At 44.2% G+C, this 72,089-nt stretch overlaps 1 long non-coding RNA gene across 1 annotated transcript; it reads right to left on the bottom strand.

The window, feature by feature from the left end:
• Positions 1–39,747: 39,747 nt before the first annotated feature.
• Positions 39,748–46,983, bottom strand: LOC129631426 (uncharacterized). Its single transcript, XR_008704036.1, has 4 exons — positions 45,830–46,983; positions 45,566–45,636; positions 40,783–40,942; positions 39,748–40,411 (listed from the first exon to the last, which is right to left on the bottom strand). It is a non-coding gene; the product is annotated as an uncharacterized LOC129631426 (long non-coding RNA).
• Positions 46,984–72,089: the final 25,106 nt, after the last annotated feature.

Below are 72,089 nucleotides of genomic sequence, written 5' to 3'. Positions count from 1 at the left end.
CTTTGTGAAGAATCACAATTAACAGCTGTCTTTGATAACTACACTTTATGTACACACACACACACACACACACACACACACACACCCCATGGATTGGGGGTGTGAGGCTGTCATCTCTGCTCAGGCGGATTGATCAAGACAAACTTGAAGCAGAGTGATTCCTCGTTCTCCCAGGCCAGTTGCACTGGAGAACCGCTTTGATATCTTTATAGTGGGTGCTGAAGCCTGGTCCTTCTGCTTTCAAGCCTCAGAGCAATTGTTTCAAAGTGAGGTTGGAGGAACGGCTGTGGTTCCTCCACCCAGCATTGGCTTTTTGAAGGACTACTGTTCCCCTCCTCTCAATCCATGTTGTCAGTGTGAGGCTGAAACTCCTCTCCCCACCAGGCTGGGCCCAAAAACCAGTCACATTACTGTGCTTTGCTGGCCACAGCAACTGGTTTGGACATAGGCTTTTGAGCTTACAAGAGCTTAAGAGCCGCATAACTGTGCTGTGACATTTGAGACTGAAGTTCTCTTGGTTTCCAAAGAACTTAAACCCAGTGGGATGGAGATCTAGAGTTTTTGTTAACCACTGTGCCCAGCAGGGCTGAACTGGAAGAAAGAGCCAGTCCTGGTGACGTCATGTATACCTGAAATCCAGGTGTGTCTGAAGCATCTCATTCTGGAGCTTCCGGTTATATAATCCAATCAGAGAATTCTCTATTTTATGTAAGCCTTTCTGTGAGTCTTTGGTCACTTGTACATGTACCTTATAAACCAATTCCTGTGCTTGGCTGACATTATTTCATTGGTTATTTTGCTAAGTCACCTCAAACAAACAAAAGTTTTGGCCAGCCTAAGGAGCTAAGGGTAACAGAACGGTGATGGTTGGGGAGTTGAGGGGGAAGGGAGAGAAGAAGATGAGTCTCACTTTAGAATGAAACATCTGGGGGTCAATATCTGCTTTCTTTAAGTATTCAAAATACATTGTCAGCTCATGGCAAGTACCCTTCTGAAAATATTGACATTATTTAAATCTGGCCTGGGGTTTGGGGTCCCTCTTTCCCATTCTTCACCTACTCCAGATGACAAAGGACAACATGAGTCAGCAGTAGTCTTTAGACCTCCCCCACTCACCTTGAAAATAAGTGCCTCTTTCTAATTGGTTTTGTGGGTAAGAAAGATGTTTTCCCAAAATATCACTGAATATCTTCAATGGTATAGAGAGTATCTTAAGCAAACTGAACTCTTTTCTTAGACCTATTTTGGGTACAGCAACTTGCTATTTACAAAAGGCTCTTAGATCCATAAGGCTTTTAGATCCATTATCTTGTTTGATCCTCACATCAAGAGCCATGGCATTCATCCATTAAACGATCCATCAGTTTATCAGAAGTACCAGTTCTCTGAGCAGATAGTCACTGGGGCCTACTAAGCAGTAGGTCTGAGTTTAGACAAAAATTGTGTTGAGATCCAAAAGAGATGGATCCCCTATTCCATTTTTTGAGGACACTGCTTCAAGAGATTGGGCTAAAATCAATGGCTTAGATGCTAGTTCACAACTTTTAACTTCATTTGAAAAGGAAAGTAGAAGTACACTCCTTTATAATCCATCCAACAAGTACACCCATCGCTCCTTTCTCTATCCAAAAACACTGTGAACTGAAGCAATTCTACCTTGAAGCTGATGCAGCTTGAATTCAGGGCTCTTTCCCTGCACAGGGTCCTGCCATGCCCTGAATGTGATTATATATGGTCCTGTGTTTTTGAAGACTTTAGAGGTTTTAACCACAATTGGATGAGAACACTGTCTCTTTCTACCTTAACATCTCCTCCACCATAAGTCCACTTGGGTAGGTTACAGTTGGAATGGCCGTGGGCATTTTGGGATCTGGCTAAGGGGAAATTGAGTGTAGTTACATTCATCTGGGATTTGGATAGATGTATGACTTCTCTGATGGCTCAGACAGTAAAGAATCTGCCTGCAATGCAGGAGATCTGGGTTCAACCTCTGGGTTGGGAAAATCCCTTAGAGAAGGGAATGGCAGTATTATTGCCCACTCCAGTGGACTCTACTCCAGTATTATTGCCTGGAGAATCCCACTCACAGCAGAGTGTGGTGGGCTACAGTCCATGGAGTCACGAAGAGTTGGACACGACGGAATGATTAACACTTTCACTTTCATGGATGTATAGTCATTTTTGTATATGGTTGTGTGCCTGTCATGCTGATGACTTGTAGAAATGACCCAAGGAATACATCTTCTGTCCTCTACCCCAATCTACCCCATGTCAGCCATGGAACTGCAGGACCAGATCTCTGTTGAGACGGGCATGATCCCATGGTACCTATACAAGAAACATGTGGACTGTGGAGGATTAACAAGGTTTGGGGTCTATGGAGCTGAAATTCTTCTCTGGAAATTCTTCCAATCACCAGACATGTAAAACTGTTATTGTAAGATTAATTATTATTGATGCCTAGTCAAAAAGTCTTCTCCTGTCAGGGATATATTTAACAGAAACTATACTATTATAAACACACCATACTTCCTTTTCCTTTTTGATGAAGCATAAGAAAAACAAAATGTATGAGAACCCTTATGTTTGCAAGGCATGAATCTGCAGGATCATGTCATTCAGCAAATCCATCTGAGTGTGAATGTACATGCTTTACGCACGCTAGAAGGATCTTTCTATGTCCACTATAAAAGGTGACATTATAAAAATGTTGGTCAAAAAGAACATAGACAAAAAAAAATGGTGGGAAAAAATGAACTAGAAGATTGTGTCAGAATGTTAATTAATAAAATACACTATTTTTCTGAAATATTTGTGATATTTGTCAGCTTTTTATTTATTATTATTTTTTTTTAACTTTACAATATTGTATTGGTTTTGCCATACATTGACATGAGTCCGCCACGTGTGTACACGTGTTCCCCATCCTGAACCCCCCTCCTACCTCCCTCCCTGTGCCATCCCTCTGGGTCATCCCAGTGCACCAGCCCGGAGCATCCTGTATCATGCATGGAACCTGGACTGGCAATTTGTTTCACATATGATAATATACATGTTTCAATGCCATTCTCCCAAATCATCCCACCCTCGCCCTCTCCCACAGAGTCCAGAAGACTGTTCTATATATCTGTGTCTCTTTTGCTGTCTCGCATACAGGGTTATCGTTACCATCTTTCTAAATTCCATATATATGCGTTAGTATACTGTATTGGTGTTTTCCTTTCTGGTTTCCTTCACTCTGTATAATAGGCTTCAGTTTCATCCACCTCATTAGAACTGATTCAAATGCATTATTTTTAACGGCTGAGTAATATTCCATTGTGTATATGTACCACAGCTTTCTTATCCATTCGTCTGCTGATGGACAACTAGGTTGCTTCCAAGTCCTGGCTATTATAAACAGTGCTGCGATGAACATTGGGGTACACGTGTCTCTTTCAATTCTGGTTTCCTCGGTGTGTATGGATTTTTTATGATTTATTTTCTCCTCTGTAAATAGTTATTTCCAACCCAATTTTTGTAGGCAAAATGTATTCTTAAAGAGAGCCTTTAAAATAGTATAATCTTGTATAAAATCTGGAACCATGGCCAATGGAACACCACTCCCCACCGTTAATTCTAGTGACAACTAGAATTGAGTGACAATAATTGAGAAGATACGACTTACAGCAAAAAAGAAAAAAATAAAGAAAAACAAACAAAAAACAGGGAAAGATAGAGTTAAGAAGTGTCAGGTAGAAAAGTGTAGCTAAGTAACACAGGGGCATTAAGAGAAACACATATATATCTATGTCTACATCTATCTACATAGCAGATCTGGATATCTTAGCAGTTCATTAGAGGATCAAGAGGGGGTGGTGGGTGGTCCACATTGGATGGCCTGCTCTCCCCTCTTCCTTTTCTGGAAACTCCTTCTCTTCTCATGCCATATGAGAAGACAGACTACCTAACCTTCCTTCCCACTCCCAATCCAGGCCAATTAGCTCCTTTCCTGAAAATTTGGAATTGGGACTAAAAGATCCTAGCCTCCTTCTGATTGGTCTCTTGTGCAAAGAAAATATAAATTCAGGAGCTGTGGGAGGCTATTTTCTCCCATGTGGATTGGGGAGCAAAAAAAGCAAGCAAGCTGTTCACGAAGAGAGAAGGAAACAGATGAGGGATAAGGGGAATGAGGAGATACTCCTGAGAGCATCTTGTCCCAGTTCCCATCATTCTTTTTTTAATCTATAGTTCACATATCATATAAAATATACCCTTTTAAAGTGTGCAGTTCAGTGATTCTTAGTATTAATACATTTAAAATTAACAATCACCACCAATTTCAGAATATTTCCATCATCCTGAAAAGCAAATTCACACCCATCAGCAATCACCCACCCTCCATCCCCTCTTCTTCGTCCAGACCTTAGCAATCACTCACCTACTCTGTGTCTCCATAGGTTTGCCTACTCTGGACACTTCACTTAAATGGAGTCACATAATGTGAAGTATTTTGTGACTGGCTTCTTTCACTTAACATACTGATTTCAAGGTCCATCCCTGTTGTAGCATCATCAGCCCTTCCTTCCTTGTGTGGATATAATATAGTATACCCCTTCAAGTTTCTTATTCAGTAGATCACATTGTGAGCGCTGAAAATACCTTTTCCCTTTGTTTCCTAGCAAGACCTACATGTCCTTCTAATCCTGTGTAAGTTTTAGTGGAAATCCACAGGAATCAACCTTGGTTTCTTCCATTGTCCTAATACAGGACAAATTGCCTGATAATAATTCCTGAAAGAAGTGGAGTCTTGAGCTGGGCCAGGAATGAGAGCAAAGATTTGATACCAGGAACAAAAGGGGCTGAAAGTGGAGAGGAAAGCCACCCAGGGAAGTAGGGATAGAACTAGAAAAAATATGGGGCATGTTTCCAAGCATGGATGGAGAGCAGCATGGCTAGAGTAGAAGAAGCCTGAGGATACGCAATAAATGTGCAGAAACAGGATGGTGCCCCAGTAAGGAATTACTAGACCGACTAAGGTTAAAAGATACTTCTTTGTATCCCTGCCTGTCTACAGGTGGCTTTTTTGTGGCAACACAAAATGCATTGGTTTTGAGAATAACTGCCTTCAAAGGTCTGGTCTGCTCTCCATCCATAAACTCCATCCAGCCAGTTGCTTCTCAAAGACCTCAAACTAGGGACAGAATATAGGCCAATTCCACTCCTAGCTATGCCATCAGTTTCCCCACTTCTTGAGCTGGGGCCAGCGAGACATCCTCACAGTTGACCCACAGCACATAAGATAAAGAAATCTGAACAAGGGGTTGAGGCCTCTCTACTAATTAATAACTGAGTGGCTCTTAAAAAATAATCCTTAAAATAACCCGATATCCAGATGATGCCACCCTAAGGACTGAAAATGAAGAGAAACTAAAAAGCATCTTGATGAGGGTGAAAGTGAGTGAAAAAACTGGCTTGAATGTCAATATTAAAAATACTAAAATCGTGGCATCCGCTCCTATCATTTCAAATAGAAAGGGGAAAAAGGGCAAGTAGCAACAGACTTTGTTTTCTTGGGCCCTGAAATCACTGAGGACCATGACTGCAGCAATGAAATTTAAAAAATGCTTGCTCTTTGGAAGAAAAGCTATGACAGCATATTAATAAGCAAAGACATCACTTTGCCAGCAAAGGCCCATATAGTCAAAGCTATGGTTTTTCCAGTAGTCATGTACCATAAAAACGGCTGAGCACCAAAGAATTGATGCTTTTGAATTGTGGTGCTGGAGAAGACTCTTGAGAGTCACTTGGACTACAAGGGGATCAAACCAGTCACTCCTAAAGGAAATAAACCCTGAATGTTCATAGGAAGGACTGATGCTGAAGCTGAAGCTTTAATACTTTAGCCACCTGATGCAAAAAGCCAACTCATTGGAAAAGTCCTTGTTGCTGGGAAAGATTGAAGGCAAAAGAAGAAGAGAGTGGCAGAGGATGAGATGGCTAGATAGCATGACCCACTCAATAGACACGAATCTGAGCAAACTCCAGGAGATAGTGAAGGACAGGAGAGCCTGGTATGTTGCCATCCATAGGATGACAGAGTCAGACACAACTTAGTGACTGAACAACAACAACAACTCAAAAATTACTTGACCTCCAAGCTTTGACCTATTTTTGTTGTTATTTGTTGTTATTATTTGCTTATTTGTGGCTAGAACATATCTTGTTGGGTGGTGGAGGGGATCAAAGATGTGAGTTGTTTATGAAAGGATTGGCAGAATCTACTATATTATTTCTATGTACAATTCCATTCATCTATTGACCACAAATATCCATTGAAAACCTACAAGCAAGGCAGAGTTGTAATTCACTGACCAAAAAATAAAAAAAATAAATTCAACTCTGCATTTATTGACCAAATGGCAAATTGTTTCTACAAGTCTATCCATGTAACAGACTATGTTCTAAAAGGGAGAAATCATTAATGATGCATATAGGCCTTCCTCCTCCCATCCACCCCATTTCATCAGCCACCGCGCACCCATGGCCCTTGAAGACTCACAGATGTGTCCATCTATACTCCTTGGTGAGCCAGCTTCATTAGTGAGCACGGTCTTGGTCTCTAGAAGGCACCTTGGCGAGTAGGCAGGCCCGGCTGCTTTACCCTCAGCCTGGCCCTGTGATTTCACTCTTTGCTTGATGTGAAAATGAAAAAGGCAGGTTAGAAGAACCCAAAGTAATTGAGCGGATTCGCACCACGACGTGTGGTGTTGCCCACAGCTACACCTTGCAATCACCCCATTCATATTTTAGGTTCTGACACCAGAGTTTGCAGTCCTTTGCAATTCTCTGTTCCATGTCAGCAGCTCACTGTACAGTTGAATATCAGTCCTATTTAAATCTGCGGGAAAATAGCTGCAGGTGACATAACCTTTCGTGTCGTACCACTGTGTACATACACAAATAATTGGGGCTCTTGACCCTGTCTGGGCCCATACAACTGTAAGTACAAACTTGACATTTTGATACTGCTGCTAGCCTTTCTCGTTGTTATTTTCTGTTTCAATAATCCATTGCAGGTAGAAAAATGAAAGAAGGAAGCATGAATGATTAATGCTGTCAAGCTAAAATAATGTATTTAGAAAAATCTATAAATCTGTTATTTGTGGCATTTTAAAACTGAACACGACACTCCTCGGTGCCGCCGCCTGTTTCCCGGCAGATGAATGGGAGTCCTTTGCAGGCATGGGGCGGCCAGGCGGCCTTTGGAGTCCGGGCTGAGCTGGGCTGCGGCCTTCTTGGGACTGGCTCAGTGGGAAACTTGGCTTTTTCCCATCACCGAGGTCAGGAGCAGAGACCCACAGGAGTCTTTGCTGTGTGCTGCCAGTTTTGCATTTCACGCCAGGGTGAGGGGGTGAGACGGCTTTGCCTCTCAAATGTTCCTGGTTTGCCACCCCCAGCGGCTGCAGCCCACAGGCCCCAGGCAGCCAGCTGTCTCTTGCTCCAACCCAATCTCTATTGGATTTAGTTCAAGCTCAGGCTGAAAGTTGATCAAGTTAGGCTCCTAGGAGGCTCAGCGCCGCTCTAGGCAGTCTGCTGAATGCTGATCCCAGCACACATCTCTGTGATTACCAGAAGCCCCGAGTTGTAAGGACCCAGACTCCAGGGTAGATGGCAACCCTGGGGCTCTCACCCAGAGGTCCCCAGTTCTCAGAGGTCCAACACTGCTCCCACCCATGGCACAGTTCTCAAACTCTGTCCTCTCCACTCTGGCCAGAGAAGCTCTAGTTAGGCGAGTGTAAGGTCTGCAAAAAGCATGAAAATGGCTGGAAATCAAACTGCCAATGATACTTTGGCAGCCCCATTGATCTCATCAACATGTTAGATTTGCTCAGAGAGATGCTCAAATGTCTGCACACAAGAACATTAGCAATTCATGTCAATGATCTGATTATCTGCAAGTTCACAACTATTTAGCACCTGGTCAGAGTGGTCATATGTGCCACCTTAAATGACACTGGGGACAGCCTGGGCAGGTAAGTTAGGAGTGTCGCTGCCCTGGCCAAGGTGGGGGAGCAGCAGAGGTAGGGGGTGCTGGGAGAGGTGAGGGGTCTCCGGGGAGCATCGCTGTGCAGGCAGAGTGTGGGAGCTTTGGGAATGGGCCCCACACATGGAGAGAGGAGGGTTGGGACTCTGCTGGCCCTAGAGCCCTGGCAGGTAGAGCCAGCTCACCTGTTCTGCTTGGCCGATTCTGTCCATTTCTGCCAATTTCTATCCTACGGCTGCAAGTTTGATCTTAAAGCAATCTAGCAGAAGAGGCAGCAGGCACCCAGGATGCTGAGGAGGTAGACACTTCAGGTCACAGGAAGAAGCATTCCAATGACCACCCTTTACTGCACACATACAACATTGAGGTCACCTCGGCAGATGCTGGAAGCCATTCTGATGTCCATGAACAACTGCCTGATGTCCTGCTCGTGGACAGGTGGAAACCCAGGCTGGAGGCCTTGAGAACACAAGCAAGGGGACTGGCTCCTGCTCCTGCTTACCTCTAACAGGATCTTCATTTGTCTTGCTCATCTGCCACTCAGAGCTCCTTGAGGATGTGGCATCTTTGCCCAGTACCATGACTGGCAAATAGAGACTAAGGTCCTGGGAGTCCTCCCTGGGTCATGTGGAGAGATTTCACCTGAAACTCGTTTTTCTGGTTGTCTGGCCTGTTTCTGCCAGAAACCGGTTCTGGCAGAATTCATGTAGCACCAGGTCTCTCTCGACACCATCATATATACGCATCTGGCCAGAGGAGAAATGGATTTTAATCCAGTTTGTGTTCCTGCATTAGCGGAGCCCATGGATGCCCAGTCTGCTGGAGGATGCTAGCTCCACTCAGGTGCTGGGCCTCAGTAATTTAAAATTAACTCAACTCTTTCAGCATTAAAAGTAATGGCTCTGTCAGAACCCGAGTGCGGGATGCCTAATTTAGGGTTTTACATGCTAATTCTGAATAAATGGATGTGTCATGAGAAGGAAGGTTCTCTTTCTAAGTGCATGAAGGCAGCCCATGAATTAGGGGAGACCATTAAAGTTACATCTTAGTGTCTCAGGCTCCATGATTGCCAGACCCAGAGCAGTCGTGGAAGCCTGTCCACCAAGCGCCTCCAGGGCATAGCCTTCAGCCTCCCTATTGAAATGATAGACAAATGTTTTATTCCTGGCAGTCTCTGACTTTGGGGTTCAGATTCCCCTCCTTGAGATGGGCTGGAAGCCCAGCATGTCTTCCAGGTCACCCACGTTGTGATGGCCAGTCTGCAAGGAGACATTGCTGGGTCCCAAAGGCATCAGGCTGCGGGCACTCGGACAGCGGAAAAAACTGGCTCTTCTCTGTCCACTTTCCCTCCTGGGTCTGCACACCAGAGAGGAATGCAGGGCAGCTTGGCATACGAGCAGAGTCACCTGTCTCAGTGTGTGACTCCATGAGTTTCCTGGGTTGACTGGGCAGAGACCACCTCATGCGCCCACCTCATGCAGTGCTCCCCATGTCCCATCGCCCTAAGGCTTCTGAGTCTGGGACTATCTCTGGTCCACAGGATCCCTGAAGAAGCTAGGATGGAGTATTGGTTTCCAGCTCCCAGACTCACCTGTACCATTCACTCTGGCCTGTTTGGGACAGAGAGACTTGGATGTAAAGGTCTCATGCACTCTGGCTTCTCTTTAGGAACACAGAGGCCAGTAGCCTTGTTCTGAAGCTTGAATAGCGTGTGCTCTGAGACCCCAATCCATGACTGTAGTCCCTGGTGTGTGTGTGGGGGAGGGGGGGGTCAAGCCAAGATGAGGTGGTGGTGGTGGTCAGCCTGGGCCTGACATGCAGCCTCAGTTAAGCCCCATTCTCCCCACAGCTCCTCTGCAGGCATTAGTCACAGCCCAGCCCTCTGCGCCTTTCCTGATGAAATATAAGGAGAGAACCCAGGAGGGGAGAGAATGTTTGTTGGGGTTTTGACACTTAGCAAAATGAAGCCATGAATTTATTTCCCTGCTCTAGTAAACCTAATGGGCTTCCCTGGTGGTTCAGATGGTTAAGGAATCTTCCTGCAATGCAGGAGACCCAGGTTCAATCCCTGGGTCAGGAAGTTCCCCTGGAAAAGGGAATGGCCACCTGCTCCAGTATTCTTGCCTGGAGAATCCCATGGACAGAGGAGCCTGGTGGGGCACATCCATGTCGCAAAGAGTCAGACACGACTGAGCAACTAACAACAGTAAACATAATAGTTTCCACGTGTTCTCCATGGATAAATCAGGTCCACAGGCTCCAGCACACTGGTGGACAACTCATTTCCTGAAGCCATATCAGTGAGGCTTATGCAGTTTCTGGGACCAGTTGTGGCGCGGCCCATTTCTTTCCGCTGACCTGCTCATCACACAGTCCTGACCTGGCACAGGGCAATGCCCACAGATAGAGGGCCTGTGGAGAGACCTGTCCCAGTTGCTTGATCTTCCTGCAGGAACTGGATCGCCATTTGGAAGGTCATGAGACCTTGGCAGGTGTGGAAAGCAGAGTGTGAAGCCCCAGCACATGGGACCCTGCGCAAATCACAGGGCAGGTGCAGCTTTAAGGGATCCCTCTGCATCCTCGCTGTTGCTGGGAAGGCTGAGCTACTCTGTAAAGCCCCAGTGTCTGAGTCCAAGGGGCTGTTTCCACTTTTAAATGCAGAAAGGAAAGGAGTCCCGCCTTGTTCCCCAGGTTCTGGCCTTTTCTATGTATTTGCTTTAAGATGAAAAAGTGGAATCAGTGTTCAGAGCCTTTTTCACTCCCACAGATATCCCCACAGATAAATCAGGTCTGCCGGCTCCAGCACACTAGTGGTGTGTTGGTCCCAACTAGACTCAGAGATCCTCTTTAACTTCTCAGATTTGCCCCAACCAATGTGTTTCCCACCTCTTTCCCCCAAAGTATTGAGCATGGTGAGGATCAGAGCCTTTGGAGAAGCTCCCTTCCCCAACGGGAGCTGGTCTGACCCCTCCATCACTACCACTCCTGGGGACCCCGGTGCTGGCGTCTGTCTTGGGCTCCTCACCATGGGGCCTCTGAGGATACTCCTGTGTCCTCCTGGATACCATGAACCCCCCCGGGGGGGGGGCAGGACCCTGCCCAAATCTTTTATGTCACCATAAGAGCTCTGCATGGTGCCTGCCCACTACAGCTGCTCAACACCCTTTATCTAACTGAATTCCTGTCTAAATCAGTTCCAACGTCACTTGGTTCCCAGAATGAGATGTATAAAGTTTGTTTGCACTTCCATGGGAAGAACAAACCTTGAAATAAATGCTCTGTCAATATTTCCTCAAGTTTTATCTCTCAAAGGAGGTGAAAACTTAAATGTCTTTAGAGAAGACTGTTCCATCTTTTTGGTGAATCCACGTGAACAGCCCCACAGGGTGTGAATGAAAAGCACTTACTCTCCCAATGTGCCCTGAATTCAGGAACCAGGGTTTGGATGGGGGAAGCAAACTGACATTCGAGATTGATCCAGCACTGGATCTCACACGGAGATGTACTTTGTAGGGGGAGGGGGCGGTGGGAGGTGGGGAGTAGCTCTTATAGTTCTGGATTTAGAGAGCAGGGTACCTGCAAATGGTGGTATGTTGGGGATAAGCAGTCACTCTGGGTCATAACTGAGTGCATAATTCCACTTGCAGGAAGGAGACAGCCACAGAGACTCCCTGTGACCAGTTAGAGGGAGTACAGATCATCCTGTTCTATGCTATTGATGCCTCAATGTGGGAAGGTTCAGTTCAGTTCAGTTCAGTCGCTCAGTCATGTCCGACTCTTTGTGACCCAATGAATTGCAGCACACCAGGCCTCCCTGTCCATCACCAACTCCCAGAGTTCACTCAGACTCATGTCCATCGAGTCAGTGATGCCATCCAGCCATCTCATCCTCTGTTGTCCCCTTCTCCTCCTGCCCCCAATCCCTCCCAGCATCAGAGTCTTTTCCAATGAGTCAACTCTTCGCATGAGGTGGCCAAAGTACTGGAGTTTCAGCTTTAGCATCATTCCTTCCAAAGAAATCCCAGGGCTGATCTCCTTCAGAATGGACTGGTTGGATCTCCTTGCAGTCCAAGGGACTCTCAAGAGTCTTCTCCAACACCACAGTTTAAAAGCATGAATTCTTCGGCACTCAGCTTTCTTCACAGTCCAACTCTCACATCCATACATGACCACAGGAAAAACCATAGCCTTGACTAGATGAACCTTTGTTGGCAAAGTAATGTCTCTGCTTTTGAATATGCTTTCCTTCCAAGGAATAAGTGTCTTTTAATTTTGTGACTGCAGTCATTACCTGCAGTGATTTTGGAGCCCCAAAAAATAAAGTCTGACACTGTTTCCACTGCAGGTCAGGAAGCAACAGTTAGAACTGGAAATGGAACAACAGATTGGTTTCAAATAGGAAAAGGAGTATGTCAAGGCTGCTTATTTAATTTATATACAGAATACATCATGAGAAACGCTGGGCTGGAGGAAGCACAAGCTGGAATCAAGATTGCCGGGAGAAATATCAATAACCTCAGGTATGCAGATGACACCACCCTTATGGCAGAAAGTGAAGAGGAACTAAAAAGCCTCTTGATGAAAGTGAAAGAGGAGAGTGAAAAAGTTGGCTTAAAGCTCAACATTCAGAAAATGAAGATCATGGCATCTGGTCCCATCACTTCATGGGAAATAGATAGGGAAACAGTGGAAACAGTGGGAAGGTTAGTTCAAACAATTCCAAGGATTCTGCTGTTCTCCTCCAACTGATCTCCCAGTGACCATAATCAAGGAGGGTGGAGGTGGGACACCTTCTCCTGAAATAATTGGACTCATCGACTGTCAATCATCAGAGCAGAGGGAATCAAGGAAGAATAACTAACAAGACTGGCCTCAGGCTAAGGACTGTTTCCTTCTCCAGGGCTCTTCCCAGGCTGGATTGGTTCCAAGGCAATGGAGGCATGTGTGTGGACTCTGTCTTTCCAAGGATAGGTCGGCCCCTTGCACATGGAGGCTCGCTGGCAAGAAGTTAATTGCTGTACGGGGCCCTGAGCACACCTCATGAGGCTGGCCTGGGCCTGTGGGCTATGTGGGTAGCCTCATCTAGACCGAGCCTTCAGTAAAGTCTTTCCAGGGTCGTAGCCTGACCTCAGCTGTGTTAGAGATAACCAATAAAAGGGCCCACTCCATGTTCCTGCCTGGTGGCCAGCACAGAGTCAGCCCTGGGAGGGAGGTGGTCTCTGAGCTTCCAGTGGATTCAGTGGGCAGAGTAGACATCAGCCTGGGGGGCCAAGCAACAACAGCAGTGAGCACTGCAGGGAAGGGGTACAGCAACCCACCAGAGATGCTGGCACCCTGGGAGCTCACTAAGACAAACAAGGGAGATGTGAGATAGGGACTGGAATCCAGTGTAAACTTGTGTGAGCTTGGAACACAAGCAAACAAAACCCGGAAGTAGATACCGCCTCCGTGAGACTTCTGGTGAAACTGCCAGGGCATAATGATTACCCAGATTGTGGCCCCGGTGGCCACCCCTGTGAGGCCAGAACCCTCTTTCAACACTGACTTAAGCTTTAACAGATTCAGGGTGCCGGGCCTGCCGCAAAGATAAAGACTTTCTCTCGAATGTTGCACATTCTCAGGAGCTTCCCAGAAAGGCTACCTGCACGCTGCCCGCCACTTCCCGCCGCCCCAGCACATTCGCTCGATCACGATAGTGCCACAAGTCTCCTGCATGCACGCCACGCTCTGCACCCACCCAAGCCTTGAAACTAGGTCTCATGCCCTCACTCAGTATCAGCGCCCGCCTCCTCACTCTCACGTGGCTCCACGTGCATCCGTCTGCCTGATGTGTTTTGCTGGCTCCTGCCGGAAGGAGGAAGTTCTGTACGTTACTTTTCAGGATCAATGCAGCAAGTTCCAAGTGATGTGTGTGGTTAAAAAAAAAAAATCTCTGCCCTCTGTGCAAAGAATACAGACCATTATGTGCTTGAGAGAGCTGCGCTCAGCCCGCTATTTGTTGTTTGTTGACTGCTATCAAATACAATAAACTGAAATAAATCTCTGGGAACAGAAAAATTAAGGGACCTAAATGTGCTATTGTTTTGATTCTATCCTGAACTCATGAAATGGTACTTTTCTTCCCTTCCCAAGTGGTCAGATAAATAAATTAACTATAAAGTCTGAAAGAAAAACACATCCATGGAAAAGTGCTCTTCGAGGCCATAGACTACTCTGTCCTTCCTTCTCTCCCTTTCCCTCACCAGAAGCTTCTGATTTCTCTGCAGGTCCCTGAGATGAAGTTCATGGAAAGAGGCTGGTGGTCTCCCCAGAGAGGTAGCCCATGCCCTTGGCTCCGGGAGTTCTCCCTGCCCTGGGTTCTCCTCTCTCCAGGTTCAGTCTCATTTCCCACAAAGGCAGGGTTTCACCGCTCTGCCCAGATCCCTGCAGCTGTCATTTGGGGAGGTCCGCCCTGGGAGACTAGAGCCTTGCTCTGTTGTTCCCTGTGAGTATGAAATGCCCAGGAATTTTCTCACTGTCTTAAGACAGGGTGAGGGAGTGCATCACCCTTAACCCAAAGCTGACAGGTGGGAAAGGCACAGCCCCTTAGCTAGGATTGAAAGATCTTACTCTTAACTAACCCTCCAGGGTGGCCTCTGGGATCAAGCATGCCCACCCTCAGTGAGACTTTGCAGGGCACTCCACTGTGCCCAGCCTCTTCCTCCTCCCTATTGTTTCTCTGCCTGCCTTCCCAGTTCCGCTGGAAGCACTGCCTTACCAAATCCACGCACACAAACCTTGGGCTCAGGACCTGCTTCTGAAAACCGTTCCTAAGCAGTTCTCCAAGGAAGCAGTGAAAAGAGAGGCTGGGGTGGGGTGGGGGTGCAAGATACGCTCCCCCTGCCTCAACCAGAGCAGCTCTGCCAAAATCCATCTTACCTTATGGGATTGCTTGTGGAATCCTTCCTTAAAGTTTGCACTGATTAGGATAATTTTCCAAAACCACTGACCAGGGATGTTATAAAAGCCACGTCACTGGTGTGGGCTAAGCACCAGCCTTACTTTAGGTCAAGGGTGAACTTTCTCTATGATGTTCCATTAAAAGAGAGGGCTCCAGATTAAGCCCCCACCCCACTTTACCCATCCCACGGCTCTTTTGTGGAATCACATGCGTGCTGTGCTGTGCTTATTTGCTCAGTCATGTCCAACTCTTTGCAACCCCATGGACTGTAGCCCACCAGGCTTCTCTGTCCATGCGGATTCTCCAGGCAAGAATACTGGAGTGGGTTGCCCTGCCCTCCTCCATGGGATCTTCCCAACCCAGGGACTGAACCCAGGTCTCCCACATTGCAGCTGGATTCTTTACTATGGAATGACATACTCTCCCCTATACATGCAACAAGTAGAGGGATGCTGATGGAAAGCAGGTACAGCATCAGGTTTCCCAAAGCCATCCAGGTAAACATATCCCAGAGCCAGGAATTAAAGGTATTTGTTGTTATGTTTTGTGCTTTGTTCTGTTTTCATTTTGATTCTTCCAGTTGTCCAATAGATTGAGTCAAACACACACACTCACACACACTTAACCAAAACCAATATTCATTCTCAAGGCAGTGCCATCTAAACTATAAAGAAGAAAAAAATTCCCAACTGCTCCATCATTTATTTACACAGAAACTTTCCTACAGTGAGTTAGCAACTCACAACACCTTGAATGGTACTTCTGGTCCCTCCCTTCATTTTCTGTTCCCATTCTGGGCCCCGCTGGCCTTCCTGCCAGAAATAAGACAAAGATACATTGCTGAGCCACACTCCCTATGGCAGGCATTACTGGGCAGCAGAACTCCAGTCTTTCCAGCCCCCTTTTTCCTTTCTTCTCTCACTATGAATTTCAAGTCTCCTTGCACAGGGGGTGCCTGGGAGGCCCAGTTCTGACCAGTGAGATATGAGGGAGTTCTCCTGGCGAACGTCTGAGAATGACACTGTGCTCCTGATAAAAACGACAGGTACAAAAGGAGAGTGTGCCAGTGGGTCCTTCCTCCTTCTTCCTGCTTTGAACACAGATTTCATGCCTAGAGCTGCAATGGCCATTGTGTCATCATGAAGCAAAAGCACTTATGAAAATCCCATAAGTTAAAGGTGAGAGAATGGAAAGATGGAAAAATCCTGAAACCTTGATTACATTGCTGAGCTGACTGCCAACCTCCAGACTTCTTAACAATAAATGTCCTTGATGTTCAAGCACAGTTAATCTGGTTCTCTGTTACTTAGAGTGAAAAGCTTTCTCAACTGATAGACACCTCTTAACGGCCTCTCTCTTAGCCATGCAAAGGCCCAACAGAAGCTTTGTAATGACTCCCCATAAATACTCCTTTAAACCAGCCAAGAGCCCTCCCTACCTCTGTCCAGAGTCAGGTAAAGATAAACACAGCCCCCTTCTCTGCATATCCTATCTCCTAAACTAAGCCCCTTAACAGGAAGATTGCATTTTTTTATGTTCTTTTGTCTCCTCAATAACACCTAAACTATATCCTATACACAGAGAAGATGTTTCGAAAATTCCTGGTGAATTGTGCTGAGCCAAGCATTTGTTAGTTATTCTTCTAAACAATTGAAGTTGGCTTCCATTTAGCTTTTTTTTTTCCTATGAACATGTCTCATTTCTCTATTATCTGAAACCCTCTTAGGGCAGAATCTGTGTCTATTTATTTTATCTGGCTTTGAATGACAAGCAGGGAGACTATTCTCAGCATGTGACTGCTGAATATGGGAGGCTTGACTTGGGGGAGTGTGTTGAATACAATGATTGACTTTCCAATGCCAAGTCCACCTCTGGTGACAAGTCTGAGTCAATCCTGGTCATTATATCCTGCTCACCAGTGACCGGTTCAGGAGGCAGCATCAGACCCCACCCCTGTCAGTGAGATCTGAATGGAAACCTGCAGGGTCCTCTAGGAAGGTGTTCTCATTCCTGCGAGGAAGGCACAAGGAGAGATGGGCCCATCCTTCTTCCTCTTCCTGCTGTGTCTGATGTGACCGCTACAGCCATCTTGTGACCCAAGGGGCCTAGGCTTGTAATGAAGTGACTCCTGGGGGTGGCAGAGTGTAGAGATGGAAAGAACCAGTGTTCTTGACTTGAAGACATTATTATACTATGAATGGAGGGTCCCACCCCACCACCAGCAGCTCTGGACTCTGTTTCATAAAATAATGAATTTCTACATTTTAAAGCCAGTATGAGTCAAAATTTTCTGCTACTTGAAGCTCAATACATCTTAAGTGATGAATTTAATGGTGAGGCACTATCTCCTCATATTAGCTGGCGGAGAAGGCAATGGCACCCCACTCCAGTACTCTTGCCTGGAAAATCCCATGGATGGAGGAGCCTGGTAGGCTGCAGTCCATGGGGTCGCTGAGGGTCAGACACGACTGAGCAACTTCACTTTCACTTTTCACTTTCATGCATTGGAGAAGGAAATGGCAACCCACTCCAGTGTTCTTGCTTGGAGAATCCCAGGGACGGGGCATCCTGGTGGGATGCCGTCTATGGGGTCGCACAGAGTCGGACATGACCAAAGTGACTCGGCTCAGAAGCAGTAGAAATCCCTGGCACTAGCCCTTTCTCAGGTCTCCAAGAAGTCAGACAGCTTTACTGACAAAGAAAATAATTTATGTGATCAGGATGCTGAGATGTGTGGGATGAGTCTGGGTCCTCAGCTGGCCAGGCCTCTCTCTTCCCAAATTCAGATTTTCTCAGGATCTGCTTGTCATTTTCAAGGAGACCCATTAACTTCTTGATTTGCATCTGAAAACCTCTGATGACTCACAGCAGAGAACGAAACCACCAAGGGAATTTAGGGTTTCTCCCAAACCCCAACTATTATGCTTGCTGATACCTCCGCTCTAGATATCCGAGAAGACTCTCAAGAGTCCCTTGGACTACAAAGAGATCAAACCAGTCAATCCTAAAGGAAATCAACCCTGAATATTTATTGGAAGGACTGAGACTGAAGCTGAAGTTCCAATACTTTGGGCACCTGATGCAAAGAGCTGAATCATTGGAAAAGACCCTGATGCTGGGAAAGATTGAGGGCAGGAGGAGAAGTGGGTGACAGAAGATGAGATGGTTGGATGGCATCACCAACTCAATGAACATGAGTTTGAGGAAGCTCTGGGAGATGGTGAAGGACAGGGAAGCCTGGTGTGCTATGGTTCATAGGGTTGCAAACAGCTGGACACGACTGAGTGACTGGACAACAACAACCAGCCTAGATGAGCCCCAGGGCAAGGGAAGTATAGGATGAGTCCAAATGAATGGGATCCTAGTATGGACCCAGAAAGTCTAGGAATGATCTGTCATGGCCCTTGACCCTGCCTACCATGTAACTGAACAGTTGTAATAACAGTGCTTTGCCGAGGACAGAAGCCCTGATGAACTCCAAAGGACACCCCACAGGTCAAAGGGAAAGTCCCCAGATTTGACAGACAGAACTCTGGTCTTACCATCTGAAGATCTGTGCTCCTTCCTACCTTGATCACTTTGTGTACGCTTGGGCCAAAGCTTATAAGTCTCAATTTTTTCATCGGTAAATGAGGCAGTTATTTCTCATCATCTTCCAGAACTTTCCTATGGTTAATGTTTTCTACAGTCATAAGTATTTCTGAGTCAATTAATAACCTTCCATCAGGGTGTGTGGCAGCTTAACAAAGCCTGGCCAGTGGGAAGCCTATCTGCCTCCCCACACATGACTCTCTTAATAAAAATATCACCCCAAAGGTGTTTTCAGGGCTCACTTGCACAGTCAAACTGGGCTAGAGGGAGGAGATGGAGTAAAATTGTGGACTTCACCCTTCCATTGATTTCCAATCAACACCACCTCCTGTAATAGATGTTGAGATTCAGCTATGCCTGGCTGGCTAACAAAATCTTGGTCTAACACACAAAGAGCAGTATGAGGCGAGGGGGAGGGGGAATAACATTTTGGGTAGAAATGGTAGAAAATTTTTCAGCTCTGGAGGACTTTTAAATTGACTCATATCTTGAAAGCTATGTTATTTTATATCCACGCTGAAAGGGTAATATCAAACTTATGAAATATTTACTAACTTGGCTGCATAAACAACAAATCACCTCTTTTCCATTAAATATTTTTGTGAAAGATATTTTAGTAAAATACTGCAGCTTGCAATTTAATTACAATGAGTAATTAAAACTTAGAGCATAATCATTTTTGGCAAAAAGTCAGTTTTTGTTAAAATTTTAAGATAGAAAAAAGATGCATATTATGATCATAATACTGTTAGTAATTAAGATAAATGCATCAATTATTAAAGATGCAAACATGTCAAGCAAGCATAACTAATTATTTGAGCATGTTAACAGTTGTTTAATGTTAACAAGCAGTGAATTATTAAAGACCCCATGTGTCACATTCTGGACTGCATAAAATATAATGTTCTGGAACGTTTTATGATTTTCAGGTTTTCCTTAGATCTTCTCCATCGGATTAGTCATAAAGTTAAGATAACTTGCCTTTAAAATGTATTTCTAAAATAATTAGCTGTAATCAGGCTAGGAGAGGCCACAGTTCTGAGATGGTGCAGCAGAGAAAAATGCAGCAGATTCAGAGAGAAACTGCAAACCCAGTGCTGTGTCTGCAGGGAAGACTTATGAAATTGGGGGAAATGTTTCCTACTAAAGGTCCAGCACTGGGGGAGAAGTCAGAAAATGTGGTGTTGGTGCAAAAAAGCCGGGGGGAAAGGCATAGCTCACAGGGAGCTTTATGTTCACGTCGCAGCTGTATATTTCTTCTTTTTTCTATTTAGAGATACACCTTCTTGAAAACAGCACTTCACGCAATCATATAATCAAGATGCCAATTAAGACACTTGTATAAATCACATGCAAAGCAATGCTTGGATTATTTTTGACTGTCAAACCGCAAATCAGCGCCGGCAACATTCTCACTGGAATTCAACCAGTCCTGGGCACTGCCTCCCCCCATACACGAAACAGGGCCCTCAGGGAACCCATCTGTTTGCAGGCCTGGAGAATCAGTTGGGAAACATCTTATTGGGGTCCCTGAGCCCCAACATTTGGCACTCACTTGGCCCCTTACCCTCCATACTCAGTGCTTCCAAATAGGGAAAAGGGAGCCTCTGGGGCCTGAATAAACCTCTCACGGGAGCTGGATGTGGATGGAGGCTGAGAGGAGCAGAAATAGGTGGTGGGGGAGTCTCCTAGACCTGCCCCCGCCTCGGGCCACAGAGGTGGCCAGGGTATGCCCACCTCTTCGGTCATCAGAGCTGCCTTCCGTAATCCTGTCTTTTTCTCATGCACGGAGACTGCCACCTTCCCAATGCCACAGCCATGTCTACAGCAGCCCACTCAGCTCCTGCTGAGATCTCCGCCAGGCTCGAGGTGTCAACAGTGTCAGGCAGACACCCTGCTCATAATCTATCCCAGTGAAAGAGGAAAAGCCAAACACAGGAGAAACTGGAAGGCAAGGTCTGATCCTGTCACTAAATAAGAATCTTCTAAGGATGTCCACCTATTCATCCTTCTACACGTCAAATCAACCTTCTTCTCAACACTTACTGCATATTGGCTGTTCTTCACATCATTCCAGGTATAGGAGTGGGACAACTTCCTGGGAAGATAATGTTATGTTTACTGTTTATTGGGGGGAGAGGGGAGCTCAGACCCTGCAGCATGCAGGATCTTAGTTTCCTGACCAGGAATCGAGCCCACACCCCTCTACCATGGAAACATGGAGTCTCAACCATGGACTGCCAGGGAAGCCCCAGGAATATCTTTTTGTCTTAATGAAAAGATAGTGAAAGTTAGTCACTCAGTCATGTCCGACTCTTTGTGACCCCATGGACTGTAGCCCACCAGGCTCCTCTGTACATGGAATTCTCAAGGCAAGAATACTGGAGTGGGTTGCCACTTCCGTCTTCCTTTGTCTTAGTATTTATTTTTATTTATTTATTTGGCTGAGCTGGGTCTTAGTTGTGGCATGCAGGATCTTTGAACTCTTAGTTGTAGCATGTGGGATCTGGTTCCCTGAGCAGGAATTGAACTTGGACCCCCTGCAATGGGAGCACAGAGTCTTAGCCACTGGACCACCAGGGAAGTCCATGTGTTTACTCTTGAGACTCCATGGTGAGAGCCATAAGCTCAGTTAAAAACTATTACAAATTTCATGGAAAGGGGAGCTTGTAGCTCAGGGGGAGCCGGGGTAGAAAATTGTTGGTCAGAGAAATCTGGGAGGAGAAGCAGAAGGAACAGCAGGTATCCTCCCCTTTCCTTCATCCTGGACGAAGTGCTGAGTTAGCTTTACAGGGGTTCAGCATCCATGCCAACAGCCTTTCACCCCGTCACAAGCACGAGGGGCCTCTCTTCCAGAAGGGCCTCCTTTACCTCCATCACATCAGCTGCTCTCAGAAAGTCCTTCAGCCACAGTGCTCTCCACCACCTCGTTTCCAGCCAGGCTACCTGACTGTTGCGTACTACACAGACCCACAGCCTGCAGTTCCCCAGCCCTGGCTCCCCACACAGGCGCAAGTCTGGGAGCAACACTAGCAATTTCATATTCATAATGTTATATTCTTCTTATTGTTGTTGTTCAGTCACCCAGTCATATCTGGCTCTTTGCAACCCCATGGACTGCAGCATTCCAGGCCTCCCTGTCCCTCACCATCTCCTAGAGTTTGCCCAAGTCCACGTTCATTGCATCGGTGATGCCATCCAGCCGTCTCATCCTCTGACACCCTCTTCTCCTTCTGCCCTCTATCTTTCCCAGCATCAGGGACTGGGAAAGAACGGATGACCTTTCAGATGACCACAATACTGGAGCCTCAGCTTCAGCATCAGTTCTTCCAGTGAATATTCAGGATTGATCTCTCTTAATATTGACTGGTTTGATTTACTTGCTGTCCAAGGGACTTTCAGGAGTCTTTGCAGGAGTCTTCTTTTTTTTTTTTATTTTATTTTTAAACTTTACAATATTGTATTAGTTTTGCCAAATATCGAAATGAATCCACCACAGGTATACCTGTGTTCCCCATCCTGAACCCTCTTCCCTCCTCCCTCCCCATACCCTCCCTCTGGGTCGTCCCAGTGCACCAGCCCCAAGCATCCAGTATCGTGCATCGAACCTGGACTGGCGACTCGTTTCACACATGATATTATACATGTTTCAATGCCATTCTCCCAAATCTCCCCACCCTCTCCCTCTCCCACAGAGTCCATAAGACTGATCTCTACATCAGTGTCTCTTTTGCTGTCTCGTACACAGGGTTATTGTTACCATCTTTCTGAATTCCATATATATGCGTTAATATATATGGAATTTAGTATATATACGCAGGAGTCTTCTTAAGGGCCCCCAAACTGTTTAAGCTTTAGGTCCTCCAAACCTGCATTTTCTTCCAAGCCAGTCAGGATAGGCAGGGGTCTGATTCCCACATTACTTTGTTCCTCCCTCCCATTCAGTGTCCCTGGTCATGGCACAGGCAGGGCATAGGAAGCATCACAGAATGATGTCAGAGTGCCCCAGCCCATTCCTCGCCCATATCATCATGCAGGCATGCTAGGATCAGGCCTTGTGGGAACTAGAATTGCCTCCTTTCTGGACCAAGGAACGCTAATGGCAGGAAGTAAATCCTGCTTTCCAGAAGGCCCTGTTCAGAGTGGAACTACTATCTGCTCCTCTCACATGGCCCAGATTTGGGAAACAAAGAGCCTTAGCCAGAGCTGGGAAAGAGAATACTTAAATGGACATGGGTGGGCCAGGCTGAGCCTAAACAGAGATTGGCTGGCAGAGCTTGAGTCTTCCCTCAAACTCCAACAGGGCTCTGCAATTACCCATGTGGTCTCCACATAGGTAAAGAGGCCAAGAAGAAAACATTATGGACCTCAGTCCCTGGGGTCAGAGATTGGCAACAACAGGTGTTGAGGCTTCCACCGGCACCAGGATGACACCAGGGATGAGCCATGTGAAAGGATGGATATGTTTCTCATGTTTTATGAGAACCAGGTGACTCTGGCTGAAGGAAATGCAGAACCACCAGGCACCTCCTTGCTTGGCAGATCTGCAAGGACCACAGTGCTCAGTGGGAAAGGAAGATCAGAGCATGCTGCCCTTCTTGGGAGGGAAGGCAGAACAGCAGTTGCAGACAGGCCCGACAATGGGAAGCCCATGCAAGACGTTCCTGCGGACACCCATGGCTCTTACCCTGGCACCCTGACACTGCAGCTGGCCCCACAGTTCCTCTCTCCACATCCTGGGCACATGGTCACCAAGTTATCTAAGCCAACGGAACATGCGATGAAGGGAAATGTCTGAAGCACAGTTTTGAGGGCAGTGGAGGTGACAAGACCTCATCTGATGGTGGAATTACAAGGTGGACGGAGCCTGGGTCCCCCCGTGGAAGACGCTTCCTAACACCTAGACTCCCTAGACGTCTCTACACATGAAAAAGAAGCGTCTTTTGTGTCGATGTCACTACATTTTGGGATCTGTTTGTAACTGAATTTTAGTCTGCCCTAATATAGCAAGTCAGAAAATGTATGTATTAATGTCATTGGGATATGATGATGGAAATTGTGTTAGGCTTTCCTTGGAAAATACAATGCCCAAGAGAGCTTCCTTTGCATGTATCATGTCATCCAGTCAAGAGGGGCCACATGTAAGGCAGGTATCACGTGTCACTTCACTCCCACCCTAAGGTAATTCTCACTGATGTCTCTTTGTAGTGAAGATTTTATTCCTTCTTTCAGCAGCCGCTGGTGGCAGCTCTAGGTAAAAAGCAAACCCGAACTTAGTTAAAGGAAGCTCCAGCAAAGCTGGCAATTCTCCACTATTGTTTTTATGAACCATTTAGAAAAGCCAGAGTAAGCTCCCTACTGGAGTTTGTGGCCACATCTAACATTGAGAATGTGCTCCTTCTTGGGCAGGACAGAAAGGCCCTAGGAGCCTCGCGCAGAGTTCTAAATCCTGGAGCTCCAGTGTTCCAGATCCTGAAATTGTGGGTCTCCCATCTCAAGCTTGAGCACTCGCGGCTGAATTAGAGTGTACCGCTGGCGCTGTGCCAAACGCATTCCTTCATGTGTCAGCCCTGAATCTCTTCATATGTTAGGGTGAGCTGCGTGTACACTAGTCTCTTCACTTCCAAGGCAGTTTCACCATCTGTTTCTATTATGGGAGTTTATGGCACAGAATACCTCAGACACCAGAGCCTCCATTTTTTTCCTGGCGTGCAGTGAAAGCACTTTATTGAACAGAATGATTAAAAGGTAGGGGCCTCCTTAATTTTTCCCCATTTTTCTTGGCACATTATGGAATTCAGAAGGATTTTTACAGTTCATTTTATGAAGATGAAAGGTGATTTGAAAGAAAATTAAGAAATTATCGGGGAATGTAAATGTGGCTGCAATTCAGCTTTTAAAAATCCTTTAATCTCATCATGATTAACTGGATTTTTCATATTGTTTCTGAACTACAGATCTTTAAGAAGACAAAATTGAAGCATATTTTAAAATTTGCAAATAATTCTGGAGTTTGATATCACAGGGGCTCCTGCGTCTCTGTATTTTAAAGCCAAAGTAAGACAGCTATACTATGAAGTTTGGAGTCAAAGGGTTTTTAGGTACATTCTGCATCACATACATAGATGATCAAACTATATAGCTTTGAAGGAAAAACAGGAAAGAGTTGAAATCCCACGTAAAAATCTCATATCTCAGAGTCTGCCTTGAGCCTGAAATATGTCTGCTGTGCACATATACACATACGTGTGCGAATGCGCACAGTTCTCTGTGTTCTAAATAATCCAGCGCATTCTACAGAGCAGCTGCAGGGACAGTGTTCACTCCAGCCTCTTTTTTTTGGGGGGGGGAGGCGGTCTATTCTTGGAAATAGTTATGTCCTTAGAGGACATTAAAGTGGATGATAATGACCTGTGACATCTTTGAACCTGGTAATAAGAAAAAGCCAGAAGAATCCTGTAACTTGCATGTGGAAGTGATAAATGCATCATATAGAATCCCCAAGAAATCTTCTCTTTGTGTGTGGAAAGGCATTTACATGGGGAACAAATAGAACTTGAATACGAGATTCTGCATTATTGATCAAGAACGGGCCCCCACTTGTATGCTGTCCAGTAAATTTCTTCTTACCTTAACTAGTCAAAGAAACCAAAGGTGAAGGAGACAAAGATAGAGGGCCCGCTAGACTACTAGGCTCTCGTAGTCTCTTCCTAATGTTTCCTCACTGACTTTCCTTATTAAACATTTATCACATAAGGTCAAAGCCCGCCCCCATGATATCACAGTCAAGGCTAGCTTTAGTGTTAAAGCATCGGTACTACCATGGTGCTAGGACAGAGTGAGAGCAGAAACTGGCTGTGTCGCTGGAGGATTCAGACCTGCACCCAAATGCTTTAGATGAATCTATTCTCCCCTCAGCACCTCTGGAAGGCTCTTGGTAGGAAGTCTGCTTCATCTCCCTCTCTCCTTCCTCTGCAAAAGTCCACTTCCCTGACCTGCTCCACAATCCCAGGCTGTGCTGGGCAGCAGTCAGATCAACCCTGTGCATCCTTGGGTGTGAGGGATCCCACTGGTGCCTTCACTGCACACCTGCTCTTTGCGCCAAGCCCTTTGTGAGAGTGGAGTGAGCCCCTGAGATAGGGAGCCCTCCAGGCACCTTTCCTTTTTTTGAAGTAAAGACTCTAGGCAGCATGCGGAGACAACAGAAGCTTGTCCTCAGTGGGCAAAGCAACCTGATGGGCTTCTGCAGAAGCTTCTGTTTACAGGGCACTTGGTTCCCCTATCCTGCACAGACTCCCCCGCTAATAAAAAGCAAGATTTAGGGGAAAGGCACGTCCTTCAGAACCAAGGAGCAAACACAAACATATGGCTCTTTATCAATAACTGACAAAATCTTTAGCCTAGACCCACAGCAAGAAGAAATGTGAAAAAATGGCCACCTTATACTTCCTGAATCTAAGCCACAAAGCAACATTCTTGGCAAAGCCAGTGAGTTGGAACACAATAGATATTGCCTGGGGCCATGGTAGATGTGTTGCTAGCACAAAACTACCCCAGCACTGATTCTAAGAACCTGCTGGGAATCTCACAGTCCTCTTCACAACACAGAGCCTAGGGCTGTATTGTCACTGGCTTCTTCCTGGCTGCCTGTCATTCCACCACCTATGAATTTGTTATCTGATGACAAATTATTATAAAGGGCTTCCTAGGTGGCTCAGTGGTTAAGAATCTGCCTACCAATGCAGGAGATGTGGGCTCAATTCCTGGATCGGGAAGATCCCCTGGAGGAGGAAATGGCAACCCACTCCACTATTCTTGCTGTAAAATCCCATGATAGAGGAGCCTGCTGGGCTACAGTCCATGGGGTCACAAAGAGTTGGACATGACTGAGCATGCACATATTCAGGTTATAAGTCATGGGTTTCTCATGGGAATCAAGATTAGTCAGAAAGGGCAGCAAACCTATAGCACATTCTGAACAACCATAGCATCCTGAACAACCATAGCATCCTGAAGATGTAGGCACACATTAGGACAAAGGACTAAAAGTGTCCTGATAAGATTACAGTGAAGGGTGGCAGAGTATGCTACCTCAAAATATCCCACTTTGGTATGAGTATTACTCTCTTTCTTGCCTAAGAGCAGAATATAAATTTACAAAGGTGTTCTTCACCTTATTTCTACCAGGAAGGACCAAGATTAATCCCCAGGTACAACTTAGACCCTTATCAATGAAGATAGGATCTTTGCATTTCCTAGCCACTTCTCCATAACTGGCCTCCCCACACCTTTCTTTCTTTTGTCTTCAGCAGAAGATGATATTTAAGCCTGAGTTCTAATCCACATCTGAGAGTTATTCATTTTCCCTGGATATCTCCCATGTACACGTGAGGTATATGTTAACCGTGTTTCTTTTACTCTTGTTAATCTGTCTTTTGCCATGGAGGCAGGGGGGTCCCAGCTGAGATCCTAGAAGGATACAGGGAAAATTATTTTTTTCTCCCCTATAACAGTCCCCTGAGGTGCACAATAGTTACCTTCCTAGGTAACTTCCCATCACCTGATGTGGTGATTCTTCACTTGTTTCAAGACAGATTTCTCTGAACCAGAATTGTCATGAAGGGGTTAAATTACATTGGCAGGTTTTGCTCTGCTCACCTGGTCCCCCAGTAGCATCAGGCTGCACTGGTCTTTTGAGATGGATTGGAGGATTTGACTCAGAGCAGCAGTGTGTGCTGACAAGCACATGATCTTTACTTACTCTAAAGCACCAGGCTAGGTGTCCTCACGCTTCACGACTCAGTGGCCCACCCATGAAGTACAGTGTTCTGAGCACACTAGGAGGTTGAGGGGTGCTAGTACAAACTGACTCAACAATATACATTTTCATTGGCTGAAAAGGCCTACCTATCTTGGTAAGGTAGGCCATTACATTAAGGGGTACTAAAAGGAAATTTTTCAACTGCCTTCATTCCATGACTCTGCTGAGTCATGGGGAGGTAAAGGACTGCAGAGAAGTGGCTTCTGTGGTGCCAGTTTACTCTGAAAGGCACACTGCCCACAGAACAGAGCAGCAGCATCTTCCCTTGCACACTCCATTCTTCCTTGACCCTCAGCTTATCTCCCCATCTGCAACAAGTTGCCAGAAGACAGGACATGTCAGAGCTATTTCATCCCCTCGCTTAGCATGGCACCAGGCAAAATGTATGCACGCCATAGATGCATGAGAACCAAGGCTTATCATGTGAACACACATTTCTTTTTCGCTTGCCTTACAGAACAATTCAACATGCACACGGTAAAGAGTATAATACAATGAGGTATAATTTACACACCACCCAGCTCTGACAATGATCATCATGGGCTGTCTTGTTTCATCTATTGCCCCCCTACTCACACCCCTCACTACCATCACCAAGGTGAACTCCTGTGACACACATAAATCCCAGAGAATATTTCAACTTTTGTCCCCCCCAAAATAGAAATAGATAAATACTGATTTTCAGTTTAATCAAATATTTCCATGTGTATTTCTAAAAACAACATTCTCACACCTAAACAATGAGAGGCATTTCTTAACATCGTCAAACATCCAGTCAGTTTTAAAACATCTGCTAGACAACAGGGGATATTTTATTTACTTATGTGTTTACAATAGATTGATTTGCTCTTTAATCTCTAAATTGTCTCTATTTTTCCTCCCTATATTTTTAATTGTTGAAGAAACCATGATATTTGCCCTGAAGACTATTTCTATGCTGGATTTTGCTTTATGCAGATTGCATTTCCAGTGTGTCCTTTAGCATGTTTCTTTATTCCCTGTACTTTCTGTAAACTGACCCTTAGATTTAGAAGCTGGCTTTTTTTTTTTTTTTTTCCATTTTTGCAAGACCATCGCAGAGGTGGCCCTGTCCACTTTTAGGACCAGTTGTGCCTTTCCTTGTGGTGGTGTTCAGTTGCTAAGTTGTGTCCAACTCTACAATGACCCCATGAACTGCAGCATGCCAGGCTTTCCTGTCCTTCACTATCTTTCAGAGTTTGCTCAAACTCATGTCCTCTTGTGGTGTTAGGAGCCATTAAAAATCATTGTCTGAATCTTTTTTTTTTTCAAGGATTAAAATTCTATCATTCTTTCTTCCTTTATTAGTTGCAATATTTCTATAAATGGTAATTTTATCTTATCAAATATTTGGTTACCCTAAAGTATTGTTCTTAAAGGAAAGGCAAATTAAATGTTGGATCCTTTCTCTCTAGTTATCAGTTTTCAGAATGAGTGGATTTTCTGGACTCCAAAGGTGGCCAATCTTATTTTCCTGAGTATCACAGTGAACAATCCGCTTCAGTTTGTGTTCATATCAACACTCTCTGGTCACATCTCTGCCACACCTCTGGTCACTCTGCTGGTCTCTGGCCAGCAGAAGCCTCGGATTGCTTCATATGTTCTTTCACATGACTGCAGTCATCCTTGACAGCTTTCTTGTATAACAAGATGTTCTAAGTTTATCTTATACATTTCTTGCCCTGTACATCAATCTTGAATCAATCATTTTGGTGAAAAATGGTATTTAGAGACCACAATCTGGTGGTCACGATTCTCAGTACATTGTATTCAGGGCTTTTCAGTGAACAGATAGGAAATAATTTTCCTTCTTCAAGAGAAAATACATCAAAAATTGAAATTGGTGCTTTAAATTTAAATGTAAGTTTTAATTTTGATTTTATATCTCTTTTCTTATAAAAATAATATTCTAATTGCATTAATATAATTTCTTCACTGCTTCTCCTAATACATACAACTCTGTGTGTGAGGGTTTCCAAATAGCAATACAAATATTATTACCAATCATATAATATTGAAAACCATTTTTCAGGATTTGTGTGTGTTTCCTTAAAATATAAACCACTAAGAACTCTATTTTAAGTGCAACTGAAGTAAATTTTCTGTGTCGATTACATAGCCAACTCAACATGCATTCAGTTGTATCTGTTTTATTTTTCGTTTGTAGGAACAGCTTTTTAAATTTGGAGTAAGTTGTATTTGATAATTATGTATAATATTTATCTGGTTCAAAAATCAACTTTTTTAGACAAGTCTAGCTTCTACCTCTTTTCCTTCCACTCTTTTTCTCCCCTCCTCTTGTAACAATACTTATGGCTTGTAACTTCACTTATTTAATATATAATATATACTGCTAAGTCACTTCAGTCGTGTTTGACTCTGTGCGACCCCATAGACAGCAGCTCACCAGGCTCCTCTGTCCCTGGGATTCTCCAGGCAAGAACACTGGAGTGGGTTGCCATTTCCTTCTCCAATGCATGAAAGTGAAAAGTGAAAGTGAAGTCGGTCAGTCGTGTCAGACCCTCAGCGACCCTGTGGACTGCAGCCTACCAGGCTCTTCCGTCCATGGGATTTTCCAGGCAAGAGTACTGGAGTGGGGTGCCATTGCCTTCTCCAATAATATATACTAATATCCCCCTTTTCTTAAATAATAGCATGCCATATGATTTTTTCTCTCTCTCTTGCTTTGTTTTACAAAACTATAAATCATGAAGATCATCCATCACACTATGTGAAGATATATCACTCATTTTTACAGTGATAAAATACTTTTTCTTGACATCCACCTCATTCTTAAGAACCAAGAAATCCATCTAGAATGAAGCTACAAATCATGATGGGTGGTTGCATATTTAGATGAAGATAGCTGAAATAAGTCTAGACTTGAATTGAGACAATAGTATTTGAAGCAGTACTAATAGCAGTAGTGGCAGTAGTGATAGAAATAATAAAGCAATTATTGCTACTGCTATGTCTCAATCACGTACTCTGTGCCTGGAACTATCACCTCATATGCTTTGATTTCCTGCAGCATTTCATGACTTACAAATGAACTACAAGAAAACTACCTTCTTCTGCATGGATACAGCAGCCCATGGCACTGCATCAGTGTTCTGCATTCAAGTGATCCTTTCTTCAGTGATACCCAACACAGTCAAACTTTCCTAAACATTTCTGTAAATGTATCTAGTACATTCTAAGCCAAGATTTCACTGGAATTCAGGCCCCCTCTGAAATGTCTTGTGAAGCCTTGGAAAAATCCAGGGACCATAAAAATTCCCAACTGAAGGCACTTAACTCAAAATGGCCCTTGGTGAGTGACGAGTAGAGTTAGAGTATCACTAACAAACAGGTGCTGATAAGCCTGGGCAAGGTCAGGTTTCACCAAGACCCTACAGTATGCTCAGACAGGGAGTTGATGGGTTGCAGCCGTGAGGGGATCCCAAGCTGTGCTGGTGTGTGGTACTGACCCCATTCCCACTCTTTGTTAAATGTTCCTGCCTGTGAGTGTGACCTACCACGCCCATGAGATGACTTGAGGGGAATTTGCTTGACTACGACTGACATGTTTTTTGCTTTTTTTTTTACTTCAAAATAGCCGTATTTCCAGCCAGCAAGTCATGGTTCCAATACAAATGGGAGTATGGGAGTTAGTTCTATAGCCAATTCTAGGCTATGGATATACCTGTGGTAGAAGCGTCTGGATTCTGCACCCCAGCACTGGGCGTAATGAACATGCTTCCCCCCACAGGCTCCCACAGACAATCCCAGAAGAGAGAATGGAAGTGGCTCCCTGCAGGGGCCCCACTGGCATTCCCAGTCAGGCAACTTCTGCCATCTTTAAAAGTGCATCAGGACCTCATAATTTTTTCAAAAGACTTAGAGTGAAGTAAGTCAGAAAGAGAAAGACAAATATGGTATATTAATGCATATATATGGAATCTATAAAGATGGTACTGATGATCCTACATGCAGGGCAACAAAGGAGACATGGACATAAAGAACAGAATTTTGGACCAGTGAGGGAAGGAGAGGGTGGGATGATTTTTGAGAATGGCATTGAAATATACATATTAGCATAGCTAAAATAGATATCCAGGGGGAGTTTGCTGTGCAGTGCAGGGAACCCAGAGCTGGTGCTCTGTGACAATGTGACAACCAAGAAGGGTGGAGGGGTGGGGAGGTGGAACGGGGGTATAAGAGAGGAGACATATGTATACCTATGGCCATTTCATGTTGATGTGTGGCAGAGGCCATCATAATATTGTAATTATCCTCCAATGAAAAATTGTGTATATATATGTGTGTGTATATATATGTGTGTGTATATATACACATATATGTGTGTGTATGTATATACATATACGTGTGTATATATATGCGTGTGTGTATATATACATATGTGTTTGTGTGTATATATACACATATATGTATATATGTGTGTGTGTGTATATATATATATATACACACACTAGCCTTGCTCCCTCTCTGTACAATGTAGATAACAGTACAAGTACCTACTTCACAGAACTGTAAATGAGGAAATTCACCAAAGAGCTCAGTGGGGTGCCTGGCATAACAGCAGTGCTCCCCAGCGTTAATGAGCATGCCATGCCTGGGTATGTGGCTATATATACTGGAGGAGTTTGGGGTGTATATATATGTGTATACACACACACACACACACACACACATATATATGAAGACTTTTAGAAACAATATTCTGGGAGGTACGTATGCCTTTTGATTATGGGAGTCAGCTCCAGCTCATGTTTTCAAACTCTAGTGGGCACTGTGACTAGTCCTGCCAACACCTGAGATATCCACCCTAAATGCTTTCGTGGGGATCCCTCCCAGCTTATAAATCCTAGGAAGAAGATGGTAGACATTGATTTCTGTAGAACGCTCTTGGGCACCCTGCCTAAACTGAGGGTTTGCTCATGCCTCAGAGGAGGACAGGCCATTCCATTGTCAAGATGTACCCAGGGGTGGCTTTGCCAAGACTTGTTTTCCAGCTGTCTTTGGCACACCCATTCCTGTCACCAAGATGCAGTATCCAAACAGAACCCTGAGGTTTCCAGCAACAATCCTTGGGCTGGCTTCACTGCAAATCATAGAATAGATGAACACAGACACTCAACATCAGTGACGTGGGCACCACACAGGCTGTTGGCTCATGGTGCTAGGCGATGCTGACTCAGGACAGCTGTGCATCCCACTGAAGAGGCCCAGATGCAACAAGGGTTTACCATGCCCGCAACCACCTTCCCTGGACCTCATAGCAGTCTTGTATCTGGGGATGGGAGGGAAATGTGCTCAGAATGTGAACTTGGGTTTCAATCTTGCTCTACCACTTCCTGTCTGAGCTGTGGCAGGTCACTCAGCATCCCTAGCCTTGCTTCCTTTCTGTACAATGTAGATAACAGTACAAGTACCTACTTCACAGAACTGTAAATGAGGAAATTCACCAAAGAGCTCAGTGGGGTGCCTGGCATAACAGCAGTGCTCCCCAGTGTTAATGAGCATGCCATGCCTGGGTATGTGGCTATATATGCTGGAGGAGTTTGGGGTGGAATTGGCACAATCTGGTGGCTCAGAGGTTAAAGCGTCTGCCTGGAATGCGGGAGACCAGAGTTTGATCCCTGGGTTGGGAAGATCCCCTGGAGAAGGAAATGGCAACCCACTCTAGTACTCTTGCCCGGAGAATCCCATGGAGGGAGGAGTCTGATAGGCTACAGTCCATGGGGTCGCAAAGAGTCAGACACGACTGAGCGACTTCACTTCACTATTCCCATAAAAAAATGATAAGAAGAATTTTCTGCCCTTGCCTATCATATTTCCAAGGCTATGATAGCTTACCAGTTCACATCTTCAAATCCTGGTTTCCTAAGCAGACTAACTCTGCTCTAGAAAAAGTTTTGAGTGAAAATAAGCATATTTCCTTCTTCTGTCAAAATATATCACATTTTTCTTTGGGGAGTAAGAGGCTAACCCTTACTTGTTAAAGTAAATTATACTGAAATTTAGAGTCTGAAACTTAGGCCAGTAATGCCAAATGCATCTCCTTTCCCATGATTCCAAAACACCCACATGCAGACCGTGACCCCATCCCATGTGCTGCGGGGTCCCTGCACGCAGCTCCTTGGTGAATGAAATGAGCAAAGCCTCTATTTTAATTTATGGGGTTATCTGTATGAGTCACATCTTTTGTGAGTCTCCCTTATTTCTTGCTAAAGGACAAATGCATATTCTTTATATGTCTTGCTAGACAAAACATGGCCAGCACAAGGAAACCAAACATAGATTAAAAGGGAATGAACAATAAAGGCAAAGGCAGACCCTCAAGTTCCATTTCTAGCTCAGATTTTGAAATAAATTCAAGGCTTTTATTGATATTGAGACTCTCCTCCAGTCACGGCACTGCAACACAGTTTCAGATCTGTATGTTCAGACTGAACATCTTCCCCCAAACCTCACCTAGAGCAGACCTCCAGCCCACTGATTGATGTGTGTGTCAGGCCAGACATACGCTGTCACTTCCATTTCTGATGGGAGTGGGAAGCGTGCTGGGCTGGGATGAGCTGTACTCAGTGGACGACAACCTTCCACTGTCTACCACCTGGATTCTGCATTTGCATATATGACCACCAGGCAACCCCACCCCAGAGCTTATCCGTTCATCACCCATTGCCATTCTGGAAGGCACAACTCAGACGTCAGGGTCCTAAGAGTTAAATCACGAGCCTCTCCACCCCAGCCCTGCTCCTCTGCTCTGCTCCCTGTGATTTATGGAGGGTTCCAGCCCTGAAGGGAACTGACAGTCACTCTCATTTTCTTGCATTTCCCCCCCTTCACGGCCAAGGTCATGAGCAAGGGGGCCCCTCCAAGTTTTCTACACTCGTCCTCCTCCACCCTTACTCCAACACGGCCTCATGAATCATCCCGTCTTCACATTGAACTCCTGACGCTTCCCTAGCACCAAACTGCCCGACTTCCGCAATTTTTCTTCATTCTCACTAACAATTTGGTAATGAAATATTGATTTTTAGTTAGATTCAAATAGATGTTATTAAGTTTGCATTGATAAATCGTTCCCTTTCTCAGGCTGGAAGTACCTCAGTCAAATTCTAACTGTGCTTTCATACCTGGTGATGTATTAATCTGACGTGTCTGTCGGCCAGGCTGCCGGGGCCCGAGCTGGGGTGCCAGTCTAATTGCCGTTACCTCACACGGAGGGAAGGATTCTAGCTTGTGGGTTGTAGGGATTTTAGCCCTAAGACCCAAGAGGGGACACATTTCCTCTGGGGCTCCTACTTTTTAAAAATGTTTCATTTTTTCACGAAGACAAGCCTTACATGGCATGAAAAGGCAGCCCGCTAAATTTCATTCCCCCCACCCCGCCACTGCCACTTGACAGATAAATACCTAACATCCAGACCACATGAAAATCGTTGGGGCAGATCTCATGAGCAAAGGGAAGAAGCTGTGGCCTGCTCCAGCTCTGAGCATGTTGGCTAGGGAGGGTCTGCCATGGGGATGGCTGCCTGCCTTTAACTAGGAACTTTTGAATGGTCTATGTGGGCAGTTAGGTAAGGAACTTCGGTTCCACTGGCTTAGCACTCACTCCTGTTGCCCTTTCTCTACCCTTCTCACTTCCCTTCACCTCTCTCCAGACCTCGTCCCACAAATCTCACTCAACTGCTCCCTCCTGGAGTACACCTGCTCGCTGAAGCAAGTCACCTAGGACTCACAAACCACGAGAACCTCCCAGAGGCCAGCCCTGGGGCGCTGGCCACTCTAGGGAGGGTGGTTCTGTGCTCTGGGAAGACCTGCCCCTCTTCCCTGGTCACTCTGTCTCGGCTAAAATGAATCACTTCATTCAAACTGAGCTAATTATCAGTTCTCCATCCTAGTCTTAATAATTGTTCAGAGTAGACACAAGACCTAAGATAGACCAGTCAGTGTTGCCTCCAGAATGGTTTCAAACTGAGGGAAGAATCCTTTTCTCTCTTGTTCAAAACAAGAGCATGGGCCTGGAAACACCGAAGGCGCGTCCCCTAGCCCTGTGTGGAAGAAGCTGGTTGCCCGTAGTCAAGGGGAAGGCTGACTCTAGTCCAGGGTCTCCAACAACATCACTTATTTTCCTAACACTGAGCACCAAATCTGGCTCTGGTTTCTCTTACTTGCATCCAGCAGCCCAAGGGCCTGCTCCAGTACCTCCTTATCCACTGGTCAGATTAATCTTCCCGAGGCTGAGCCTGACATCACATTTCTGGCCGTTCTCCAGTGATTTCCCACCGCCTATCCCATTCCATTATGTCACAGATCCTTAGCCCAACATTCTAGCTTCTCTAAGACCTTCTTAACCCACCACTCCCCACAGTTAGCTCCTGGCACAAGTTATCCAAGTACTTTCCTCATTTCTTCAATTCTGTATGTTTTCTTGGGCCATTTTCTATTCTTAGAGTGACTCCCTTTATGCGTGCATATCTGATCACTCCTTATTCTCCTTCTAGATGACTTCCCTAGGCCTGAGCTGCAAGCCATTCTTCCTCCACATCCACCTCCCATTATAGGTTGTAAGAATTGCCTTCTCTGCTGGACAGGAAGCCTGCCGGGTGATGACCTATACATGACTCAGCCTTCAATTCCAAGTGGCTTACACTATGCCCATGCATGTGGTAGATCACTCAATATAAATGTGTGTAGCATAAAAGTATTAATTCATTTACTCATTCATTTCGTTCTTACCATAGTCCTATCTATTCTTCAAGGCCAAGATTAAACACTACCCCCTCCTCTGAGCCTTCTTGGGTTTCTTCTATCAGAATTCATCTCTCATGGCCTTGTGTCCCCATATCATATGATTTTCAACTTCTAATTAGCATGTATTAATGTGTAAATTTGTATGCATTCTTTTAACAAGGATTTCTGAGTATTTACCTCCTTAAATTACAAGTAGTTCCTAGGGTATCTGTTTTCCACCCTTGACTATAAGCTCCTTAAAGACAAAAATTAGATTTATTTTCTTAACAACTAGAACAAGGCTTGAAAAGAGCTGAGTAAATGTTTATTGAATTGATGGATTTAATTGAATAAATTTAATTGAAATCTATAGATGAGAAATACAATGTCCATGTTTGAGCCACAGGTATTTGTCTCATGCCAGCAGCAAATGATAAGAATATTGAAAATCAAATTGGTTTAAACAAAAAAGGAGAATTTGTTTGCTCATATGTCCAGGACTAGATCTGGCCTCCTGCCCTGCTGGGCCCCTGATATCAAATAACGTTATCCAGCTCTGTCTTTCTCCATGTCTCCTTTCGTTTCCCTCTGCATTAGCTCCAGTCTCAGATAGTCCTTTTCCTCGTGGTGCCAAGATGGCTGCCAGAAGCTCCAGGCTTGCATCCACTCCTTTCAGTAACTAGAGGAGAGATGATTTCTCTCTTTCAAATGTTTCTTCCTGAAAAGACTTAGGAAGTCTGACTGGCTTAGGTCACATGACCATCATTTGGGCTACTCCAATGGAATCATGTGACCTGAAAATAAGAGGAATGATCTCTAGCATAAAGGAGATACTGATGCCAGAAGGAAAGACATGGATGCTGGGTAGGCAACTTCTGCTTTCTCCCTGCAGAAGTTGGCCTGATGCTCACAAGAGCACAATACTGGTTTCTCTGCAATTCACTAAGCAGGGGAGCTACCTTGGAGGAGAATAGGAGACATTTGTAGATACAGAACTTTTCAATGCGGCTTCTCTGGGTCTGTAAAGAGATTGTGAAGAACAACTGATCACAGGGAAGCAGTGGTCTCCCCCTACCTTTCAGAAGACAGGAAGATAGGATGAGACCACGGCCACCATTCTCAAGCCGGAATAGGAAATCAGGTACCTGCTCTTTCAGACTTCTTCTGAATTTCTTGGTCTGAGTTTTGGCTCTGTCCAGCATTACATACTGGTAGTTCAACCAGTAAAGAATCTGCCTGCAATTCAGGAGACTCTGGTTCAATTCCTGGGTTGAGAAGTTCTCCAAGAGAAGGGATAGGCTACCTACTCCAGTATTCTTGGGCTTCCATGGTGGCTCAGAGAGTAAAGAATCCTCCTACAGTGCAGGAGACCTAGGTTCAATCCCTGGGTCAGGAAGATCCCCTGGAGAAGGGAATGGCTACCCACTCCAGTGTTCTTGGCTGGACAATTCCATGAACAGAGGAGCCCAGTGGGTTCCAGTCCATGGGATCACAAAGAGTCAGACATGACTGAGCAAGTGACACTTTCACTTCCCACATTACAGAGCCACCACAGGCTGAGAAAGGCCATGTTCCAGATGTCTGAATGCCAAGGGTGGACAGTACCAGTAGATTTCAGGCTGGGAGGTGCTGTGTCAACAAAGGTCCCCAGTTCCTGGGTGGCAGGACCCACCCCAAGTCAGCCTAGAAAGATCTGGATGTCTAGACCCTTTTCCTCAATGTGGACAGTTTGAAGATACAGAGAATCTCCACCACGCAGTGGCCAGAGGCCTTAGGCAGCCCAGGAGAGCTAGCTTCAGGCATCCACCTTCTGTTTCCAATTTCTTCCCTTCAGTATCATCAAGGAAAACAAAAGGATCAGGTAAATGTATAATTGGTATCATGCTCCCACCATCCCCATACTTTCACCAACACCATCCAGAAAACAAAGGAAGTACATCTGGGGGTCTCTTCCTCCTCCACTATCTGAGCCTGTCCTCTGTCTGAGCTTCTGAGTCAGGTCTGAGCCAATTATCCAGAGAGGACCCAGGCCTCTGCAGCTTCCACAACTCCAGGGCTTGTGGCTCCCGCTGCTCACAGGCCGAAGAAGAGCCAGACGGGAAGGGAGGGAAAAGCCTCCAGTTTGGCCCCTGCTGTTTGGGTTTCCCTTCTGTGGCTGCAGTGAGTGCGGTTTAGATCTGATTGATTTTATCTGTGAAATGAGCTGAAAATCCCTCCCAGCGAGAAGTACTCATCTCCGTCCTCAGCCCAGACACTCCAGATAAATCAGATTGCCCACCGCACAGAGCATGCATGGACTGAGGGCAGAGCAGAGCCAAGGATGGGAAGTCAGGACAGCCGCTCAGGGTACCGACCGGCCAGCGGTGTAGAGGCTGGGGCTGAGGATGCTGGTGCCCTCAGCTCTCTGGTCATGACTGCCCCATCTTCAACACTGGCTGCCATCCTTTCGGTTTCTATAAAAGTAAATTCTAAGACAAGGAAATGAGGCAAGGTGTTGATTTGGGAGATGATCCTGTGGTCTTCCCTGGTGGCTCAGATGGTACAGAATCTGCCTGCAATGCAGAAGACCCAGGTTTGATCCCTGGGTCAGGAATATCCCCTGGAGAAGGGAATGGCAAGTCACTCCAGTATTCTTGCCTGGAGAATCCCATGGACAGAGGAGCCTGGTGGGCTACAGTTCATGGGGTCACAAAGAGTAAGGATGTAGGAAACAGAGCCAGGGAAGAGAAGAGATCCAGCAAAGGGCGAGTTCTAGGGAAGCTTACCTCTGGACACCCAGAGTCGATCCCAGGAGACATCCTCTGAGAGGTGTACATTGGGATTGTCCTGCTGGGGAACAAGGCCCTGGGGGATTTATCTACTATTTCCTGTGCTTTGGGGTTTCCCTGGTGGCTCAGCTGGTAAAGAATCCACCTGAAATGTGGGAGACCTGGGTTCCATCCCTGGGTTGGGAAGATCCCCTATAGAAAGTGAAAAGTGAATGTGAAAATTGCTCAGTCATGTCCGACTCTTTGCAACCCCATGTACTATACAGTCCATGGAATTCTCCAGGCCAGAATACTGGAGTGGGTAGCCTTTCTCTTCTCCAGAGGATCTTCTCAACCCAGGGATTGAACCCAGGTCTCCTGCATTGTGGGTGGATTCTTTACCAGCTGAGCCACAAGGGAAGCCTGGGAATATTGGAATGGGTAGCCTATCCCTTCTCCAGCAGATCTTCCTGACCAAGAATAAAACTGGGGTCTTCTGCATTGCAGGCGGATTCTTTACCAACTGAACTATCAGGGAAGCCCTATCAGGGTTGGGAAGATCCCCTGGAGGAGGGAACTGCTATCCGCTCCAGTATTCTGGCCTGGAGAATTCCATGGACTGTACAGTTCATGGGGTCACAAAGAGTTGGGCATGTTTGAGTGGCTTTCACTTTCACTTTCCTGTCCTTTATTCCTGGGTTGTTCAACAGCCCTGTGCATTTGGCCTGCCTTAGTCATGGGGCTGTGCTCCCTTGGCCAGAGACCATCCTCCATCAGAGATACAGGAAGCCATCATCATGAGGAGTGGCATTGTACGGCCGTACCAGTAGGGTCAGCCCTCTCTAGCTCCTTAGCATACCTATCCCTCCCATCAACATCCTCCACCACCACTGAGGCCATCTTCTACAAGGTCTGCAAGTCCTCATTTGCCTCAGGAAGCCTTTCCCAATCCCTCCACCCAGAAACAGGGCATGCCTCACTCCTAGTGAAGAGACAGATGCACAAGCCCTGCTGGAGGGGCAGAGAGGGACGCGGCTCTGAGGTCATGATGTGAGCAGGGGGATGGGAGGCTCATTCCCTGCACAAGGGCCAGGGCTGCCTCCTCTCCTTCCTCCCCATCCTCTGCAGGCTGCAAAAGTTGGCTCTCCACAACTCACAGGACATTCATGCGAATTATTATAATTCCTCTCTTCATCGAAAGAGACTCTGGCGCGGTTGTCTAAGAGTCACTGATGAAGCTGACGTGAAAAATTCAGTAATTGGTTGCCAATATCCAATTACTCTGAGGTAATATGAAAGTGATGGGGAAGCCAGCCAAGAGGCCACGGCCCAGGACCGTCGAGCACACAGAGGCAGCGGAGGCTTGGCTCAGGCCCATGAGACTGGCCGTGTGCACAGGATAGACAGCAGATGGGGGGCACAGGGAGCCCCCACTTCAGATTCCTCCCCAGGCTGGCCCTTCGCTAGGAGAGCCTTTCCCTGGAGTCAGAAGCTGTTCAGGGCCCTCCAGGAAATGGACCTGCCTGAGGAGGGAGAGAGGAAATAAAGAGCATCACACTAGGGCCTTGGAGACCTGGATGCCAGCCCCTCTGCTGCAGGCCAGATGCCTCATTCCAGCAGGTCTTTATGGCTCCCAGCAAAGCAGGAAGTGGGAGCCTGTCCCTGCCTGCCTTCACCCCCAGCTGTTAACTAGGTCTGAGGAAATAACTGATGTGAAGACAGGTTTGCAAACTGAGGTGTGGGAGGGATGAAGGTATGGGTGCTGCTCCTTTCTAAGCAAGATCTCGAAAGCTCAGGCCTGGGAGAGTGGCCTCCAGGGAGCTGGGAACAGAAGAGCCCAGAACACACTCAGTAAGTGCTTGTGGAAGTAATTACAGTGGCCACCCCCACATACCCGAGGAACTTGCTGGGCTCCTGACCATCCCCCGAGGGCGGCCACCCCAGCCTGGGGGAAGCAGCTCAGAGCCCCGACGCCCACGTCCAGGTCAGGGGTGAGGTCAGGGGCTGCGCAAGATAAGGATGCACCCTTCTGTTGTCCCTGCATTGCATCATGTCTGCAAATAAAGGGAATAATTCAGTTTCCAGGACTCTTAACCTTTTCACTTGGCATAAATTGTGATCACCCAAATAAATACAGGCAAATCACATTAAAAACATATATATACGAAGCTCATTTATTCAAGACATTTTCCAACTCTGAAAAATACCTGTATCTTACCAAGAGGGAAAAAAAAAAAAAATACAAGCTCAATTCAGAGCTGCATGCATCCATTTCTGTCTCCGTTGGCGGCAGATGCGGGTGTTTGATTCTCAGTGGCCCTGATGACCTCATGTCCCACCTCAAACAGGTCAAAGGTCAAAGAAACCATTTTTTTTTTCTTCTGCTCCAAATTGGCAGAGAAAGGGTGAGATGTATGAGCAGATCGTAATGTGGTGCCAGGAATGTTGGAGCAATAATCAATTGCAAATTATATCTTACCAAGTTAAGAGTCAAATGGAGGGGGCTGTGGCTGAATATTTTATCAAAGCAATTTAATAAGAATGTAAATGACCATCAACCTTTAAAGAGAGGTTTTTTAAGTGTCCTGGAGAGCTGCACCTCCTTGGCCACACGGGAAGTCTTTTCCTCCGTTTAAAAAGAGTCAGGATTGGAGTAAGGCAGCGGCCTGCACCAGCATCCAGAAGGGTGCACTCTGGGCAGTGGTAGTGGCCCTGGGCCTTAACCCCAAGCCAGGACCGCATCCCTCTGGAATCTGATTCCCAGGGACATGGGATCCGCACGCTCAGGGAACTGGTCCATGGCTCTCCTTCAGGCACAGTGCCTCTGCTGAGACCGTGGCCTCCCATTCATCACAGCTCGCTCGCTCGGGTTACAGAGAGGTCAGGCCTCACAAGAGGGCCACCCGGCAGGCAGACCAGGGCCCAGCCTGGGGAAGGGGACTGTTTGGCCCTCAGCCCTTTGAAATCCATGTTCCTCCATGATTCTCTACGGATGCTGTCCAAGAAAAGGCTCCCATATTTCTGAGAGCAGAGAAGAAATACTGCTGCAAAATACTATTCCTTGACATAGGTCAGTTCTGAGTGGACACAGGAGTCACATTTAAAAGGTGTGGGGAGGCTGAAAGAGCAGGCGAGGGTCTCCAGAGCACACAGGAGTCATGGGTTCTATCCCTGAATCAGGAAGGTCCCCTGGAGGAGGGCATAGCAACCCACTCCAGTATTCTTGCTTGGATAATCCCATGGACAGAGCAGCCTGGCAGGCTACAGTCTGTGGGGTTGCAAAGAGTCAGACACGACTGAAGCAACTGAGCACAGCACAATCTGTGGCTCAGAGGTGAAAACAATTTTAGCATCATGTCATCAACTAAACTTCATCAAGGATGCAGACTCTCCACTGTACTCACCAACCAGGAGAGCATTCAGGGAATTTGCACCCAGATAAGGGAAACAGAGCTTTCCACCTGATGGGTGGATGTGAAGATTCAACCAAGTAATCCTTGTAAAGCCCAGAAAAGCGCCTATAGCTGCTGGTTGCTGTTAGATTATTTTCAGCCCTTTTGTAACTTCTTAAAAGCCTAGCTACAGGGGGACAGGAGCTTGATGGGATGATAGGTGGATGGGGTAGGAAGTCCTAGAGGACCCTGCAAAGTTGCATCTGCTTCTTGCAAAACCAGAGCCTGTGCCCTTTTCAGGGAGATGGAACCTGAGAACATCCTTCTCAATGTATTTTCCTTGAATGTCCTCATCCTCCTGCACCAGCGATGGACAGTTTCAGGATCAGACAAGCCAGCACTAAGGGACTCCTATTTCCCTATTTCACCAAGATCACCCTTCTAGGAGCTACGCCTTCACAGGCTCCATTGCCTCATCTGTACCTGTCAGGGCCCTGCTGGAGCCCATGGGGTGGGAAACAGCCTTACCTTTGGGCTTTAATTACACCTGATTTCAGCTTCTGCTGAGTGATCACTCATCTTTCTCTAAACCTCCATTTTTCCCAGAACATTTCTTGATGTTATTAGAGCTGTCTATAAAATATGAATCCCAATTCCATGATAGTCATAAAAGCCATAAAATTCTATGTCTGCCATGAAAATATTACATGATTTATTTTTGTGTGAAGTACATATTAAATCTCAGTACTAGAATAGGACTTTGGCTCTTCAACATCACGAACTTTTAATAACACACACTTTGCCTTAAATTGCTATTATTTTAAGTTTCTTTCTTCATTTTACAATAGCTCCCAGTTCAAAATAGGATCAGAAAAAAGTCCTGGTCTTATTTATAGGTTAGAGTTAGTATTCATTGTAGCTTAAATTTTTTTCTCTTTTTATGGTGTTCATTTTGTTTTATATATGACACAATTTGTGTGCTTGATTTGTTTTTGTTTTATGCCAAGTGCCTTTGGAGAAATATCAGGTGATTAACCAAACCCCCTGACAATGGGTCTGATACCACCATCTCCAGGGTCACTGGGTGGGTCTGCATAAATCCGTACAAGTAAACAAGTAGCTGGAATGGAGAGGGAGGGAGTGGATTCAAAATGGGGCAGAGAAGGAGAAGCAAATATTGAGAACACCGCTTTCCTTTTTCCAAAGCCCCTAAACCAATACATAAGGATTTATCAAAGTTCTAGTATCTGGCAGTCAGCTAGACAGTGATGGGGCACATAGAAGGCAGAGGCTCATTAGAGAGATGAATTCACACATATGGACCAGCCGCAGGACACTGCAAGGCAGGGTTAGGCTACATGGCTCATCTTTGCATGTGTTGGGGAACCAAATGAAATGCAAGAATCAGATTTAGTCTTCAGCAAAAGGCAGGGTTTCAGTCAGTCTTGGAAGGACAAGAGTAATTTAAAGAGGAGAGGAGAGGAGAGGTGAGGACAATGTTTAACACAGGAGAAGCTAGCAGGACCCCAAATAAAGATGAAGCAAGATCAATGCCCAGATAAGCACAGCAGCAGTACAACCAAGCCCCAACTCAATCCCCAACTGGCCATTTTGCCAGCTTTTCTGCCCAAAGACCCACACCGCATTTCAAACAATACCAGGGCTGGAGGGAAGATTGATGTTCAGCCTGGAGGATACATGTGACATTTGGAATGAGTTGAAACTGATCTAAGAGATTTTCATTTCAAAAGATATCTGATATGATGTGTCGATGGGGTGTTTCACACACCTCATCAGAGTTCAAAGACTGCAGCCATCAGAATGGTGCTTCCAAGGTGGGAAGCAGATGTGTAGAACTGGAGCAGGAGGGGGTCTTGGCCTCTTCAGACTTGGCCCACCCGCCATCCGACATACCACTGGGACAAAGCCATGTGTTTGATCCAGACAGCCCTGGGGTCTGCAGCATCTTGGCATGGGTACAATGTATTTTTTGTATCCCCTTCTCTGACCCATTCTCTGAAATCTGCAAGTCCTTCCCAAGGCTCCCCAGGGTATAGTCATTCACTTGGAAGTCATCGGATGCTCCAATAAGATAACTAATGAGAAACTGCCAAATCCAGTTGTCTTGATTCTGTTGAGCACCCATCCATTTGACCACCTCCCTCCCCCATGGTACCTAGGCCTTAACCTGGGTTCCACATCAGGCAAAACTTGGAGCAAAAGCCCATATGCCTCCTACGCTTGTTAGAAGATGCAAACCCAGGAAGCAGAAGTGAGGGCCAAGGGAACTGAGGGAAGCGGGAGGCAAAGCCAACAGGAACTGCACTCTCTAGCTACTAATATCTGAGTGCAACTGATTACATAGCCTTGGAGGATGGTTCCCCATCTGAGAACCATATACAGGGGTGGAATGGCAAGAGTGGAAGAATTTATCCACCTAGTGGTCAAAGCTGTGCTCCACAGGACATTAAGTCTCCCGTCCTCCTGGGCTACACAAACATAGGCAGTGAGGGGGCCCCAAGGCGTAAACAGGAAGTCGTTGGCATGTGGGTTAGAGGCCAATGCAATTGTGAGGTGCCAACAGGTGCCCCTGGGTGAAGACGGGGTAAGCCTCCAAAAGCTCCTCAAGAAGCAGCAGCCAGAATAAAGCAGTGAGGCTAAGAGGATCTGAAAGGTGCGTGAGAGATGTCTGAAATGGGCCCCCATGTCCCAGAGAACTAGCTATGCATCCACTCATTTTAATGGCCATGGGGCTATGTCAGCTTCTCCTTGCAGATTCCTCCTGTGGATTCACACTGGAGATCTTTTCACCCTCAGGCCATGCTTCTGGCAGAGGACATCAGAGGAACTGTGGGTGAAGTACCTGGAGCAGCTTAGAGAGTCTCTAGGCCTTGCACTTCAGGGAACAGCCAGCCAAGACAGCATCTACGATTTGCATGCACCAAAGAGTGTCCAGAAACCTGTTTGGCCTACGTGGCAACTTTTGCAGAATGCAAGAGAAAATTCCATCTCACAATCATAACCAATGAGCCTTCTTTCAATATGAAAGCATCTACAAAATCAATCCCACAAATTAAGCAGATAAATCCTAATGTTCATTTTTGAAATCATGTAGCATCAAATAACATATTTTATATTATACAGAGAAGACCCAACTTGATTTGGGGAGTTCTTTGCAAATTGGATAATGCCACCACTTCAATTAAAGTAATAAAAGTAACAGGAAGATAAAATAAGCTAAAATTGTTCAAAAGAACTAAAGACTGAAATAGAAAATGCATATACCTCTAGTCTGACGTTTTCCAAAGAATCGTTCTCGAGTGAGTGGCAGTTGAAAGGACGAAAGATAGAGGCATCTGGAAAAATATTAAGAGTTTTGTGAAAGAAAATCAATCAAGGAAGATATACAAACCTGATTAGGAAAAGAAAAAAATGTATGCTGTAATATATGGAGCAGCCTGTGAATGGGTGGCTAGTTCCTGCAAGATTAGAGAAAATACCGGAGGTTGGAACTTCCTTTCCTTCCACTCTGCGCTTAGCATCACACACCTGGAAGCTTCTTGCCCAGCTCCAAGCACTTTGCTGAGAAAGAATATTTTTGCTGCTAAATGATTTTGGTCCCCAACAGCTCCTGCAACCAGTAGTTCTGAAACAGGCGACCTCACTTGAGAACGGATGGATCACAGCATTGACATTCAAGAGGGCCTTGTGCAAAGCCCACGCCCCACCGCACTGTCTGCTCCTGGGATTTTGAAAACGTTCTGGCTCTAAAATGGAAAGTTGGGGAGAGAATAAAGGTTCCAAGGCTGTGAGGTGCTCCTTTGGCAGGGAGGCCTGCTTTTGTTCCTAGCTGGAGGAGGGAATGTCTAGGATAAAGCATCACATCACTTAGCTTTGAAGTTGTAAATCAAGAAGGTGCCAGAGAAACAGCCTGCCAGGCCAAGAGGACAGAGTGGGTGCTGGTTTACAGGAAACCTGGGACGGCTCTCAGGCTTGCAGGGCAGGAAGCAGGAGCAGACAGCAACGCCTGGCATCAGGCCTCCACTCCAAGGCTAGCAGAGCATAGCCGCTGGAAAAATCGCTCCTGATAAGATGGCCTCTGCCATTACAAGAACCACCTGCTACCAAATGCCAAGCAGCTGAGTTAGTGGGCACGGGCAGGTGTGTGGCTGATTCACCTGACCCTGCCCTGCTGCTGATGGAAGCTTCACTCTGCTTCAACTTTTGCGCTGGCTGAATTCCGTGGGCCCTTTGCTTTAGTGGGATATTTTGATATCAAAATTCAATGAACAATATGAACAGATGTGGGAAATTAACACAAGATGTTGACAATGACTTTTGCCTTTGTTCAGCCAAAAACCGGAATACCCTTTCCTCCTTCATTTCCGTTTTTCATACTCATTAGTGTCTATCTAGGAAATAGTCTGATGGTTTGGTTTTGGTAACATGTTTATTTTTAACCTTGCATTCTTCTGCCCAGCATTCCTGTCGCCACCCCTTGGGCTGTTCATTACCTTGGAGGGAAGGTGGCCACTGCCCCCAGCACCAGACTGACTGGTGCAAAGTGGTGTCGAAATAGACACGGGAGTTGAGGATCTGCCTCTTATGCTCACAGTAAATTAAATGCATGTTAAAAGATTATCGCCTACATTTATCATAACAAGATTTTGCATTTATGTCTTTCTCTCTTTTTAAATAGGAATAAAGATCTCATATACCTTTTCTAATTTGTTATCTAGTATTTATTGTAGGAAGAGAGAGTTTTCTCTAATCACAACTCATTAAAGTCACATATTATTCACAATAACCCACCGCTAAAGACTCATCATAGTAGCAGGAAAGAATAAAAAAGTATTTTTAAAATGAAACTTCATTTTAAGCATTTCTGTTTGGAGACAGTCCAACATCTTAAAGAAAAGAGCAGAACGTGTATAATAAAATACCTTGGCAAAGAAAATTTGCCAGGAAAAAAAAAGAAAGAGAATAAATAATGCCAAGGAAAATCAAAATAACTTGCAAAAAAACAAAAAAAAGTAGGAACTCTGTGACCCAACTCATGTGCCTGCTTCTAAGTGTACCTTAGTGAGGAAAGAGGAGAGGAAAAAAAATCAGGCCAAAAATGTACCTACTCTTTATCTCTCTTATTTTTAATCACGGTTCCTTTGCATCTTCCAGCGCTGGATTCCAGCTCATAGATGTCTTGCAAGTAGAATGAAGGAATTGCTTCCCTCATGTTCCAGTCAGAAGTGATTTTCAGGGGATTATGATATGCACACAAGCCGACATGGTTCTCCCGAAAGTCACCCCACCCACAGCAGGCCACTGGGATGAGGGCGACCAACACTCAGTTTGCTGAGTGAGAGGATTCTGGCATCAGTTCTGTGGCATTTTCCACATGTTTAGCCTGAAAGAAGACATTTGTTTGGACTATATGCTTCTGTGTACTTTTTTAATGCAATAAAATTGACAGATGACTCCTTTTTGCAACAGGTTTGGAGAAAGGAAATGTGGTAGTGCTGCCCTCCCCTTTCTTCTTGATGGCTGTTTAGACAGCAGTCTTAAAAAATCACTAGTCACTAAAATCCCTCATGCCCATTTCATATTGTGTTGATTCATATTAAATTCATGACAACAAAAAAGCAACTTGAGGCACTTTTGGAAATGACCGCTCTTTAGCGCTGCTCCTTCCTCCGGGCTCGGTGGGCCCAGCGCCCATAAAGCTGCCTGCTGTCTGGTGTCATGAAAAGAAACAGCTTTGCCTGGGAATGCCATTACTGTGTAATGAGGCATGCAGCAAAATATACCTTCAGCAGCCACTTGATGAAGGCTTGCTGACACACCAGACCAGACAGAAATGTTTTTTTGTATGTTCTTCCTTATTTTGTCCATCAATCACATCATTAGTCAAAGCAGACGAGCCTGTCAGCCGGGCCCAGATGCGGAGTGGCAGGCGATCAGCGGACAGGTGTTCCAGCTCCCCCAAAACGAAATCCTGAAATGAGAAAGGAGCCAAGACCTTGTTTCAAGGGCTAGAATGTCAATGAGCGAGAAACAACACCGAAGGGAGGTGCTCAGAAGCGGACTTCTGAGGAGGTGACTGGCCTGGCTCCCTGGTGTTGGCTGACTGAGCCAGGACAGGGCCTCGATTTGGAGGAGGTGGAAGGAATTGAGAGCAAAGTCCATTCGTTTCCTGCGGTCAGTGAGGTATTCAAGTATAATATTCAAAGACAATAAGTAAATGAAACTTCCCTCACGACCTCCTTCGATAGCCCAAGTGCATAAAATCAGGTTGGGTGATTCAAATGCCTCAGGCCACCCAAGCCCATCCGAGCTGTCTGCCTGATGCATTTGCAGCCGCTTTGCTCATTTCCAGGGAAATCAGCCACCCCTGTGGTAGTGCCTGCCCCTCCTTTTCAGTGCATCCTAGACTCTCTTCCTCTGGGGCATTGTTTTTGTGATGCTTTCTGTCTGGAACTTAACAGGTTAACAAAACCAACCATATGGAGTCATCTTCAATGGTTAATGTCTAGCTTTTCAAGCAAGCTCCAAAATGAATTTGTGTAATGAGCTCATTGTTCAGTTACCTCCTGGTTATTGAGAAGGACTAGCTAGTCAAGTTCCCACCCCCACCTGCCCTGTTCAGCCGCAGTGGTCAAGGTGATGCTTTGTGATGGGCCAGCTGAGTTGTGGTTTAGCATGCACTCTCTTTTTTCCAATTTTAAAAATACACTATATTGTAAAACAGTTTTAGATTTACAGAAAAATTGAGAAGCTAGTAGACAGAGTTCTCATATACCCTGTACCCAGTTTCCCCTATTACTAACATTGCAGATTAGTATGGTATGTTTGTTGTAATTCATGAACCAATATTGATAAACTATCATTAACTAAAATCCATACTTTGTTCAGATTTTCTTAGTTTTTCCTGAAAGTCCTTTGTTCCAGGATCTCATCTGAGACGTCACATTACACGTAGTTGTCATGTCTCCTTAGGTTTCTCAGACTTCCTTGTTCTTGATGACCTTGACAGTTTTGAGGAGTATTAGCATGTTCTATTTTTTAATAAGTTATCTGTGCTTTCAAATGGGGAATCTGTGTGTATGTGTGAATGTAACATTCTTTACATTTCAATAAATAAGAGCACTTAGAAAGAAAGGGAGGAGGGGAAGTATTAGGAGGGAAGGAAGGGAAGGAATTAAGACCACTGAAAGGTCAGAAATCTTTACACAGCACCAGGGGAAAGATTCCGACACTCCAACCTTTCCCAGAGTTGACCTTTCCGAAGAAATGCTGAGCAGGAAGGAGGTGATACCTGATACAAGATTCAAACCCACACTTCCACCTTTAACTGAGAATTAAATCTGCAGATATTTCCTCTGGGATTTCCAAACAGAGAGCAAGCCCATCATTAATCTAGCCAGCCATTAGATGCCACCATGGCCTGGTGGCATTTATCTGAGCCAATGTTTGGGTGGAGTGGGCCCTGTGGAGATCTCAGGTTGGGGTGACGTGAGTATGACATGAGGGGATGGGACTAAGAGGATGAGGGCTGTGGCTCATCTGGGGACCTGAATGTACTGAGCGTCCCAGGACCAGGACAAGAGTCAGTGTGTCAAGCCATCTCTTTGCAGAGACTTCTCAAGCCCTCTTCCTCTCTGCCACTTCTTTCCCTCCTCTTGCCTTTTCCATCTTTCTCCATAAAGCTCACAGAGGGGCCAGGGAAGAAAGAGGTAGTCAGGTTGGGAAATATGTGGTCACTTTTGCTGACTATGAAAGACCATTCATTTTCTTCCTCTGTCTCAATATCTTATTTAGGGAAGAAATAGTGTCTCTTAAATGACCTACAATAAGGCACCAAAACCACAGTAGCTCGGTACCCACCACATCCCACCAAGAGCCCAGATGCTGCATATAAGTAATCTTGTTAAATTACACTTTACAATTCATCCTTCCAAGTACCCTAAGTTTTCCAGCTTATACACATGTTTTATGAGCCTGACTTTCACTCAGAAGGTCTACAGAAAGTAAAATAAATGAATTCAACATTCTATTCAGCCTAGATCATCTGACATTTATTCTTAAATGGGACAAGTGACAATTTGAAAGCTATGTTCACACATAAGAATTTTTAAGCCTGATGTGCAGTGTATAATTAGTCCATCAATCAATCCATCAGTCAATCAATTTTACCCGGTTCTACTGGGTGCCAGGCCAAGTGGAAAGACTGGTTCCCACCCTCCATGACCTTCAGGTAGTTGGGAAAGTAGGATTGCATCTTCCCCACTTTTACCTGTTGATTAGAGAAGCTCCTTGACTCAGTCAGGGTCAACTCTGAGAATAGGCTCAGTTATTTAGATTCTTTTTCTTGGGAATTCAGAATTGGAACACAGACTGTCTAAGTCAGGTCTCTATGACTCCTTATAAGGACGAGCAAGGTCAGGGCTGGATTGGGCCTTGAGAACACAGAAGGGTATGAGATGGTAAGATGAGAAAGAGAAAGAGAGAGAATACAGATGTGCAATGAGAGGCTGAAATGAATACAAGGCAAGTCCAGATGGTCTCAAAGAACAGGTGGCTGTGTTTCCTGATTCCAGTACCTCCTGCGTCCCAGGGGCCCATGACACCAGGGAAATACCACTGTAACTGTCCAACTAACCCTAGCTTCTTGTTTAAGCAAGCCTGGGGAGGGTTGTGTTTTCTGTCTCAAATTCCCTTTACTAAGATCACACCTACCAAATGGGCCTTAAATACAGAAAATGTCCTCTAAGTCAGAGGAAGGAGCAACAGTTGTGGGAAAAAAACAGCTGTAGGAGGAGCCATAGAGTCTTTGAGTGTTGGAAAGACTCAATAAGAAAAGAATGGGTTACTTCACTTAAATGTGATATCATTTCTGCCTTCAAAATATACTGTAGGAAAAATGGTAAAAATCCTGTAAAAGCAAAGAAATGAAGTGAGCATCTCAACTTCTTCACTGAGATCTAGAAAAGTCTCCTACTTGCCCTAACCCATATAAAGGCAGGCACATCACCATTCAGGAGAAGTTCCTGTAAGATGCAGTCCTCTGGACCTAATTCACATCCTCTTTGCCCCTCAATAAAAGGCTAGAGATGCATAACAGTAAAAGACTTTATCTTCAAATGCAACATCACTGTGGAGAAGGCAATGGCACCCCACTCCACTACTCTTGCCAGGAAAATCCCATGGACAGAGGAGCCTGGTGGGCTGCAGTCCATGGGTTCACTAGGAGTTGGACACGACTGGGTGACTTCACTTTCACTTTTCACTTTCATGCACTGGAGAAGGAAATGGCAACCCACTCCAGTGTTCTTGCCTGGAGAATCCCAGGGACGGGGGAGCCTGGTGGGCTGCCGTCTATGGGGTCGCACAGAGTCGGACATGACTGAAGCGACTTAGCAGCAGCAGCAGCAACATCACTTTGCCTTTTCTCTGGAACACATTTTAGGAACAAAATGCTCATTTTCAATAAAACATTATGCAAATGATATTAATATAAAAGTAAAAATTGGGCTCCCCAGGTGGAACTAGTGGTAAATAATCTGCCTGCCAATGCAGGAGACGTAAGAGATGTGGGTTCAATCCCTGGGTTGGGAAGATCCCTTGGAGGAGGAAATGGCAACCCACTCCGGTATTCTTGATGAGAGAATCCCATGGACAGAGGATCCTGGTGGGTTACAGTCCATGGGGTCACAAAGAGTCAGACATGACTGAGCATCTGAGCAAGCAAGCAATATAAAAATATATAGCTCTCATGAAAGAGATTTTTGGTTTTGTCGTGTGTGTGAGTTGGTTTGTTGAGGGTGCTTTGGAGTCTGGCAACCTCCGGTAGGGCAAGGTCACTAGACTGAAACATTGTGTAGATTTTAGAAGCCCCTCTCAACAGCTCTCAGAGGAACAAACATGTTCTCCCAGATTGTTTTAGTCTTGCATCTTAGGGTCTTGACCCGGACCATGGGAGGAGCAATGGTGCAAGTAGCAGCCCCGGGGATGATATCATATAAGTTGTATTTATTGGTCTTCAAAGAGCCAAGTGATGCTGGCATCTTCTGAATGCTCTCTGTCATCTGGATTCCAGCTAGGCAAAGTGGGAATTACTATCCCCACTTTCATAAGAAGATCAGAAAGGGTATATAATTTACATGACCCAAAAGTCTGCAAGTGGCCAAGCCAGAATGCGGCACTAGTCTCAAGGGCTTCAGGGCCGCTGAATGCCGTGACGTCATGCTGTGTCCCTGAATGTTCAAGGTCTGGCAAAGGGCAGAATTCATGCATCCAAGACCATCTGGAGATTCTAGAGATTCCAGCATAGCAGCTCCTCAATTTACAAATGCCTTATCAGTGAGCTTCTGCAAGAAGTTTCTGCGTAACAAGGTTTATTTCTATTTACACTGACAGCAAATAGAAAGCCTTATTTTAGCTCAATAAATGGAGAGTAAAACTTGAGTAAGATTCAGATAGGTGCTAAGGTCAGAAATACAGCTTTATTCATTCTATTGGCAAAACTCATTATAAGGTGTGACTATTAGGACTGCCAGGCTGCTGGAGAATATACAAGGGAAATATATCTGTGGTCCCCGAAACCATCTTGTACTCAAATACCAATGCATGGCCATGGACACCTGGTGCCCGGGAAAAAGACAGTGTTTGAAGCGTTGAGAAAATGCAACCTGCACCTTCATGCTCTGTAGAGCAGCGGCATCCCAGTTCCTTTAATGACACACGTAGAAAGAACAGCCAGCAGCTTTCAGCTGCAGCAGCCTGCTCTACTGGAGCCTCCAGGATAGCACAGGGCTAAGGCTGGGGCCCACGTGCAGCAGGAGCTCCTTCAGAATACCAGTTCAAGTGCTGTCATTGATCTCTCCACTCAGCTAGCCTCCAGGCATGCTGTGTATAGCTCTGAAGGTTATACCAACATTGCCTTTATAGGGAGGCTGGCACCGTCATCCCATGGGGGCTTACGAGGGGCATCTTTCACGCGTGACTCCTAAAACATGCTACTTGTCTGAGTCAACAGAATGATGTTTTCCACTATTGTGTCTCCTTACATTCCCAGAATGCCTGGAGCTGGGGCACCCTGGGTTGCTGAGTGGGTGTCCCATGAGCATATGTGTCCCCATGTGTTTGCCCGCAGCTGCAGAAGCCCAGATGCTCCCCGGGGCTCAAGTCTGCCCTCATACATCTCTCCCACCCACCTGGAGGCACTCGGATGGAAGCAGGGCATATGGAAACACACAGGGGCCTTCAGCAAGTCAATAATTAGGACCCCTTTTACACTGATATATTTAAATATTTGTTTAGTATTTATTTAGCGAAAGTGGGAAGAAAAGTGATACTTAGTTAATTAAATAGCATACTTTTATTTTTAAATTTTTATCTCAGTGATATATCAACATAAAATTGTAAAAAATTCAAATATCACTGAATTACATAGAATGTGTGAGCCTCAAATATACCCACCTCCACCTCCACTCCCCCAAATGTAAGCACTTGAAACAATTAGATGTACATATTTCTAGTCATTCTTAATCCATTTCCATATGTATAAAGTATATATATTATATATATATCGGATTTTCACGTAAGTGAAGATATATTTTACAAATTATCCTTGCCCTGTTTTCCATTTAATTCATTTCAAAGATCTTTCAAAACTAAAGCACATTACTCCTTTAAACAGTTGTTTAGTATTCTGCAGTATTGGCATGCCATAATTTACTATAAAATATTTAAGATTTTTTTTTCATTACTTCATGTAAAACTGGTATACAAACTTGTACACAAGTCCTTCAACATTTTAGAAATGTTTCTATAAACTAGATTTCTAGAATTAAAACTACTTGTTTGAAGGGTATGTACATTTTAAATTTAGACACTTTCACCAAATCTGTCTTTTAAAAGGGATAGTTGATGATAGATGTCGCAGTATTTTTTTACATCTTCGCCTGATCCAGATACATCAGTCATTGAAAATATTAAAATTCTAAGGTATAAAAAGAGATAATCTTGTTTTCATTTAGATGTCCGTGTTTAATTAGAAAGTTTGAATGTTTTAAAATGTATTTATTGACTACTTGTATCTCTTGTTCTCTGAATAGTCCAATCATTTCCTTTTTCTAATTTTCTATTAAGTTAATTTTATTTTTCTTATTGATTTTAAGAAGTGTACTACAGGTTTTAGTTTTATATAGTTATACATATTTCTCCCAGTATATGATTTATCTTTTGTTCAAAAGACTTTTCTTGGTTTTAATGTAGTCAAATATGTCAACCTATTTGTTTAGAGACGCTGAACTTCATATCTTATTGAGGAATACTTTCTATGTTTTCTTTTAATTATTTTTATAAGCTCTTTAATCCACATTGAAATTTTGTATATTGTGAACCAAAAGTCTAATTTTCCAAATGAATAGCCAACTGTCTTCATCACTGGTTAACTGAACCATTCTTTCCCCTCTATATCAAAGTCATGCCTTTGTCATAATTCAACTCTCAATTGTACGGTTCAATTTATTCCCTCAATAGTTTATGCCATCGCTCTCTCACTTTCCTAAGACAACACAGTTGTCGATGCAATACCCTTGGGTGAAGTGTGGAAACTTGGTGGGGAAATGAGCCCTCTCACATCAATTTTCTCTTTTCAAAACTGTCTTCATGATTCCTCTGCTGTGTCTCTGCCATGTGATTTTAGAATCTGCTTGTCACATTTCTTTTAAAGTTCCTTACTGATACTTGATTGGGAGATGTGTCAGTCATCATTGTACCCTAATCATACCTCTCAGCAATCCCCTTTATTCCAGACACTGCTGGATAATTTCGTAAAATGAACTCTGCACAGGCAAGTCTTGGTTTTGGACTTGCTTCCTGGGGAAAACTTCCCCAGCTCAAGACAAGAGAGCATTAAAGTTTGAGTGGGCAGTTTATTTGGGGAAATTTCCCATTACTGAGTCTTCCTATCTGTGAAGACTCTTCAGTTGTATAGCTTCTGTTATATCTTTATAAACTTTTATAGTTTTTATACAAGTTCTGCACATTTCCTGCACACTAGCTTTATCTCTAGAGCTTATATGTATTTTGTTATTATCAAACAGTGCATTTTCACAGTGTACTTTCTACTTGTTTTTGTCTAGAAATGCTATCTTTGTATATTTATCTTGTATCCAACTACCTTCAAATAATAATTCTAAGGAATTTACTTTAGCTGTGTAAGGTATGAATAATGATACTTTTGTATCTTCTATTGGACTATTTTATTTACTCAATTTTATTTCTGTATTTGTGGCTGAAACTTCAATGGGTGTCTCATCTAATTTCTTAACAAAATCAAATAAAATATTTCTAATTTTACATCATTAATTTGAATTTCTTAACCTTTATATTGAGATAAGAAGTTTTCTTCCTTTCTTATCTTACTTTGGCTTTTAAAATCATGAGTGAGAGGTTAATTTTATTTAATACCTATTCATACTGCAGTTCTAGTTTACTCTGTCAATTTCATCAATTACAGCAATCGATTTCCAAAGATTTAACTACTCTTTAGTTCCTAATTTCTTTAATTCAACTCAGTAACAAGCAACATAATTGTATCTTGATTGCAGTTTTTGTATTTGTGCTCATACATGAAAATTTCAGTTTGCTTTTATATGCTGTTCTTGTCTTCTTTTACTGTCGGGGATGGCTCAGTGGGTAAAGAATCTGTCTATAAAGCAAGAGACACAGGAGATGTGGGTTCGATCCCCAAGGTGGGAAGATCCCCTGGAGGAGGAAACAGCAACCCACTCCCAGCCTGGAAAATTCCATGGACTGAGGAGCCTGACAGGCTACAGTCCAAAGGGTCACAAAGAGATGGACATGACTGAGCAACTAAGCCAAATAGAATGAGTTGGGAAGGTTTCTGTGGAATATAAGAATTTTCTGTTTTATTGAATGTTTAGAACAACTTATCTACCAATGACCTACATCTAGTAGCATTTATAGAAAAGATGTTTTACTATTCTAAAATTTTTATTCCAGTGTTTTAAAGTTGTTAATGAATCAATCTTGGTGATTTTGTTTACAAGAAACATTTCTTGCAAATAAAAGAAATGGCCACATTTTGGCTACATTTTAGAATGCAATAATATTTGTTTAGTTTTTTTAATCCCCTCAATATCTAAAGTTATGTTCTTTTCCTCATTGCTAATACTAGCTATCTTTGTATATACTATTTTTTTAACCATAATCACCAGACATATTTGTCTTTTTGAAGAACCAAATATTAAAGTTAATTGTGTTTTTCCATTTCATTAATTTTGGGTTTATCATTATCAACAATTCTGTCCTAATTTCTTTGGGTTTATATTATTATCATTTCTTGATGTTTAGTCATTTAACTTCAACCATTTCATTTCCTTGTATATACACTTAAGTTTCTTGTGGTTGTCATTAGTTTTTTAAAAATATATATAAATGTGACTCATTATTATCATGAAATCATCATTTTATTTTAATCTCCTCTGTAACTCAAGGGTTATTTTAGTAGTCTGGATTTTTAATGTGATTTGTCTTTATGATCCATATGATTTCTGACTTGAGTAATTTATAGAAATTTCCTTTGTGACTTAATGCATGGTCAATTTTATAAATATTTTATGTATGTTTGAAAATAGTGTGAGTTTTCTATTTGCTTAGAAAGAGTATATGCATATATATACACACATATAAATATATATATTCTATAATTTACTCATTTTTCTTTTAACCTCTGCGTTCTTATTTTTTTGAGTTCTGAGAGAGGTCAGGCAAATATCTTCCAGGATAGGTGAGGATTTAGAACATTTTTCCTATTTTCTGTTACTTTTTGTTTTTTAAAGCTATGGTGTTGTGTATATAAAGGCGTCTTTTATATAAGTGAACTAAAGTCTCTTGTCTGACAAGCTACTTTTACCTGGTGGATGGAGACTAGTTTTACGCAATCTTAATGGAAGCATCATCCCAAGAGAAAAGTTTGGTAAATTAGGTAAGAGAACATCAAGGCCTTTCAGTGCCATGCTGTAGACCTTGGCTTTTGTTCTCTATGTAATGGAGTCATCAAAGGGCTTCACCATGGTTGTAATATGCTCAATTTTTATTTTAGAAAGAGCACTCTTGCTGAATTATGAGAATGATGATGTGAGAGACTAGAGAGACTGACACCCAGAGAGGGGCCAATAGGTACTGAAGAGGTTTAGTATAGAAGATTAATGAACAGAAAAGGCAGCACATATTTAAAAACATACTCTTCATTAAGAGTTAGCATCCACACAGTCACTTCATGGAGTAGCAAATCCTGCAGGCCAACAGTCCATGGAGCCTGTGGGCAAAGATGCTGAGAGACCGCAGACGTTTAGTACTGAGGATGAACAGCTTTCACTGTAAAGCAGGAAATTACAAAAGCCTCAGACTGGAGGGGTCGTTCAGGCTGAAAACATGGCAAACTCCAAAATAGTATAGCAGGTCCATGAGTGATGAAGCCACACTTGGTGATTAGGAAAGACAAACTATATCAGAGGCACTGCCCCAAAACAGACCATGAGAAAGACAAGCAGTGTTGACATCACATCTTGGATGGTGGGTCAAGTGGGTAGCCATATAGGGCTCTCCGCCTTCTTTTGACCTGTAAGAAGGGCAAATGGCACAAAAACATCATTCTCCCCATGTTGTCACTAGCCCCACCCCTCGCCTCAGCAGTAGGGGCAAGTGGACTTGGATCCAAAACACCAAAAGACCCCAAGCATTGTTAACATTTGTCTGAGTAGCTATCTTCTTAAAGGCTTGCTGGCCTCTTTAATTCAAGGACAAGTCAGCTCTCCTATCACTCAAAATAAAATAAAAAATTGCCCCGGGTCACCCTGACTGTGTAGTACAAGGCACCGAGCAGGTGTGTCTCTGAAATGGCCTCCTCAGAATCACAATTATCTAGCAATCCCTCCCAAAGAGGCAGATCAAATGAAGCTATATTTCTCTGACAGAAACGAACAAAATGTGGAAAGTACTAGGGAGAGAGAATGAAGAAAAACAACAGAATAAACTTGAGAGTTTCAATGTTGACCTTGAGTACTCCGTCTGTTTTCAGAACTTGGGGGTCAAGCAACGTCTGTTTCTAATTAATTTTATTCTTTATCATTTTCTTTAAAGGAAAACATGTCTTTGGAGTCAAGAGCTTCTCTGCATTAAAAAAAAAAATACTAAGAAAAATGTCATCATTTAGAATTTCTTTTGCCACTGAGAAATGTGGAAATTGTAAAAAAGAGGTTTCAAGAAAACTGCAAATGTCTATTATTGTTTAATAGAATGGTTTTCTGTATCAGAAATGTCATGTAACTAGTAATGTTTAAAGATAATCATCAAACCATATTTAACAAACTAATGAAACATGACTCTCTTTTTTTGACCAGAAAACATTTTTTAAACTTTTGAATTCTTTCTTAATGCCAATATTTTAAAACAGGAGATTTCACGGAAAGATCCATACTCCTTTTTTTTCTTTTGAAAGATACAGAGATCTGACAATACTTCACAAAACTCAGCTGGCGCCGAGTGGCAGCTGTCTCCTCAATGGAGGCATCCTATTTCACCAGGGCCTCTGCCTCCTGGGGCCTTGGAGGCAGTTGCCACTTGGCATTAAGTCTGCAGGACTGTTCTCCTTTGAGTAGAATTTAAAAAGAAAGTGATATCCAGGTTGCTACCAAAGTAGAAAAATCAAAGCTATGCCATGAAGTCTGAGGGTTTCAAAATAATTGGTATGGTTTACAGCCAGCCAGTTTTATTCATTTACATTACTCACCTGGCCTCTATCAGCCTGTGTTCAGTCAGTTCCAGGCCATTCCCAAGCATAATGCAACATGTTCCCTCCTCCTTGGGGGAGGCTCAGGATGGCTCCAGTGGGACACGTTCATCCTAGGAATGTTTGGGAATGTCATTTTCCCTTGGGTTCCCAGAAGCCCAAAAGGTCAACAATGGGGGGCGCAGATAGAGAATTGAGATGGCATGACATCTCTCTTATTATACTTGAGGAGAAAGGCTGGATATCAGTTAATAACCAAAATTTTAAAAATACAAAGCTGAGCTTAAAGAAAGGAAATCCACAGGAGTCAGAATTAAAAAGAGAACTGACCGCAAGAGTGGTAAGCCCAGTGGGGGTATGGGCAGGATAGGGAAAGTTCTATGTATTAGTTCCCTGGCATTGTATAATAAACTGCCACAAGCAGGGTAGTTCAAAACAATAGAAATTTCTTGTGTCACAGTTCTGGAGGCCAGAAGTCTAGAATCAAGGCATCAACAGGGTCATGATCCCTCTGAAGGTATTGATGAAGAACTCTTCCCTACCTCTCTCCTAGCTTTCAGAAGCCTCAAGTGTTCTTTGGCTTGTAGATGCATCACTCTGATATTGACCAGGGTTCTTGGCCTTCTTCAATCAATAGAAATTGATCAGAGGCCAGAAAAGAAATTCATGCAAGGCTTTTACTAGGTCCCCTGCTGCAGCAGATGGTAGGAATAACAAACAATATGTTCCCTTACTTTCTCCCTGGAGCGAGCAATGGGGAACGGGCGCTGGTTCCTTATATGGGGTGAGAGTAGGGGTGTGTCCAGGAGTTGGGACAAAGGGATAGCTTAGGTGGTTTGCCCACCTCTTTGAAGGTGCTGACTGAGTGCAGAGGGGAAGCACAGCACCATGTTTTTCTCCCCGCTATTCAGAAGTGGCAGTTGGGTTTCTCCTTCTTGGTCTTTTTGTTTCTTTTTGTCCATAATTTGCCCCAACTGTGCATGCTTACAGTTAATTTTAGTCCCTCATACCTTCCCTGTATTCTGTTTTTCCAGGAGATGTTTGCAAGCACTGCAGAAAGGGTGCCACATCACAGCCTGTCTCGACTCCATCCTCCGCCTTCACCTTGCGGTCCTCCCTGTGTGTCTTCACATTGCCTTCCTTCTGTGCATGTCTATCTCTGTGTCCAAATTACCCTTTTTCACAAGGACACCAGTCACAGTGGATCAGGGCCCACCCTCATGATGTATCTTAACTTGGTTTCCTCTGTAAAGACCCTACTTCCAAATAAGGTCCGATTTTCGAGGTGCTGGTGTTTGGGTTTCAGCATATCTTTTTTAAGTGGACACCATTTAACTGGTAACAGCACTCTTGGGGGCAATCCAGGGCTGGAGTTTTAAACGTTATGTGGAGTCTGAAGATGAAGCCTTAGCCATTGTGGAGAGGAGTTGAAACACGATGTCTCCCTCAAGATAAGACCCTGAAAAGCTGCACGCTCAGTCGAACGGGAGGCTCTGTGAAAAAATTCAGACCATGATGGGAAAAGGAGCAGAATCCCCTCAATGGTCTGGTTTGAACAGTTGCTTGAGAATTCAAAATCCCAGCCTACAACATTTTCAGTTCAGTTCAGTTGCTCAGTCATGTCCGACTCTCTGTGACCCCCATGGACTGCAGCATGCCAGGCTTTCCTGTCCATCACCAATTCCTGGAGCTTGCTCAAACTCATGTCCAAGTCAGTAATGCCATCCAACCATCTCATCCTCTGTCGTCCCCTTCTCCTCCTGCCTTCAGTCTTTCGCAGCATAGAGTCTTTTCCAGGGAGTCAGTTCTTCGCATCAGGTGCCCAAAGTACTGCAGCGTCAGCTTCAGCATCAGTCCTTCCAATGAATAATCAGGACTGATTTCCTTTAGGAATGACTGCTTTAATCTCCTTCCAGTCCGAGGGACTCTCAAGAGTCTTCTCCAACACCACAGTTCAAAATCATCAATTCTTCGGTGTTCAGCTTTCTTCATGGTCCAACTCTCACATCCATACATGACTACTGGGAAAACCATCTCTCTGACTAAGTGGACATATGTTTGCAAAGCAATGTCTCTGCTCTTTAATGTGCTGTCTGGGTTAGTCATAGCTTTTCTTCCAAGGAGCAAGCATCTTTTAATTTCATGGCTGCAGTCACCATCTGCAGTGATTTTGGAACCCAAGAAAATTAAGTCTCTCACTGTTTCACTATCTGTCATGAAGTGATGGGACTGGACGCCATGATCTTCATTTTTTGAATGTTGAGTTTTAAGCCAGATTTTTCACTCTCCTCTTTCACTTTCATCAAGAGACTCTTTAGTTCCTCTTCGCTTTTTGCCGTTAGGGTGGTGTCATCTGCATATCTGAGGTTATTGCTATTTCTCCTGGCAATCTTGATTCCAGCTTGTGCTTCATCCAGTCTGGCATTTTGCAAAATGTACTCTGCATATAGGTTAAATAAGCAGGGTGACAATATACAGTCTTGATGTACTCCTTTCCCAATTTGGAACCGGTCCTTTGTTCCATGACTGGTTCTAACTGTTGTTTTTTGACCTGCATACAGATTTCTCAGGAGGCAGGTAAGGTGGTCTGTATTCCCATCTCTTGAAGAATTTTCCACAGTTTGTTGCGATCCACACACTCAAAGGCTTTGGCATAGTCAGTAAAGCAGAAGTAGATGTTTTTCTGAAACTCTCGCTTTTTCTATGAATTTGCAACTTCTAAAGGATCCAGAAAGTTTTCAGTACTCAAAGATTTGTATAAATTTTGTCTTGTGCTGGTAATAATCCTGGAGCATCAGAAGAAACAAAGGAAAGGAAACCTCTACGGAAGATGACCCCATAACATGGTCCACCTGGATTTCTCACAAGGAAAACCAGGCTCCATGACAATGGGCTCACAATCCAAAATTACCAACAGATAAGAAAGCTACAGATTAGCAATGAAAGTCAACAGAAACAATAAACTGTGCTAGAGCCCCAACTTTGAGAATGAAATGTCAATTTTAAAAGCATTATCTAAACCTTGTTTAAATGATTTTTACACAAGATTTTTTTTTAAAGAATTAAACTCCTGAGGGTAGGGAGGTGAAACAAGATACTTTGAAAACAGAACAATGGATTTTTTATTTAAAAATGAACCAAATTAATAGAGCATCCAAAAATGACCAACATAGTCAGTGAGATTAGTGAAAGTTAATCAAGATTGCTGGGAGAAATAGCAATAACCTCAGATATGCAGATGACACCACCCTTATGGCAGAAAGTGAAGAGGAACTAAAAAGCCTCTTGATGAAAGTGAAAGAGGAGAGATAAAAAGTTGGCTTAAAGCTCAACATTCAGAAAACTAAGATCATGGCATCTGGTCCCATCACTTCATGGGAAATAGATGGGCAAAATCACTGCAGATGGTGATTACAGCCATGAAATTAAAAAACGCTTACTCCTTGGAAGGAAAGTTATGACCAACCTAGATAGCATATTCAAAAACAGAGACATTAGTTTGCCAACAAAGGTCTGTCTAGTCAAGGCTATGGTTTTTCCTGTGGTCATGTATGGATGTGAGAGTTGGACTGTGAAGAAAGCTGAGCACCGAAGAATTGATGCTTTTGAACTGTGGTGGTGGAGAAGACTCTGGAGAGTCCCTTGGACTGCAAGGAGATCCAACCAGTCCATTCTGAAGGAGATCAGTCCTGGGTGTTCTTTGGAAGGAATGATGCTAAAGCTGAAGCTCCAGTACTTTAGCCACCTCATGTGAAGAGTTGACTCATTGGAAAAGACTCTGATGCTGGGAGGGATTGGGGGCAGGAGGAGAAGGGAACGACAGAGGATGAGGTGGCTAGATGGCATCATCAACTCGATGGACGTGAGTTTGAGTGAACTCCGGGAGTTGGTGATGGACAGGGAGGCCTGGCGTGCTGCAATTCATGGGGTCGCAAAGAGTCGGACCCGACTGAGCGACTGAACTGAACTGAAACACTTAAGGAGTGGATTAGATATAGTTTAAAGTAAAATATCAAAGGTATATACCTATGAGTTATAAAGTAGAAATTATATTTTCCTTTTTTAAAAATTTTATGTTATTTATTTTTATTTTTAGCTGCCCTAGGGTCTTGCTGTGTGTGAGCTTTCTCTAGTTGTGCTGAACAGAGGCTACTCTCTATTTGCAGTGTGTGGTCTTCCCATTTCTCTTGTTGCAGAGCATGGGCTCTAGAGAGAACCAGGTCAGCAGTTGTGGCTCACAGGCTTAGATTTGTTGCAGCCCGTGGAATCCCCCCAGACCAGAAATGGAACCAGTGCCCCTGTGTTGGCAGGCAGATTCTTAACCACTGGACCACCAGGGAAGTCTGCAATTATATTTCTTTATTTTTCATCATCAGTATCTTTAAAAGGAAAACAGAGAAAGCAATAAGCTCTATAGATAACTCAGTCATGGGCACCAAAGCAAGCTTGCTTCATAAATGCAACACACACCCGTAGTAACGTTATCAAACCCAAGATTCTGAATATGGTAATATTTTGTAACATGTAGTCCATATTTACATTTATCCATTTGTCCTGAAACTAGACCTTGTTGCTTCCCCACCCCACCCCCACCCCAGGGTCCAGTCAATGAACTTACATTTGCATTTGGCCGCGTGTCTCTTTTGTCTCCTGTAACTTACATAACACTTCTCCTACAATTGTTGTTGTTGTTATTGTTGTTTTTCCCTTGCATTCATAGCACTGACACTTTTGAAGAATCCAAGCCAGTTATTCCATGAAACATCGGCAGGTTTGGATTTTTTTTAACATTTCCTCATAATAGGACTTTATTGGTAAGACAACTACAAAGACACCAAGCTGACTGCAACGGCGTGCAGAACTTTAGTTAGGAGGTTGTTGTCAGCTGTATCATCAATAGTCAGTAATTCTGTAATTATTGTGTGTATAATGGCTCAGAGGAAAACTATAAATATACTAATGTTGCTGGGAACTTGAATTTTCACTGAGAAAGGAGAATCAAATATGGGCTAGGGGAAAGTGAGGGAAATGACTGTTGTATTGGAGTTTATTTGGAGGGATTAGTATGAGCTCATGAGTTTGTTAAAGAAAGAAAACAAAAAGGAAACACTACATTTTCTAGCTCTTTCCACTGAAATAGCTTAGAAGCAATGACCCTCCACTAGCAAGGAGCACATCCAGACCCTGGACCTTGCTTTCCAAATGCCGTTCTCCACTACACGGAACGAGGGCTCCTGGGAGAATGGCTGATTCCAGGTCTGGGGCAGGAAGGGGAAAGCTGACTTTGGAACAACTTGCGACAGAAAGCAAGAAAGTGCTAGAAGCCGAAGGGGTTCCTGCTGGCCAAAGCCAACACAATCTGGGCATCGAAAAGAATGATGGTAATGGATTATAGCATGCTGATGAAAAAAACAATCTGTGGTGATAGATTATTTACATGTCAACACCAGTTAATAACTGTAGAAGTAATGACTGAATTAGAAAATCACTATTTTGCTAACATAAATGTAATCATTGACTCAGTCATGGATTGTTCTAAAATCTTTGGTTGAAAAATCATTAGGAACTAGGATACTTACACGATTTCCAAGTATGGGCGCACAGACTATTCACTAATTTAAAAAAAATCACGGGGTGTTTCTTCAAAGAAGAGATTCAGCAGTCACTGCCTTAACCTGGTGAACAGGCTTAGCATCACTAATTAATGGAGCAAATTGACATCCCCTTCCTCCTATGTGATGCCAAAGGAAGTGCTCATCATCACCTGAGTAATTACTCTTGTCGGAGGGGTGGTGGGAGATTCTATTTGTACCCAAAAGCTGATGTATCCTGGCAAAACACAGAGCTAGGAAACAGTGCATCCACGAAATGAAAGTAGAAGAGTATTCCCACGCTTCTCGGAGGCTGGAATTTGGTATGAGACTTCCTGCTTCTCTCTCTCAAGACTCCCCTTAAATGGTATTAATTGCAGGCTGATGCTAGCTCCCCTTGCATTTTCCAGTACAAGGCAGCAGGGCTTCTGGCTGCAGCTGTTATTTATACCTGTGCTAGCAGGCACTTGGAGAAGGCAATGACACCCCACTCCATTACTCTTGCCTGGAAAATCCCATGGACGGAAGAGCCTGGAAGGCTGCAGTCCATGGGGTCGCTGGGAGTCGGACACGACTGAGTGACTTCACTTTCACTTTTCACTTTCATGCCTTGGAGAAGGAAATGGCAACCCACTCCAGTGTTCTTGCCTGGAGAATCCCAGGGATGGGGGAGCCTGGTGAGCTGCCGTCTATGGGGTCGCACAGAGTCAGACACGACTGAAGCGACTTAGCAGCAGCAGCAGCAGGCACTAGTCTGGCATAAGAACAGTGCCTTCACACCCAAAAAGCAGATCCTGAGCTACTTTGAATTTGATGGAGGCCTTTGAAGTCAAGTGCAGATGGGTGGGTGTACTTTGTTTCTGGTCATGTCCCCACACCCAGGAAGAGCAAAACCAGCCTCACTTGAGGGCTCGGGGCTTAAGAACTCTGCCTGGAGCCGCTCCACTCTCCAATCTCCAGATGCTGGAGATTGCTCCAGCATGTCTCCGCAGATCCCGTGTTTAGCCTGAATGGTTCCTGGACCTCAGTGAAGCAAGTGGCTGACAGAACTGCCTCTGAGGTCGAGGTGTCTGAACGCCAGGGCAGCCACGGGCCGTCAACTGTGGGGAGAGGGGTTCTACGCCTTTCTATTTGTCCTGTTTTACCTTCCACGGGGATCTTTTTTGGCAGGTTGTAAAATACATACTATCTCCCCAGGAGAGTCTCTGCTGTGCTGCAGTCCATCTAAACAAATATGTATTTACAACGGGTTCTTTTTTAAAACATGCATTATGTGCCTAATAGACGGAAATGACTCTTTGGGGGAAGCGCGGCATAGATCCTGGCAGTGTTTTGTTGTCTATAACATTCACCTCTTTTATATGGCTATTTATTTTTCTGCTGGTTTGGATGGTAAAAGGGGGTAGGAGGAGGAAAAATCATGTACTCACATAGGAACTACAATATATAAAACCAAGAAATTGGGCAGATAGTCCTAATGATCTTTGAGGAGGATGTGGATTTGAGCTCTGTACTGAAAAAAAAAGTCAAAAGGAAAAAAAGACTTTTCATTCTGGCTGTGAATTACTTTATATGTTTAAAGTTTGGGGGGTAGGGGGACAGGATTTTTGGATCAGAATGCTCTTGGCTATTAAGTGAAGAGAAACCTCATGCAAATGGCTTAAGAAATAGAAGAACCCTATTTTCTCAGTTATCAGTAAGCCTAGAGCCAAGACAACTCCAGAGCTGGTTAAGCCTACAGCTTAACTGTGCCAACCAGGATCCAAATGATTTTAATCCTTCACCTAACTACTTTAATTGCATCAGCTGATGGCTCCACGTGAAGTCTGCCATAATTCTAGGTGTCACATGAAGACCCAATCATGATCAGTAGAGAAGAGAGACCATCCATTCATTTTGCACACTTTAAAACTATCACAGCCTTTCCTCTTAGCAGGACTCCTTTTACATATCTTTATAGGCCTATGACTAAAGCAATCCCCAGAACCATAACGATTAGCCCGGACCAGAGGTTTTCAAGCCTTTGTTTATGCAGATGATATCTATCAACAGATATCCTATTAAAAACTGAAACCAAGAAAATTTTAACTCTTAATTCCTTTAGAAAAAAAATCATATCTTAACACAAACAGCAAATAGTTTTGAAAAATAACTATATTTTCCAAAATGAAAAAACAATAGTGAGAAGAGTAAATTACTTAAAATTTTTGTGCAATTATGAGATTACCCTGGGGCCCCTCTTACGTTTTGAAACAGGTTGCATTCTGTCTATGTGTGTGTGCTGCGTGTGTGCTAAGTTGCTTTAGTTGTGTCACTTAGTTGTGTCCAACTCTTTTGACACTATGGACTGTAGCCCACCTGACTCCTCTGTCCTTGGGATTCTCCAGGCAAGAATATTGGAGTGGGTTGCCATGCCCTCCTCCAGGGGATCTTCCTGACCCAGAGATGGAACCTGAGTCTCTTAAATCTCCTGCATTGGCAGGTGAGTTCTTTACCACTAGCACCACCTGGCAATGTATATCTCTGTAAATAAATCCACTTATCTATCACTTTGTCTCTCACCGAATTCTTTCCATGACAAGACATAAAGAACCTGAGCTTCATTAAGCCCTGAGACCAGGTGTGTGATCACAATTAGAAGACACTGGGTTCAAGTCCCAGTCTGGGTTCCAGCTGGGTTCAAGTCCCATAAGAGTGTGCAGTTTCATTATTACACAAAATTGGAAATGTGTATTCCTTAATATCTCCACTGATCTCATTAGATAATTCTTAAAATATTGGGAAGCTGTCAAACTCACAGTGACAAATACAATTTCCTAAAACCTATCATTTTTGCTTGAAAGTTTACACTTCATCTTTGGCAACAAATACTGTTAGCTGTTTCCCATTGTTCATTTTTGAGAAAATATCTGTTAAATACCCAAGTCAGAAGAGCCATAGTTGGTCAGATCTTGCATAAAGGGAAAATGATATTCCATGAAAAAAAGTACAAAACAGCTAATTTAGCTCACAAATCAAATTGTGTCCCAAGGGTATTTCCTATGTTTGTCCATGTTTATTGATCTGATCTGATCTAATCTGATTGTACTTTGGTCAGCAACAGGAGTGCCTGATGCAAGCAGTCCATTTCTTCAGTTAGAATAACTAAATGGCATGTACTTAAAAGGTGAGATTTAATTTAAAAGAAAATATAATTGTTATAGCCTCATCAAGGATATTTTCAAATAAAATTAATTCCTTCATTCCTTTCTTCCCTCCATCCTTTCTTCCCTCTTTCCCTTCCTTCCTTCCATCTTCCTTTCTTCCTTCCCTCCTTTCCTTTGCTGTGAGTAGTTGGCAATGAAGTACACACTGTCTATTAGTACAGAGTGTTGCCACTGCCTTAATTCTTGCTAAGGCATCCACCGTGTTACTCATCTTTTTTTTTTTTTTTTTTTTTTTTGACCATCAGAACAAATATCAGCATGGAAAAAAGCGAACAATATCTTAGTATTCTCATGAAAATGGTTTTGCCCTTAAGGACTCCCTCACAGGGTCTATGAGACCTCTGGGGTTTTATAGACCACATAGTGAGAACTGTGAATTTACCAACTGGGATTTTTCTCTGAAGCCAGGATAAATTTATTCTGTTAAAAACTCATACCATGATTACATGAGGGGCTGGGTGTACAAACAAACGAAACCCCTGCCAGCAGGAAGGAAGTGGGAAATAACTGTTGGTTAGGGAACCAAATACGATTGCCACAATCCTACTGGGTAGAACTCTGTATGCCAAATAAACAGCAAAGAAAGCGTTACCCTTCTAAGACTTTCTCAAGACATCTCAGAACCAGCATTGGCAGCAAGCGTTCTATCACTTCAAGTACTTCTCCAAGGACTGGAAGGTGAATGGGGATAAAACTAATGAGATCAAGGTTCTAGATTTGACTAGTCAGTTAGCCAGAAACCCCCAGGCAATGCCCTGGGAAGAAATAAGAATATTAAGACATAATCCCAGCACAGATTGATCTTAAAACTTATGGAAGAAGACAAGAAACATTCATTCATTCACTCAGTAGAGAAATATTTGTTGAACCTCACTGAACCAGCCCTGGAGACGCTGATGTGAATACGACGTTACAGTTATTATGGGATTCGTATCCTTGTTAAGAAAACTTTTTTTTGTCTGTGTGGTCTGATTATTTGGTCAATATCCAAGTGGATTTTTGACAAGGACATGAAGAAAAAGCAAGGATTTGGTGCGGGGCTGGGGTGAGACTGTGGCATCCAGTCTGTGAGAACTTCCCTGAGGAAATGGGAACGGGCCAGGTGAAAAACTGTGAGACTGGCAACTGCCAAGGTTCAGAAACCCAGAGCTGGGAAGCCCCTCAAAGGCAGAGCTCCAGAACAATGGAAGGGGAGGGAGAGTGGCTGGAAATGAAGCTGGAGGGCTGGGCTGGGACAACATCATGAAGACGTTAACTGGTCGGGGTAAAGGTTTTCAGCTTTGTCCTAAGGGAAATGGGAAACCATGAACAGAAGAGTGACATGATCAGATCAGATCAGATCAGATCAGTCGCTCAGTCGTGTCTGACTCTTTGCGACCCCATGAATCACAGCACACCAAGCTTCACCGTCCATCACCAACTCCCGGAGTTCACTCAGACTCACGTCCATCGAGTCAGTGATGCCATCCAGCCATCTCATGCTCTGTCGTCCCCTTCTCCTCTTGCCCCCCATCCCTCCCAGCATCAGAGTCTTTTCCAATGAGTCAACTCTTCGCATGAGGTGGCCAAAGTACTGGAGTTTCAGCTTTAGCATCATTCCTTCCAAAGAAATCTCAGGGCTGATCTCCTTCAGAATGGACTGGTTGGATCTCTTTGCAGTCCAAGGGACTCTCAAGAGTCTTCTCCAACACCACACTTCAAAAGCATCAATTCTTCGGCGCTCAGCCTTCTTCATAGTCCAACTCTCACATCCATACATGACCACTGGAAAAACCATAGCCTTGACTAGATGAACCTTTGTTGGCAAAGTAATGTCTCTGCTTTTAAATATGCTATCTAGGTTGGTCATAACTTTCCTTCCAAGGAGTAATTTCATGGCTTTTAATGAAATTTAAATTAAATTTAATTTAATCTCATGGCTGCAGTCACCATCTGTAGTGATTTTGGAGCCCAGAAAGATAAAGTCTGACACTGTTTCCACTGTTTCCCATCTATTTCCCATGAAGTGATGGGACCAGGTGCCATGATCTTCATTTTCTGAATGTTGAGCTTTAAGCCAACTTTTGCACTCTCCAGTTTCACTTTCATCAAGAGGCTTTTTAGTTTCTCTTCACTTTCTGTCATAAGGGTGGTATCATCTGCATATCAGAGGTTATCGATATGTCTCCCGACAATCTTGATTCCAGCTTGTGTTTCTTCCAGTCCAGCATTTCTCATGATGTACTCTGCATATAAGTTAAATAAGCAGGGTGACAATATACAGCCTTGACGAACTCCTTTTCCTATTTGGAACCAGTCTGTTGTTCCATGTCCAGTTCTAACTGTTGCTTCCTGACCCGTATACAAATTTCTCAAGAGGCAGATCAGGTGGTCTGGTATTCCCATCTCTTTCAGAATTTTCCACAGTTGATTGTGATCTACACAGTCAAAGGCTTTGGCATAGTCAATAAAGCAGAAATAGATGCTTTTCTGGAACTCTCTTGCTTTTTCCATGATCCAGCGGATGTTGGCAATTTGATCTCTGGTTCCTCTGCCTTTTCTAAAACCAGCTTGAACATCAGGAAGTTCACGGTTCACATATTGCTGAATCCTGGCTTGGAGAATTTTGAGCATTACTTTACCAGCATGTGAGATGAGTGCAATTGTGCGGTAGTTTGAGCATTCTTTGGCATTGCCTTTCTTTGGGATTGGAATGAAAACTGACCTTTTCCAATCCTGTGGCTACTGCTGAGTTTTCCAAATTTGCTGGCATATTGAGTGCAGCACTTTCACAGCATCATCTTTCAGGTATTCACTTTCAAAAGGTTTGCTGACCTCAGTGTGGAAAATGTCCAGAAGGTAGGAAGAGCAGACCTCTGGAGTGGACCTCAGCAAACAGATCCAAACAGTATCTTGCACTGTTGCTACCCAGGTGCAGTTGTGGTTGGAGCCAGTCTCAGCCCTCACAGCTGGGCTCAAAAGACAAGGAACGCTGCAGAGCCCTAAGTACCAAACACAGTCAGACAGGCTCCAGGAAGCAATACCCACTGAGAGGCAATGGTGGAAATAACACCATCAAGCTCTCTTCTTGAGGAAAGTAAATACAAATCAAACAGAGAATGGTCAGAAAGGGTGGCCCCAAAGCCAACAATTAAAGGACATATGTGGTGAATACGAGACTTTGAGATGTTGAGCCAGCATAATAAATTTTAGCAACCATTGGCCATGAGTCTGTTTGTGCTCTAAGGAATGGGTGATTCTATGCTGAAACAGGATCAGAAAGCCAACTGTTAACCTTGCCTCTTGAAAGCAGTGTCTCTTCCTGAGGAGCTGAGTTCCCTGGGAATAGTAAGAACAGAGCTATCCCAATTTGGAATCCTTGACTAAAGTCACTTCCACCAGGATTTTGTCCCGCTGTCAGCAAATTCCACCCCAGTGATTGAAACAGTTGGAGATCTGCGAGGAGTGCACTCACTCACTTGTCTGCTCGACAGAGATTATGGGGAGGTGATTTTTTAGTGATGTAATACTGACACCAGAGAAAATGTGCTGTGATGATCCAGAATGGGGGCAAATGCCACAAATAAATCATACAGGATACCTGGGCAGGTTAGAACTGCAGAAGTTGTCAGGCTGCTGGGCTTATGCACAAGGGCTTAACTATGTCACTATGATGAAACACCTACAATTAACCCTAAACTGGTAGAGGCTCCCATCTACAAAATGTCTCTTGGCCCAGTTAAAGGTTTTGCCTGACTCCATCTTTCCATTGGGGATGACCATTAAGGCAAATTACTGATACTGACCTCAGAAAACAGTAGCCATGCTGGCCTCCTCTACTTAAAGAAATGATGGTTCTAAGCAATCATGCAACAATGTGATTGGGTGGGCCCGCCTCTCACTGTGCCTCCACCAGGGTGAAGTAAGCCCTACTATACTATGAGGAAAAGGAACCACAGATATTTTAAACCAAGTTTTAGGCCCAACTGATGACCCAACTCATGGAAAACCTTAAGAGTACCTCAGGCCACAGTAAGATGGAGAATAAAATCCACCACTCATAGCTGGAGGCCCTGCAGAGGCCATTCTGTTTATTACAAATAAACCATGCAATTTGCTTGTGTTACATCTCCAGTGTGTCTTAGCTCAAAAATAAAACTCCTAATAGAATAAATGCACTGACTATAAATTTTAACACATCCTGCATTATTAGT

This window comes from Bubalus kerabau, chromosome 17 (assembly GCF_029407905.1).
Source record: "Bubalus kerabau isolate K-KA32 ecotype Philippines breed swamp buffalo chromosome 17, PCC_UOA_SB_1v2, whole genome shotgun sequence".
Lineage (NCBI taxonomy): Eukaryota > Metazoa > Chordata > Mammalia > Artiodactyla > Bovidae > Bubalus > Bubalus kerabau.
The sequence above is the reverse complement of the archived record's forward strand: the minus strand, read 5'-3'. Positions and strand labels throughout refer to the sequence as shown.